At 41.1% G+C, this 65513-nt stretch overlaps 2 protein-coding genes and 1 long non-coding RNA gene across 11 annotated transcripts; 1 reads left to right on the top strand and 2 right to left on the bottom strand.

Moving 5' to 3' along the window:
• Window positions 1-4951: 4951 nt before the first annotated feature.
• Window positions 4952-25865, bottom strand: LOC130927690 (uncharacterized). Of its 5 annotated transcripts, none has more exons than XM_057853661.1 (8): window positions 24141-25865; window positions 15117-15325; window positions 8493-10892; window positions 6472-6537; window positions 6258-6323; window positions 5729-5797; window positions 5405-5494; window positions 4952-5283 (listed from the first exon to the last, which is right to left on the bottom strand). In XM_057853661.1, exons 3-8 carry the CDS (start codon window positions 8884-8886, stop codon window positions 5096-5098), a joined length of 873 nt encoding a protein of 290 aa, XP_057709644.1. In that variant the 5' UTR covers window positions 8887-10892; window positions 15117-15325; window positions 24141-25865; the 3' UTR covers window positions 4952-5095. The 5 variants fall into 5 exon arrangements, with proteins under 5 accessions (XP_057709644.1, XP_057709642.1, XP_057709643.1 ...); XM_057853659.1 differs by having other exon boundaries at window positions 8493-15325; window positions 24141-24408; window positions 25544-25865; XM_057853660.1 differs by having other exon boundaries at window positions 8493-15325; window positions 24141-24341; window positions 25544-25865.
• Window positions 25866-32602: 6737 nt separating this feature from the next.
• LOC130927678 (gastrula zinc finger protein XlCGF57.1-like) lies at window positions 32603-54711 on the bottom strand. 5 transcript variants are annotated; one of them, XM_057853636.1, is made up of 5 exons: window positions 54461-54711; window positions 47516-47623; window positions 34703-34879; window positions 32819-32947; window positions 32603-32742 (listed from the first exon to the last, which is right to left on the bottom strand). In XM_057853636.1, exons 1-4 carry the CDS (start codon window positions 54570-54572, stop codon window positions 32868-32870), a joined length of 477 nt encoding a protein of 158 aa, XP_057709619.1. In that variant the 5' UTR covers window positions 54573-54711; the 3' UTR covers window positions 32603-32742; window positions 32819-32867. The 5 variants fall into 5 exon arrangements, with proteins under 5 accessions (XP_057709619.1, XP_057709618.1, XP_057709616.1 ...); XM_057853635.1 differs by having other exon boundaries at window positions 32819-32931; XM_057853633.1 differs by lacking the exons at window positions 32603-32742; window positions 32819-32947 and having other exon boundaries at window positions 32958-34879.
• LOC130927700 (uncharacterized) lies at window positions 48561-50892 on the top strand. Its single transcript, XR_009066491.1, has 3 exons — window positions 48561-48951; window positions 49017-49067; window positions 49453-50892. It is a non-coding gene; the product is annotated as an uncharacterized LOC130927700 (long non-coding RNA).
• Window positions 54712-65513: the final 10802 nt, after the last annotated feature.

The raw sequence follows: 65513 nt of genomic DNA, 5'->3' as shown, positions 1-65513 counted from the left end.
TGAGGCTGTTTTTCTGCAAAAGGACCAGGACGACTGATCTATGTAAAGGAAAGAATGAATGGGGCCATGTATCGAGAGATTTTGCGTGAAAATCTCCTTCCATCAGAAAGGACATTGAAGATGAGACGTGGCTGGGTCTTTCAGCATGACAGTGATCCCAAACACACAGCCAGGGCAACAAAGGAGTGGCTTCGTAAGAAGCATTTCAAAGTCCTGGAGTGGCCTAGCCAGTCTCCAGGTCTCAACCCCATAGAAAATCTGCGGTGGGAGTTGAAAGTCCGTGTTGCCCAACGACAGCCCCAAAATATCACTGCTCTAGAGGAGATCTGCATGGAGGAATGGGCCAAAATACCAGCAACAGTGTGTGAAAAGCTTGTGAAGACTTACAGAAAACGTTTGGCCTATGTTATTGCCAACAAAGGGTACATAACAAAATATTGAGATGAACTTTTGGTATTGACCAAATATTTATTTTCCACCATGATTTGCAAATAAATTCTTTAAAAATTAAACAATCTGATTTTCTGGGTTTTTCTTCCACATTCTGCCTCTCATGGTTGAGGTTTACCCATGTTGACATTTACAGGCCTCTCTAATATTTTCAAGTGGGAGATCTTGCACAATTATTGGTTGACTAAATACTTATTTGCCCCCCTGTATATGTGTATAAAACAGAGACAAGACTGAAAAAGCAATTTCTGCTCTTGTACTCATCTTGGATTCATTCAGATTCATGGTGCCTACCTTGGAAACCCCCATTTACAGAGGTCGCGCAACCGCTTTTGTTTCAACCTAGCCATAAACCGAAGGTAATTAATTATTTTTACTATTCAAAATGTCTGTCATTTTTAGCTTACAATCATTGATTTATGTCTAATATTTCATTTAAAAAAAATATATATATATATATATATATATATTCACTCGCAGATTTTAAACTTTTAAACAAATTACGTCACAATTAGAAAAATGGTGTCTGTAAAAGTCACGGATATCTACCTCATAACTACCGCTTAATTGTATATTTTTTGTTACTGTCGCATTTCCCCCCGATATGTTAGATGATAAATAATCGATCCAAACAAAGAAGAAAAAAAAACATTCAAAATGGTAAATATATGAAAAAGAAAATCTCGTCAACTCCTTGATGTCTGCGATTTCTGCATCGTGACCCTTGTTATATTACCATGTTTCACCCATAAAATAAAAGTTAACAAAAACAGCAATAACCCCAACCTCCATCTCCTAATTTTTATTTTCCCTCATTTCCTCACATACTAAATGCCAAATCTTAATTTTAACTACTTAAGAACATAGGATGTATATTAAAATTGAAGTTAATATAAACATTGTTGTCTTTTTTAATAATGAAGATATTAGTAACATACATTCAGAAAAATAAGTATAAAAAATGATTTATGCGGTGCAGAGTGAAATGGAATATCTTTTAAAGATTGCGCAAACTTTGACTTTTTTAAATCATAAGGTAATAAATAAGTAGCCTAACATAAATAAACAAAAATAAGTCCAAAGTGCACATTGACAGCTAAGATGTTCTGAACCTCCCCATCACAGCAAATAAAACTAAATATGATAGCCTTCTTAACTCTTGCCTTGCTCTTAAATATTCGATCCATTTTCTGTTGCAATGCCCTTTTTTTGTCGCATCAATTCGACAAACTTTTTCATTTTTTTTGTGTGTTTCAGAAAACATGCACATATGAACTAATTAGAGATAACTGTCCCAGGGGGCATGTCAGCCAATTGAACAAATTCAATGAGTCCAGGCGTTTTGCTCTGCTGCATGCATTCGCACATTTATGTGACTCGTCATCGTCAGACTCGGATAACTGCAGCAACTGGGGAAATCTCCATGCCTTCCGTGGATTAAAATAAATAATAAATATCAGTGGAAACGGATTACGCTACACAAGCCCTTTATTATGCTTGTTGTTAACACTTGTGTATGTAAATCTGATGTTGGTAGATTGTTTTCTTCTTGAGGATAAAAAATGCATGTGTGGCAGCTTTGTATTTAAATTTTTTTTTTTTTTTACATAGCGTTTTGACAATTGCTGTCATATTTTCGGAATCAAGGCACCATGTACTGGAACAGCGTTCCAGCCCTGACTTTTATACTGGAACTGCCTTCCGGTACTGAATAGGCGCTTTCGCACTGATGGGAACTTGAGTACTTAGCTCCTTTAGCTATCCCACCCTCCTGTAGTTCGAGGAGCTATCCTTCGCGAAGCAGTCGTGTTCGCACATTGGGTACTACGCCCAATACGACCTGCTGTGACGTTTTAGTCTGCGCCAGTGACGCATTATTTACTCGCCAGTCGCCACACCCACCAGCGGCGCATAAGCTAAACGGAAGACAACGAAATGGAGACCGTTGAAGACACCGCAGCAATTCTTGCATGTTTGAAGGGAATCGTTTCCATCAGCGAGCAATCCCAGCGTCGAGACGAGACTGGTTGCGCACATTAAAAGACAACAGAGCCAAAGGCAAGCGATGTTTCTTCGTTTCATGGAGACCGAAAGGGTCGCAGACCACCGTAGAAGACATAGGAGGCTGCGGGTAAAACCTGAGTTATACTCCCGCGTTGCGGTGACGGCGTAGCGACTACGGCATCATTCGACATTCGATAGTTCTGCGGTGAGGGAACGCGTTGCTCTGTAATTCACCGCCAAGCCACTAGAGGGATGTGGCGTTATGTTTGTACGGTTTTGGGGCATGCTTGTTTACTTCCGCTAGTCGGAGAAAAAATAAACAATGCAAGATGGAACTCTTGAAAGTAAACATTCTGTTCATCAACACTGAATAAATATTGAACATACAAATGTTGACGGGCAGGCGACGCAGAAGACGGTTTCGAGGCGGTCTGGCCGACTTTTGATGCCGCACAGAGAGTTTTAGACTCGGGTGGAGAGAGCTAGCTGTGGCGGCTAGCTTCAAACTGGCGTCGAGCACTGCGTTCAAGGTCTGCAAAGCCCTCCAGCCTGATTTGTTTGCCGTGTCCTACAACCAGCCAGTGGGAAGCCATAGCAGATTTCTGGCGTCTTGGGAACTTCCCAAACTGCGTTGGGAGGCTTGATTTTAAGGTTATCATAAAAAGCACCGAGGCACTCTCAATCAGTGATGATGTATTGTGTGTGTGAACTGTCTGTTATTGAAAATTAAAGATCAAAACAACTCTTTTGAAACCAAATCTGTGCTTTCTTCTTCATATACTTGAAACATATGTACACAGTAAATGATGAAGTGCACCAACCAAAAATACGACATAAAGTGATAAAAAGTTGGCAGTTTTTGGCCGACTGGGTCACCGCTTCGTGTGGCCACTCGATTCCGAACACCCACGTCTCGGTGGTTCTTCCATTTTTTTTTTTTCCGATCGCCGACCTTGCCATTTGGCAATCACAATAATAATGTCTTGACGAGACTTGCTCTTCGATGATACTCCCGTCGGCTTGGTGCATTTTTGCGTGTAGAAAATAATGTTTGATTCTATTCTACAATGGCGGTGTTTTCGCGGTAAACCGGAAACAACAGTCTGAGCAGACCAATCACAGTCCGTTTTCGTCACGTCATACACGTCTAGGTGACGCGAAGTTTAGAAAATTCGAGAGGCGCGCGTCAGCCTACGGCGTAGGGTCGTAACTCGATTCTTCCTTGACGGCGTAGGTCTGACGCGGAAGTATAACTAGGCCTTAAGTGTAAAACAATGTATTTGATGTGTGTACTAAGGATGTAAGTGTTCACGTGGGTTTATTGAACTGTTTTTGTTTTAATTGCGTACTGTCCGTTTTCTTTTGATGCATTTGAACCCCTCATAAATTTACTAGCGCGAGCCAAGCGATGTGGTCCTGCGGGAGTTTCCGCACGGACGCTTTAAGTGTTGGACAGTCTGGAATATGTACGCGAAAAAAAGTCAAGTGGATAAATGTATTATAATTGTTACATTTTTTAAAATTTGAGGAACGAGGTGTTTTATATGTATTCGAAATATTATCCAAAAGTGTCACTTTATTTTTTTTTCACATATTGTATTGTTTACATTTTGAAAAATAAAAGCATTACGTATATTTTTTTCCAACCTTTTTTTGTACAGACTTAACTGCACTGAGCACTCCAAAAACTGAACCAAAATTTAATTTTAGTGTACTGTTACACCCTACCTGTTACTGTATACACATGTACTGTCATATGGACAAACATTTGAGCCAAGTTTGTGTTTTTGAGTTTGTGACTTATGTTACCCAAAATACCCAATAAAATAAGTTTTCCATTTCCGTTTCAGATTTTGCTGCGACTCATTGCACAGCGATCCTCGCCATCTGTTTAGGGGCGAACAAAAGCCGATGACTGGTGGAGACGGGAGGATCAAGTGCATGGTGCTCACGTGCTGTGTGCTTCATAACCTCTGTGAAAGTCACAATGAGATGTGGAGAGAGGAGTGGAGCGAGCCACTGCCACTGCAGCCAGACACGCCTGTTCAACCACCTGCTACAGATGCTGAAGGTGTGGCTGTGCGTTCAGCCTTGATGCGCCACTTTGTGTTGCCCAACTAAATAGGTGTACACCACCACCCCATGACTCGTTTTTTTCCCCTTCCAAAATAAAAGTATTTTAATTTTCATTCATGTTTTATGTGCATTATTATAAACCCCTTTTTCCATCTGTAGCTGGCTACAAAGGCCAAATTTTTGAATGTGGTGTCATGTGTTTACTACTCACACAATGTATTGCAAGCCACATGTTAAGGAATACTTCAGTGTACTAGTAATCAGACATAAAACATTGTGTTACTCAAAGTAATATTTTTTAATGAAAAGTCACATTGCCACAAAAAAAATTAACATGTGCAAAATTAAGTTTAAAAATAATATATTGTAATGAAAAATCACACCAACAAAAGAAAAATTAACATGTGCAAAATTCGTTTTCAAAGTAATATATTTTACAGAAAACTCACACTCTGCAACAATAGAAAAATTTAGATGTGAAATATTTGGTTGAGTCCAATTTCTTTTAATTAGGGTTTGTCATGCCGATTTGACATTCTGTTCATGATGTCCCGAATACCCTCCATTACCATATGATGCTGCCGGCTGGACTCAACAGCAGAGCCTGACACTGCTTTTCAATGTGTTGATTTTGCTCTTCAAACACCTGCAGCATCCTGTCAAATTGTGCATTTCGTTGCCTTTGGTATTCTGCGTCTGAAGCCTGCCATTCCTGCACAGTTGCAAGCAGTGTGTCATTCTTTCTCCTCTTTGCTGCAAAAAAATAAGGAAGATGGAAACTCAGTGAAGAACTGGCTGTACACCACACTACAAGTTGTCAACAAACTCTCACTATTTCTTAGCAAGATGCAGGAACAACAGATTATTTACTTACCAGGTCTAGGATGGCAAAGGGGGCTGGGAGCTGGGCGGCGTTGGCTGATTATTTGTGAATCCGGACAAGCAAGAAACCGGTGTGTAGTGACTGAATTTCAAAAGAAAAAAATAATTACATCAAGTTTCTCTTCAAAGAAAAAAATAACATCAAGTTTCTCATCCCTCATTATTGATATTTGTTGTGCTATCAGTTTTGTATATTTTTCTAATGAGACTTAAGTGCAGCAATGATATGATCCCATTAGGTTGTGAGTTCATTCAGCCAGGCTAACCACCATTATAGCAGCATAGATTTTGCACATAAAATAAAACATTTCTTTACCTGATGTAAGCTGACTGGTACTGGCACTTTGTGGGGGCAAGGAATGGCAGGACATCACAACGGTGTTTTCTGGTGGGTACACAGGGGATAAACATTTTTGAATGAACAAGTTCTGGGACAAGTGGTTAATAAAAAAAATGTTTTTTAAAACTTTTTTTCCTTTCAAACAAAGCATAAGTGCCGCCATGATATGACCCCACCAGGTTGTTAGTGCACTCATCAAGCTAACCACCACTATAGCAGCACAGATTTTGCACATAAAAGACAATCTTTCTTTTTCTGATGTAAGCTGACTGACTGGTACTGGCATTTTGTGGGGGCAGGGAATGGCACGACATCACAACGGTGTTTTCTGGTGGGTACACAGGGGATAAACACTTTTGAATAAAAGTTCTGAGACAAATGGTGGTTAATAAAGAAACTTAGCTCAATTTGTTACTTTTTTCTTTAAAATGAATACAGCCATGATATGACCCTGCTGGGCAACAGTTGTACAACAGCAGGAATTTGGCATGGACAAGTTTCTTACCTGATGCGGGTTGGCGGTTGTCACTCAGAGGGGGCATGGGATTGCTTGATAAAGCCATTGGTGTTTCTGGTGGTCAGAGAAATATTTTGGATTAGACCTTAATTCAGATAAACAATAGGAATACCACACATCTTCTATTTACATTTAGCTAATGTAAGTTAGAGAAGATCACAAAAGTCAAGATTTCTGAATGCATTCAGGCATCATGACTAACCTGATGGGCGACAAGGGGTACTGCAGGCAACAGGAATTGGATTTGATAAAAGAGATCTGTTTTGCTCTGTTTGATTAGAAACACAATGCATCTCAACAACATAACATTTAAAGGATTGAGAATTTAAAATTTCGTTGTGACAAAATCTAGCTTACTTTCTTAAGTGTAGACACAACATCTTCTGTTTCTGCAGTGTTATCTAGGTCAACATATCTGTACCGCAATGTCGACATACAGTGCCTTGCAAAAGTATTCGGCCCCCTTGAACCTTGCAACCTTTCGCCACATTTCAGGCTTCAAACATAAAGATATAAAATAATAAAAAGATAAAAAACTGAAAAGCGGGACGTGCAATATCATTCGGCCCCCTTGCATTAATACTTTGTAGCGCCACCTTTTGCTCCAATTACAGCTGCAAGTCACTTGGGGTATGTTTCTATCAGTTTTGCACATCGAGAGACTGACATTCTTGCCCATTCTTCCTTGCAAAACAGCTCGAGCTCAGTCAGGTTGGATGGAGAGTGTTTGTGAACAGCAGTCTTCAGCTCTTTCCACAGATTCTCCATTGGATTCCGGTCTGGACTTTGACTTGGCCATTCTAACACCTGGATACGTTTATTTTTGAACCATTCCATTGTAGATTTGGCTTTATGTTTTTGATCATTGTCCTGTTGGAAGATAAATCTCCGTCCCAGTCTCAGGTCTTGTGCAGATACCAACAGGTTTTCTTCCAGAATGTTCCTGTATTTGGCTGCATCCATCTTCCCGTCAATTTTAACCATCTTCCCTGTCCCTGCTGAAGAAAAGCAGGCCCAAACCATGATGCTGCCACCACCATGTTTGACAGTGGGGATGGTGTGTTCAGGGTGATGAGCTGTGTTGCTTTTACGCCAAACATATCGTTTTGCATTGTGGCCAAAAAGTTCGATTTTGGTTTCATCTGACCAGAGCACCTTCTTCCACATGTTTGGTGTGTCTCCCAGGTGGCTTGTGGCAAACTTTAAACGAGAATTTTTATGGATATCTTTGAGAAATGGCTTTCTTCTTGCCACTCTTCCATAAAGGCCAGATTTGTGCAGTGTACGACTGATTGTTGTCCTATGGACAGACTCTCCCACTTCAGCTGTAGATCTCTGCAGTTCATCCAGAGTGATCATGGGCCTCTTGGCTGCATCTCTGATCAGTTTTCTCCTCGTTTGAGAAGAAAGTTTGGAAGGACGGCCGGGTCTTGGTAGAATTGCAGTGGTCTGATGCTCCTTCCATTTCAATATGATGGCTTGCACAGTGCTCCTTGAGATGTTTAAAGCTTGGGAAATCTTTTTGTATCCAAATCCGGCTTTAAACTTCTCCACAACAGTATCTCGGATCTGCCTGGTGTGTTCCTTGGTTTTCATAATGCTCTCTGCACTTTAAACAGAATTCTGAGACTATCACAGAGCAGGTGCATTTGTACGGCGACTTGATTACACACAGGTGGATTCTATTTATCATCATCGGTCAATTAGGACAACATTGGATCATTCAGAGATCCTCACTGAACTTCTGGAGTGAGTTTGCTGCACTGAAAGTAAAGGGGCCGAATAATATTGCACGCCCCACTTTTCAGTTTTTTATTTGTTAAAAAAGTTTAAATTATCCAATAAATGTTGTTCCACTTCACGATTGTGTCCCCCTTGTTGTTGATTCTTGACAAAAAAATTAAATTTCATATCTTTATGTTTGAAGCCTGAAATGTGGCGAAAGGTTGAAGATTCAAGGGGGCCGAATACTTTTGCAAGGCACTGTAACTATGTATTTATTCACTTACCTTTCTCTATTACAAAAAGTAAAACGAGACTAGTCATGTCCGACACTTAATGCGTCCGTGGGGAAACACCTTCAGTAATTCGGTTCCCCATGCAGCGTTTAGAATGCATTTTATCAGGGGAAAAATACAACAAAACCGACAGTATACGCAAGTGAACCGAACCGAACATGCAAAAACAAATGGTTACACCCTTAAATAACTTCTTGTTCCATACCTTCAAGCAGCTGGGAGGGTGGGTTGTTCTCCTTCTGCGTCAACGACCGCAAAAGTGAAGCAGAGGAGTCTTTTGTTTCGGCGTTCCCATATGCTGGTCTGTGGTCCAATATGAGGTCGAGCGTCTCATACCATTTGCCAGTTTTTCTGTATGCCCCGCTCTGGTTGTTGTGGTCTTTGATTTTCTTGTAGTCCTGTTTCAGTTTCTTCATTTTTTCCCTACATTGTTTTGCGCTGTGGTAAACCCCAGCCTTCTCCAGTTGTGCACTTATCTCGGCAAATATTTTTATGTTGTGTTGCGACCCCTCAAGTCCTCTTTGGACGCTCGCAGTTGAATAAATAGCAAGGAGGGCTTTTACCTCCTCGTCGCTCCATTGAGCTTTTCCTGGCTCCATTGTTTTTCCTTACTGGCAACAACAACAATTTACAGACAGAGTAGTTGTTTTTTAAATATGGCGGCTCCACGTGATGCGCGAAAAGTAAGGGGCGTGTTTGCCGCTGATTTCAGCGAATCACCAAAGAGCTACGTAATATCGTTCCCGCGGCCCCGCAGAAAGCACTCACTTCAGAGTCGGTGTTGGGTCTAAACTTACTTGTATCTAGCAAAATAATAAAGACCTAGAGGAGGGCGGAGAGAGAATCAGACTTGAGACGAAAATAAAGCTTTTAACACTGACGGCCGTCAGGAGAGAGAGATTGATGCGTGCCGTGGGGGACGCATCAAGCTTATCTAACTTCCCTGAGGAGCGCCAGCCCTTTATTAAGGAGTTGGAGAGCATTCATTGCACATGCGTAAGTTTTGTTTTATCGAGATTGTATCATTTACTGAGAACAGAAACCAGAATGAAACATTATGGTGACATTTACTGAAAACAGAAACTTTACTCTTTCCATTGTGTAAACACTAAAAAGCATACGTGAATAGAGAAAACATAATCATAACACCTAGTTTAAACACACATTAAAGCACATCTCACATTTCCCTCCTGTTGTGGGTTTAAAACTTTTCAGCTTTCATCAGAGTTAAACTTTCCCGAGAGTGGGGTTGGTGTCAGACCCGTCAATTATCCATTAGCAGGAGTTATGAAAATGCCACGATAGGGGAGAAAAACCTAAGCACGTAGGAAAAAATTGCCCTATTCCCTCCCCATTAGCACTAGGGACGAGAGCAGCTTCATTGCCATGGCTTCATAGAACACAAAACATTGAAATAATATGGTGAGCAAGTGTATATACAGGCTGGGATTCTTTTGAACGCCATATTTCAGCGATTTATGATCGCCGCGTCAGTGTTATTTCTCGAGAGTCCATAGGGTTGCAGAGTCGGGATGGCCAAAATGGGGAAACTGCTTTAGACGACATTGTCCGTATCATCACTGTCCAAATCGTTCTGCTTTAGACGAAAGTGTCCGACTCGTCCCTGTCCATATCGCTCCACTTTAGACGAGAGAGTCCGACTCGTTAGTGATCTTGGGCTACGGACTCGTACTGGACGGTATGGGCGATGAACATGGCGCTAACCTTCTGGTCCATGTTCGAGAGCATGCGGTTGATGTTAAACTTGCAGAGGGGCACACAGCAACAGGAGAGAACGAGAACAACGGCCAGGATGGAGGCCATTGCAGTGATAGCGGAGATGATGTTCTTCTAGCTGCCAAACTTGTCCTGGAACCACTTGAGGATAGCATTCTCAGGAACTCCTTCGTTATGGTGAAGTTTCTCTTTGAAATCGGTGAACCAGTCCCTTGAGCTAGGAGATTGAGCCATTCTTTGCCATGTCGAGTGGGACCAAATTACAGCATTATCCTCTTTGCTTGATGAAGCTGCATAGTCCACCTTTCTCTGCGCGGAGCATGTCCAGGGCTTCCCTATTCTGGATAGCCGTAAGGGAAACCGCGTGCAGTTGCTCAGAGTACTTAGACTGTACCAAGTTGGTATAGTTGTAGAGAACCTTCGTCGATGAGCTTGGTCTTGTCAGGAATGTTCCTCGGCTGCCGGATGGACTCCGTTTGCGTCGGTGAGCAGCTCAGCCAAGATGGATCTTTTTCTTCGGCGAATGGACTTTGGTTCTTCATCAGCTGTCATGTTGCTGTGTCTTTGATCGAGCACGATCGTTGTGGACTTTTGGACGGGGGTGACGAGGGCACATCGTCCGATTCATTCCATCAGGAGTTTGGAGTATAGGGTTACTCCTCCACAGAACCCCCCGAGGCCGGTCCTGATGACATGCCGGTGTTCTGGACTGCTTGGTTTGAAGGTTGCATGTCAGAGGGTCAAGGTTTCCCAAGGTCTTGCAGGGTGGTCAGGAAACTGTGTAGGGGCCGTCCCAGCGTTCACTGTCCCATCTGGCACGCTGCAACACTTTCAGGAAGACCAAGTCTCCGACCCGCACCTTGAGAGTCTGTGGATCGGAACATTCTGGCAGATCATTGTTGTCTCAAACTTGTCTTTGATCAAACTGTTTCCCTATGTGAGCTGGAATGCTGCCAGAACCTTTAACAGGTCCTGGGGTTAAATCTAGCAGTCTAAAAAGTGGCAAAGTCTTTCCTTCTGCATCAGTCTGTTACTAGTTTGTCCAATTTGTCTTTTCCAATTGTCTGGCAGACTGGGGTCTGTACATGCAATCACTGTTTTTCTGTCCTCATGTACGCTACGAAAAATCTTAACTAATCTAGAAAATACATCTATTTTTTCCCCAGGCAATATCTTTTCCCCAACAGTCTATTTAATTCTATATAATACATGTGCAATGTATGAAATAGTTCAGTTGGTTCTAGAAACCTCCCTCTTTTTGGTCTCTCTTAACATTGTTTATGCAAAGTAAACACTGAGAAAAAAATTTTTTGTTTTCCAAGTATGAATTGAAGACATTGGGCCACAATTTTCATAGTGTCTATTAACCAATTATTAACCAACTCAGTCCTCCCCCCTGTAGACACTTGACAATCATGTGGCTCAATTCAGCTGCCCATATGATCAATAATTTTGGTAGAAACCTTTCATCGCCCATTTTTGCTTTACTGTTTGCGTTGCTATGTTCTGATAGCCTTTAAGTTTTTCATCTATTATTTTAGCTTTATTGCGTTGATTTACAACCGCTACCTTGGCTGCTTCATCTGCTAGCCTGTTTCCGATTGACACGTTATCAAGCCCATTATTTTTGGCTTCACATTTACAAATAACTAACGCATTTAGTAATTTCATTACATCCAGTAATTGTTTTAACTTGTGTTCCCGTGTTTCCGCTTGATGTTGTGAAACCTCTTAAGTTCCATTGTTTACAGAATTAGTGGTCCTAAATTTTCAACTGCTCCATAACTTGGATCAGGACGTGAAATGGTTTTTTTTTAACCGCAATGTTACATGAAAATCATTTGGATTCATGACGTCAACGTTTTCCCCCTTTGTTAGCCTTTTTATTTCTGCAAGTAGTGCCTCAACTGTTTTATCTAGCCTCCCGAGTGGGAGCGTCAAGTGACCAATGGTATCTGACGTCATCATAAACCTCCACAACGAAAGTCCGATCAGTTGCTATTTTGTATCTTTCCAGTAGATTGTGTGGCCAGTTAGGTGCCATGACAACTATACACATTGTTTCTGGATCTTCTTTGGGTTTACTTATCGCATTTAAAGTTGTTTTCCCGTTAGCTGGCATGACGCGGATTGTTTTATTAAACGTCTTAAACGTGCAATGTCTTTAACGCACGAATGTTCCGCTCCTGAATCTACAAGAAAAAAGTTGGAGTATTTCCCATCAATATTGTCATTTCCGGTCTTTGTCTATAGTTAATTTCATCAACTAAGAGGTACAGACCAACCTCCTCCGCGGGAAGGGCCTTCTCCAAAGCCGCGCCCTCGGAGGTGCGATCCTCCTCCAGTCACGTCCTGCGTCTCGAATTTACTTTTTTTCTTCGACCCGGAACATTCTCCACCTCCCCTTCGCTTATGTCTCCCACTCACATTCCTTTGCTAAATGTCCTCTTTGATGGCACAAGAGGCACCATACCTAAGTTTCTCTGTTTACTTAGTTAGCTTCTATAAACTCCACGTTAAACATATTCACAAAATCAACCAAAGGTTAGCTCAATAAATTAAGCTTATCTTGGGAGAATTGTAATCATATTTCGCAAATTTGAGAACAACGAACCCATCTATCAAAACAGTTTACGTTCCGCAATCAACCCAAAGTTACAGAGATACAATTCTCCCAGTATAATAATTTCCACTTGGCAAATGCCAATATTTGCTTATGATCAATTTTGTCAGCTCCCATTTTAATCAGTAAATTGAAATTTGCAGCGGCATTAATATATCGCGCAATGTTCCACTCAAACTTACAAAATTGGAATTTTTCTTTGTTTTGGAATTTCTTTAGAGCTGACAAAATGTCTTTTCACCTTCTTTGGGTCACTGTTGAAGATTCATCAACATGTAATCCAAAAATTACGATTCCACGACGCAATTATAATCTATTCAATTGATTGTTTTTAGTCAAAATCTAATTCTTTAGGATCAATTTACTTCACAAAATATTTTAACTTTCTCTTTTATTCCACTATGGCTTCTCTGCTATTCTTTAACACTTAAAAACACTACCTCTTATAGCATTTAATTCAATTTTTTAATTCCAATCATTTTCAACTGATATCCATATAATTTATAATGGAGGATAATTCAGCAGTCCAGAGGAGAACAAAGAATGTTTTTTCGTGCACTAAAAAACATCCACTTGTATGTCACTCCAGGTTGGTAGAATTATCTGCTTTAATTCAGAAGAATATACTTTAACAATATCTATTCTTGAATGAAGAACATTTCTAACAATCTGATTTTCTTTTTATCAAACATACTTGCTCTTTGCTTAAAATAAATCTGTTAAGTTTATTTTCAAACAGCTATTTATCAACAGTTGATCTTTTCCTTTTTCAAAACATTAACTATTTTCTTTCTCTTTAAGCCATTCTCTTATTTTCTTATAAGAGTGTTCTATAAGTTTCAATTTAGCTCAATAGTCTATTTTTTATCTCTAATGAGATTCCATTTCAAAAATCATATCCTAAATAGTACAAGGGAAAGGCTGGAATATTCCCAGCTGCAATTACAACCTTCCCTTATAATTAATTTGGGCAAAAACCCAGCGGATGCCGTCGAGGACCCCATGTTGCAAATAGGGGCCACCGAAGGGCCGCACTCCTCATGTTGAAAAACTCCCAGTTTTTTCCGATTTTGCACAAAAAACGGTCAGTTATTTACGCAATAAACGGTCAGTTATTTACAAACAATTCCCTCGCTTATCGACGCTCGTCTCACACGCCCAAAAATTTCCAAGCCCCACTTCCACAGCTCCTCTTTTCCCCAAACTTATGGTTATCTCTGCCCTTCATGCAACTTACTCAAACCTTCAACATCACAATTCACCAATTATCACTATGAACATGAAAAATCATGAAAGAAAGACACAACGCAGCCTCATAATCAGTCACATGACAACAACCATAGTTATCCACAATGACTTATCATACAAGACAGTACTATTTCAAATACAAATCGAAGTCACCGTACATTCAACTAATGGCTCACACCAGACCAAAAATAAAAGCATACAAACAATTTGAGCTCAATGACAAACTGTCAACACAAATACACAGAAATTCCTATTCACAACCGAATTCACCTTTCGTTTTTCCCGTTTCATCATTTTCCGGTCTATCTTCTATTGTTTTAGCGACGTTTTGACCCATTTTCGCAAGTTTCGTTGTTTCAATTACCTCTATTTCACGTAATTTCGATTTTATTTGCCGTGCACGGGCTTGTATATCTTAAGTATTTTATGTCGGCACGTTATTTGTACGCTTCCGTCTATTTATGGCTTATAATTTGTGTAATGTTAGTCTTCCTCGCTTCTGCTCCTACTTTATCACTCTTTTAAAGTCCGTTGGGTCCCAGACCCTTTTCTCTACGATATTTCGTAACGCAAAATACCGTTCTACGTGTTAATATTCCGTAACGCAGAATATTATTTTTCCCGAAACGCCTCGTAACGCAAGACGTACACATGTTATTTCTATGTACGTGTTAATATTCCGAAACGCAGAATATTATTTTTCCCGAAACGCCTCGTAACACAAGACGCACGCACGTTATTTCTATGTGCAGTTCCCTGAACTAAATTTGTAAGTCCCTGACATTACACAAATGCACATCAATATCTCTACGGACTCAAAAAGCTTTAAATTCTGTCCTACCTTGGCTTTTTATTACGCTATTATGTTTGCTTTATCTCGTCTCTGACTCCGGGTTCGGACATTTTTATAACTTTTTATGGCTCGGTACTTCGGCCCGCTTTCTGCAATATTTTGTCTTTACTTCGCAAAATATCGCCTGTGTGTTAGTCCTCAGTACTTCGAGGATTACTGTTTACGTAACGTTTTTAGACCCTTTAAACGCACGTAATTCGTCACACAATAGTTCAGTACTTCGAACTAGGATGGTTTAAATTTCAACGGTTTACTTAACGGATGTTCAGTACTTCGAACAATTATGAGTCAGTACTTCGACTTCACAATTCAATCCGCCCCGTATTTAAACCCGAAAGCGTCAACAACTTAATTAAACTTTATCCTACCTCACTCCGTCCTGCCCTGGTTCGTCTGGGACCGGGCCGTCGCAGGAACAAAGGCGCAGCCGCCCGGTCACGAGAAGAAGGTCGTAAATATCCCGGCGGCGTCCACTGGCCCCGCGGCGGCCCGGAGGGACGCGGATTTTTAGGCCCGGCTTTCGGCACCAAGAATTGTTGGGTCTAAACTTACTTGTATCTAGCAAAATAATAAAGACCTAGAGGAGGGCGGAGAGAGAATCAGACTTGAGACGAAAATAAAGCTTTTAACACTGACGGCCGTCAGGAGAGAGAGATTGATGCGTGCCGTGGGGGACGCATCAAGCTTATCTAACTTCCCTGAGGAGCGCCAGCCCTTTATTAAGGAGTTGGAGAGCATTCATTGCACATGCGTAAGTTTTGTTTTATCGAGATTGTATCATTTACTGAGAACAGAAACCAGAATGAAACATTATGGTGACATTTACTGAAAACAGAAACTTTACTCTTTCCATTGTGTAAACACTAAAAAGCATAAGTGAATAGAGAAAACATAATCATAACACCTAGTTTTAAACACACATTAAAGCACATCTCACAGTCGGCGCTAAAATGTTGCTCGGAAGACGAGGTCCTCGTCCTACGTTCCTACATATCCGAACACACAAAATGACGTCATCCACCCCCAAAAGGGTCGAGGAACTGCGGATAGTTACACCAGTGCGATCAAAGCACCCGCTCCCAGGCTTCAACTGGGACCGTGTGCTTTGGTCAGCTGAGACCAAGATTGAGCTTTTTGGCAACAAACACTCTAAGTGGGTCTGGCGTGCCACGAAAGATACGCATGCTGAAAAGCACCTCATACCCACTGTGAAATATGGGTGTGGGTCAGTGATGCTGTGGTGCTGTTTCGCTTCTAAAGGCCCTGGGAACCTTGTTAGGGTGCATGGCATCATGAATGCTTTGAAATACCAGGACATTTTAAATCAAAATCTGTTGCCCTCTGCCCGATAGCTGAAGATGGGTTGTCACTGGGTCTTTCAGCAAGACAATGACCCTAAACATATGGCCAAATCTACACAGAAATGGTTCACCAGACACAAAATCAAGCTCCTCCCATGGCCATCGCAGTCCACAGACCTTTTGTTGGCAAAAGGGGGTTGTACAAAGTATTAACGCCAGGGGTGCTAATAATTGTGACACACATTATTTGATGTCAAATCATTTTTTCTTTATGTGGGATTTTTCCCCACTGAATGAATGCACTTGTATTGAAGGTTGGATTTTTCTCTTTTTTTCCATTAAGGTCCCATATTATTTGAATTTTTAAAAAATTATAAGAAGCTAAAAAACACATCTTAACCACGGGTGCCAATGATTATGGAGGGCACTGTATGTTTAAATTGCAAGCAAAGTGCCACCGAAGACAGTCATGTCAAAACTTAAATGCACAATCATGACTTCGATATGGCTTCTACACAGGAATATTATTACCTAGTGTTCGTGAGGTGAGGTTCTAGGGCTAGTTCGTGGTAAGGACTAACTGTAACCAGGATGGTGTGCCGGTCAGAGCACAGGAATAAAGGCGTTGAAACCACTGCTGATTTAGAATGGCTTTAATTTGCCTTAAATTGTCCAAAAATATTCCTTGATGTACAAATGAGGAATTTAACTCCACAGGATGTGAAGTATAAACCCAGGAATAAACCAGTCTAGAAGCCATGAACCCTATGTATAAAAAACAAACAAAAAAGTGGTCTGGGCGTTTACCATCCTCTATGCTTACTGACCAGAAAAGCCAAGTGTCTCTGCTTTAGAATGGCCAGTGTTTAAAGAAAACGTTCACCATCCTGAAGCTAATGCTAACACAAGTAAAAACCAGGCCTTGTCAGATAGCGACACCCACAGGAAAACCGCGGGAGAACAACTTAAGAAAATAAAATACACCTTAATCCAAAAATATTAGGAAGAGGGCTGAGCCTTTATTACAGCCGCCCCCAAATGTGCATGCACATTTGCTTCCAAATAAAGGCATCTTTTCACAGAAAGTCTACTCTTCACCGGATGGAAGAGCTGGCAACGACACCAGGCGAGCAACGGGACGGGTGTAGACATGACCTTTAACGTACACATCAGCTGACCTAATACACCCATCATCACTCCTGTGGACCTTGGTCACCTGTCCAATGGGCCACGAAGCTCGGGGAAGCTGTGGTTCCACAAACATGACGACGGCCTTCTCTTGGAGCTCGGGGGTAGCAGAATGCCACTTTTGCCTGATGTGTTGGGTAGGGAGGTACTCCTTTATGTACCTCGACCAGAATTGGTCAGCAAGGACTTGTGAGTGCCGCCATCGTTTCCGACTCAGAGTCTCTGTCTCTGGATACACAACTTGCGGAAGCGATGCATCTGGCCGCCCCATCAGCAACGTGTTCGGGGTCACGGGATCGATGTCGGCAACATCACTGGAGACGTATCCAAGTGGTTTGGAGTTGAGGATAGATTCTACTTCCAACAGAACGGTGAGGAGGACATCTTCGTGGACTGGTTGTGCTCCAACGCCGGTGTGCAGAGCAGCCTTTACGGAGCGGATCTCCCGCTCCCACACTCCACCAAAATGAGGGGCTGCCGGGGGGTTAAAGCAGAATTTGATCTTTTGAGAAGCAAGTTGTTGCTGCAGGGTGGGAGCCATGTTAGCGAAGGCCTCTTTGAGTTCGCGCTCTCCGCCCTTGAAGTTGGTCCCTGGTCGGACCACAGCTCGGCAGGGACTCCCCGTTGAGCGATGAATCTGCGTAGAGCCATCAAGAACGCGTCGGCATCCATACTCTGCAGGAGGTCCAGACGAACTGCTCGAGTAGTCAGGCACTTGAAAATTATCCCCCAGCGTTTCTCATGACGTCTGGCCACTTTAACCAGCATCGGCCCAAAACAGTCTACTCCAGTTGAGTAGAAGGCAGGCTTGAAAAGTCGAAGGCGGGCGGTTGGTAGATCTGCCATTTTGGGGATAGATGGTCTAGCTCTCCATCGTCTGCATTCTACACAGGAATGCTGGTGTCGGCGAACTGCTTCCCTGCCTCGGAGGATCCAGAAGGACCTACGCATTTCGGCGTAGACGCGCTCTGGACCGGGATGATTTAGGTCTGAGTCATACTTCTGGATGAGCAGCTTAGTGACAGGATGGGAGGGGTCCAGAACAATAGGGTGCAAAACAGAGTCACTGAGCCCCTCAGAACGTGGTAGTCGACCACCTACCCGTAACAAGCCAGAAGATCTGTCCAGCTCAGGGGATAAGGTCAGCAGGCAACTTTTAGAGAGGACTGGCTTCCCCTCGCTCAGCAGCTTAAAATCCTCAGGGAATGACTGTTGTTGGGCCTGCAGCAATACCTCTCTCTCAGCATGCTGGTACTCACGTGCACTTGGTGAGGACCCAGGTGAGCTTTGTCCCTGAAGCTCCTGAACTTTGGCTTGGATTAGCTGCTGCCATGTATCATACGCTGGGCCACTTGAACTGGTGGGTGTGGTAACTGCCAGGGCGCAGAAGGTGGCCTTGCGGAGTTCAGACGAGTCGGCAAGTGGCTCTGTCACGGGCTTCTCGGGCCAGGTGCTCGAGCTCTGTTGGAGGAAGGGGGGTCCCAAAGACCATCTGTTAGGTTTTGCAAGGTCTCGCAGGGACTTACCCCGCGTCAGGTCGTCAGCAGGATTATCGGCTGATCCGACGTAGCGCCAGTTGCAGTCCTGTGTGAGCTCTTGGATCTCAGTTACTCTCGTCCCAACGAACACTTTGAAACGGCATGACTGGGATTGTAACCATGTCAGGACGGTTGTGGAATCAGACCACAACACTATTTGAGTCACTTCCAGGGTCAACTCTTTCATGAGGAGGTGGGCGAGCTGTGCCGCTACCAGTGCTGCACAGAGCTCCAGGCGGGGAATGGACTGTGTGCGTTTGGGAGCGATGCGTGATCGTGCAAGGATGAAGGACAGCTGCACGCGACCCTCTCCATCTTCGGTTCGTAGGTAGGCGACAGCTCCATACGCCTTTTACGAAGCATCAGCAAAGATGTGAACTTCGTAGGACGTGCTCTCCAGCTTGGACTCTGTGGAAACATAGGGACGGGGAAGAGACACAGCAGGTAGGTATTCAAGCTCACCCTCCCAATCAGACCAGGCCTGCACCAATTCAGAGGGGAGGTTTGCATCGTCCCACCCACGCTGTCTGTCCCAAAGCTGCCTAACAATAAGCTTGGCTCGAGTAGAATAGGGCAGCAAATAGCCAAGGGGATCATACTGGGAGGCTAGGACTTTGTAGATATTTCTCAGTGTTAATGTTTCATAGGATACAGGCCTGTGCTTGTAGCTCAAAGAGTCTGTCTCCCAGTTCCAACTAAGGCCTAGAGTGGATTCTTGGGGGTCAGCATTGTCTTGAGTTAACCACTTGTCCAAACTCTCTGAAAGAGCCTCCTGAGGAAGGTGGCTCAGGACAGTTGCGTCGTTGCAGGCCCACTGACGCAAGTCAAACCCCGCTGTGGCTAACAGGGCTCGAAGGCGAGTAACTAACGACTTAGCTTGGTCTGGGGTGCGTAGGCTTTGTAGACAATTATCTACATAAAAACAGTTCTCCACAGAAAACTTGAGGTCGCCATCAGTCTCATCTGAATTTTCCGCGTGGCACTGCAGGGCATAAGTTGCACAACATGGACTGCAGGTTGTGCCGAAAGGAAGAACATGCCACTCAAATACTCGGGGGGTTTCATCCACATTCAAGTCTCACCACAGGAATCGGAGTAAGGGGCGATCCTCAGGGAGTAGGTGTACTTGGTGAAACATGCCCTTTATATCTCCACTGACAGCTATCGGGCGCTCGCGGAATCTCAACAATACCCCCAGTAAGGAAGCTCCGAGGGTTGGGCCAGCCAGGAGGTATTGATTGAGGGACTGTCCAAGGAATTGATGAGAACAGTTGAAGACAAGGCGGCACTTCTCATTATGGCTGACAAGATGGTGAGGAATGTACCACTCTTCTTCATGAGGCGTCTCTGAGGTGACTTCACGTACTGCACCGGAGTCTAGGAGCTTCTGTATCTCATTCTTATAGGCTTCAGCCTGGGTAGGATTTTTCTCTAGACGTCTTTCGGTACTGCGCAGCAGTGGCATAACAGAGTCTCTAGTGGCTTTGAGGAGCGGCATGTCTGGATGGCGAAGCAGGGGTGTAGCATACCTTCTTGTGCCTTCCACATTGACACGTACAGTTTTAGCTTTGAGCAGAGCCACCGCCATTTTGTCTTGCTTTGACCGCATTACTTCCTTTTCTGGTCGATGAGGGACCGTGTCCATTTGCCACAGCCTCTCAACATGTTTGTACAGCTCTTCAAGCTGAGGTGGGGAAGAGGTGAACAAACACTGTACTGAGTTGGTGTGCCGCCCCATGGGCTGAACTGGGCCTTGGAGGGTCCACCCTAGTCTGGTGTGGATGGCTGCAGGGCTACCAGGCGGACCTAACCTGACTGGTTGGATCGGTGTGACTAGGTGCGGCTGATCTGATCCAATCAGAAGTGACGGTTCCGCTTCTGTGAAGGCAGGAATGGGAAGGCCTTGGAGGTGTCTGAACTTCTGCTTAAGGCGTTCCACCGGGTAGGTGTGTTTGGCGAGGCTAAGGCGGCTTGCAGTGAACGCATCTTTGATCTGGTAGCTTGTCTGGGGATTGGTAGCGGAGGAGATGCGGAACGACACTGTATATCCAGGAAGCACCTCAATGTCTTGCCTCACTGTGCACAAGGGAAGGTCTTCGGGGATGCCTTTAATGCCCAAAGCTTTGACTGCACTTGGTAGGAGCATCGACCTTTCAGATCCGTCGTCTAAAATTTCAAAGGTGTTCATGGTCCGGGCTCCGTAGTGAATGAGGATGGGCACAACCTTTAACATCACTTTACTCCCTGCATCTGGGCGATCGAGGTAGAGGGAACGTGAGGAAGAGCTAACTAAACAGCTCTCTTCTTTAACTGCCACTTCTTGGGGTCCCCTCTCTGGCTTGGCATTTATCTCGTGGAGGGCGAGTAGGTGCTTGCCCTAGCAACGGCTGCAAGGCTTCTTCAATGTGCAATGGACCGCTAAGTGGGCGCGTGCGCAACGCCAGCAGCGTTTATTAGTCTGTATCCATTCTTTCAGCTGTTCTTTGGAGAGCTTGGCGACCTCAGTACACTGACTAAGATAGTGTTCATTGCTCTCACAGTAGGCGCAGTAGGCATTGGACTTAGACTTCACTTTATTGGCTTTACTCTGTGAGGGGTAAACAGCGGACTCACCAGCTCCATGCAGGACACTCACTGTTTGTTTGGCAGTCCGGCTATCATTCCTCACGTTTGGCCGCTCCCTGCTAGCCTTGATACCAATTTGACTGTCGAACCCCTGACACCACGACTCATAACGAAGCCACTCAGACAGGTCACAGAGGGTGTGGCTAGTTCCTGACTGCTTAAAAGTGTGTCTTCGAAAGTCTGCACGCTGTTCGGCGGGAAGCTTGCTTAATAGGCGTGCCACGTGCGAGCCACACTTCAGTTCAATTTCCCCAGCTGGACCGAGGGTCTGCAACAGGCCCACCAAGGATTGTATCTGGAGAGAAAACTTTTGAAATGCGGCAATGTCACCTCGCTTGACCTCCGGGGCTTCTAGGACAGCAGCTATTTTGCGAAGGGCAAGTTGATGCGGTTGGCCAAACTTTTCATGGAGGGCTGCCATGGTATCAGAGTACAGAGTGGGTGAGTTCAAATAGGCGTCAGCAATAAGCCTGGCTTCTTCCAACCTAAGGTGATCTACCAGGATTTGGTAACGGAACAGCTCGGTGGCATTGCCTGGAAGCAGGTTTTCTAGTGCTATACGCAGTCTTGCGAACTCACTAGGGTCTGGGTTGCTGAACTTTGGAATAGTGGGATTTGGCCCTCTATAGACTGACTCTGATATCATGGGTGACACATGGCTACTAGGAGGACGACTGTAAAGGTTTGAAGGGTGCTGAGCTGGTCGTGTTGAAGGCCATGTCATGGGGTTTGCTGGAGCGGGCATCGAACACGGAGGAGGTGGAGCAGGCCATTTGAAGTCGTGCGCTTGTTCTTGAGGAGAGGAGACGTGAAGGAACTGATTGGTGACATCTTCTCTTTGATGGAACTGTCTGTTACTTGGCCGATCTGGTTCAAGCTTAGGCCAGGGTGGAGGAGGCAAATCGTGTTCTTCCCGAAGGTCTGCTTGGAGGGAGTAGCTAATTGGCGCTACAACACTGGAGGGATGCTCTGGTATCGCAGCAGTGCGAGGAGGTTGAGCCATGTCCGTCTTCAAAGAGCGGGCAATGTCTATTAGTTCCTTGATCTCATTTCGGGCCTCATTGAGTTGCTGCAAGCCTGACTTGAGCCACTGTTGTGATTGGTGCAACTTTGCATTTTCCTCCTGCATTGCTTGGAGCGCTTGAGGAAAGTGGTGGTAGCCGTCATATGAGCTGTCCAAAGGTGATGCTCTAAATGAGGTTCCATGCAGGTTGTCCCATTCTGCGTTGGTCCACCGATGATGACTTGGGGCTAGCTGAGGCGTCTCAAGGTGAGCAGCATTCCCATAAGATCGACGGTGGGGAGGTGTCCGGAATGGGGTGGCTTGAGCTTGGTACTCCAAGAAGGGTTGTGGTGGTCCAGCTCGTGAGTGGCTTCCTATGTAATCCACTTCATAGTCGCGCAGCGCAGGAGGAGGCCGGGTTTGTCTCTTAGGTCTCACAGCAGGGTTCACTTCTTCCACTGGGTCCATCCTGATTACAATTATCCAGCTCGAAGGACCAAAATGTTCGTGAGGTGAGGTTCTAGGGCTAGTTCGTGGTAAGGACTAACTGTAACCAGGATGGTGTGCCGGTCAGAGCACAGGAATAAAGGCGTTGAAACCACTGCTGATTTAGAATGGCTTTAATTTGCCTTAAATTGTCCAAAAATATTCCTTGATGTACAAATGAGGAATTTAACTCCACAGGACGTGAAGTATAAACACAGGAATAAACCAGTCTAGAAGCCACGAACCCTATGTATAAAAAACAAACAAAAAAGTGGTCTGGGCGTTTACCATCCTCTATGCTTACTGACCAGAAAAGCCAAGTGTCTCTGCTTTAGAATGGCCAGTGTTTAAAGAAAACGTTCGCCATCCTGAAGCTAATGCTAACACAAGTAAAAACCAGGCCTTGTCAGATAGCGACACCCACAGGAAAACCGCGGGAGAACAACTTAAGAAAATAAAATACACCTTAATCCAAAAATAATAGGAAGAAGGCTGAGCCTTTATTACACCTAGGAAATAATTGATGTTAATGATTTATTTTGCCTTAGTTCCATTATTTTTGCAGCAAACCTATACAATTGCACAATTCTAAGTCCCACTGTCACCTGGGTACTTAACTGAATTAGGACTTCACTGCGCAACAACCCGTAGTCATTTTGTTTGTAAAATAAAGTAGCACCACACAGTAGTACAGTGACACCAGTCTGTAAACAGAAGGGACGTGAGAAGGGAGTCTTCTCTGACCCACTTTCAATTTTGTATTCTGATTTGTCGCACCACTGATAAAAAGTCCCAAATAATGTTTTCAGGAATAGTACTCCAGCCAGAATCCTTCCCAAGGAGTTTTGGAGTTTTTCCTTTCCGACATGGAGGGTCAAAGGATGGGGGTTGCCCAGGGCTTGACCTTTATTTATTTCATTTCTATTTATTTCATCTGCTGTTTCTGTGCATCATATTGCCTATGCAAAGCCCTTTGAGACAACCTTGTTGTGATATAGGGCTATACAAATAAAAGTGAATTGAATTTTAAGATGTCATCAATTTCAACTATGCCGAGGCCAACCACTACAAGAATTACTTTTACTACACAAATAGTTATGGATCTGCGTATGTTTTTATTATTTATCATTACTTTTTGGACTATATTTAAACCATTGTGTGGACGGAATGGTGGCAGTGGGACTTTAGTAAAATCACCTGGAAAAATCTAAGCGTTATTGGACTTTCAGTTTTCATTCTGGGTAAACCAACCTCATCACATTCCTGGGAGTGATATTGCTGCCCCAACTGTTACAACTGAGTTGGGGAGAGGTTCCCGTCCGTTCGTAGGGGGTGGTCATCCCAGCCATCTCGGAAAATATCAAGGTGGCGTTGGATAAGGGGAATGAAGGCGTAATGGCAGGCAAAGATGTGACGATTGCTGGACAGATCAAGATGCCCCTCCTCCTCGAGCTGATGTAATATATCATAGAATCTGCTGGTGACAGCACTAAAGACATCTCTCCAAAGGCGTTTAATTCTGTTTCAGAAAAATGTGTGTTAGTGTTTATCCTAACACAAACAAAACAATAAATGGGGGACCTGTTGGGGATAAAATGTTTGAAATGTAATGCAGAATTTGAATTCAGAATAATTTTTTGGGGTCTTACCCATTAGTTTTATTTTCACTACAGCGTTCCTATTTACTATGTTGTTACTACTTGAAAACAACTGTAGTATCCAATGTCATAAAAATTTAAGTCATGCCTTTTTCTTTCATATTAATTTATGTTGATATTTGAAACTTGCATTATACATTTTATGAAATACTTTTTTTTTTTTTTTTTAAACGAAGGAGCCTATCTATATCTATAGTTATATATAAATGGAACTTTCTCTGAGTGCGTTTGTTTCCTGTGGACGCCGAAACAACTGGCCGGATTTTTACAAAATTTTACACAGTTGTACTTTATCTGTCTGGGAGTGTTCTTAGATGGGTTTGATCTCTATACATACGCCCTCCTTGTAGTATGGAAAATGAATTCCAAACGGCCAAATTTAGCAAAGAAAATGCGACCTGAATGTGGAGAAGACAGCGCCAATTTTTGGACAAAAGTCCAAATGTCTCTTGGATTGCAAAGTGCCAGTTGGCTTTCCAACTTCACAGTTTCATGTACAATTATGATATGTTGTAGCTTTGAGTATTCCACAAGATGCTGGATTTTAAAAAATGTGCAATTTTCCAAAATATCAATAAGGGATTGAGTTCAGCTGGATATATTTATACTAAACACAATAATGGAAAAGCGATTTGGCTATAACCCCTTTACAGAGTCCTGTTATGATTACTGCATTACAGCTGCATCTCAAAGAACAGTATGTTTTATCTGTGATTTGGTTGGATTGTTTTCACGTTACACCACCTGAACAACGCCAGGCCATACAGCTAATACTTCAAAACCATGATGTGATGACAAAAATTTACATCAGGTTCGGGTTCTGCACCCAGAACTGAGTACAAAACAGCTGTCAGATCCAACTCAACAAAAACTGTATTCCTTAGTGTTCGTAATTGTACATTTTAACTATAGGTGAGTGAAGCAAGGTAGGTAATCACACTATAATAACATGGTCGTTTTTATTCATTATGATGACAGACTAATGAAAACAATTACCTTTGGTACACTTTTACCGTCGATGAAACTGCTCCTTCCTGTTCCTCTGACAGAAAACATAAATCGTGCCACATCGAAATTCTCTACCCCATGATCACCCCGGACTCTGATAAAGTAAAGAAAACAGACATCGTCCACAGTAAATACGTAGAACTCTTGGATATTTAACCAGTTGTCTAAGTCTCGATCTAACCAGGTCTTACGATAGCTCAAGTAAGTCAGCCAACAAAACTGAGCATTGCTGTGCTCAATTTTTACCTCAGTGGTACGCCAAACATCTCAACTGTCTCATGGAAGAAAACCATGGTTGTCGATGCCAGGTTGTTCTTCGAGGCCCTCAAATACATGATCTGATATATATATATATATATACATATTATGTTTGTATATATCAACACACAGTATTTGCGCATATTATCTTAACAAATTTTAAATCCTTCGCTCTGTAACATACAGAATGAATACAAATTTTAAATCTTTCGCTCTGTAACATACAGAATGAATACAATCTACATAGTACCAATGTTATGAATCAATGTGGTGGTGATTAATATTTGAAAAAAGACAATATCATTTAAACATAACGATATACAGTGGTACCTCGACATACTATCGCTTCTACACACGATGTTTTCAACATCCGACGTAAAATTTGACTCGTCATTTGTTTCTACATCCGACGACTTGCTCGAAATACTTTTTTTTAAATTTTTTTTTACAGCGCCGCAGTTTCTTTGTTTTGCCAGAAGATGGACGCACGGCTGATTTTTTTATGAGAAGTCAACACTGGATCCAAAAATATTAGTACTGGAGGAGAAAAAGGAAAAGGTGACGCTTACCATTGAAATGAAGATGTAAATGATGGCAAAATATAAGCATGGTGTGTGCATCCATGAACTGGGTCGGCAATAGGGCCGTAGAATGTCGAACTCGGCAGGCGGTTCTCCTCTGTTCGCCAGTCTTTATAAGTTAAGGTGACAACTCTTATTGTGGTAACATCGCCAAGAAATCGCCAGCTTCGACAGGTCGTTATTTATTTCAGACCTTATCCAACACAAAACTCCTACTGTCTCCCGCAGTTGACGGTGTTCTGAAGAAAACATTGGAAGCGAAAGTAAACTCAACCGCACCGCTTCTGTCAAGTCAGTCACGCGGTGCGTTCAGGTACATAAAAAAATGTCCGCCACATTAGAACCTGATTCGTTACATTATTACAGGAATCATTATTATATTATTATTCCGTTTTTTATTTATAATTTGTTTGTTTTGCTATGTATAATTGACATTTTTAATAGTATCAGCAGTACTTATTAAGGATTTAGTGTAGTTTTTTGGGCTGTGGAACGAGTTCATGGAACTATAATGTATTCTTATGGGAAAATCCTGCTCAACATAAAACCGTTTCGACTTACAAACAACATCTTGGAACGAATTAACTTCGTCTGTAGAGGTACCACTGTATTAGCACATTAAAACTTACATTATTGTTAACTAATTAGAAACACTAATTATGTTATTATGAATGAAAAACAATTCATGGGTTAATGAATAAAACATGCATCCTATAACACTTAGTGCCAAAACCTTTCTGGAATAGCCATCGATACCTCCGAAATTGACAATGTTGTACCTATGAGGATGAAAAATAAAAGAAATCACAATCCAGGTACCACATACAAAAATTTTCATTTGTGCTGAATATACTTTTGAAAAGTTCTTAAATTATTAATCTTGACTATACCTACCTAATTAGTTTGTGATTGGTGTCTATATGCATCAGAGATTTCGGGCTTGGGACTGAATATGTTCTTCTGACCACACAGTGAAGCTGAGACAACCGGGAGACAATGCTTGATGTGTCCACTCTGTGCATTGAAGACCTAACTCTCTCCCACTGTACTTTATGCCCCTGTGCTTTCAGCAATCCAGTCATCATTCTATAACCCACATTTGGGTTGGTAGTGTGTATTTCTGACACGAGGGAGTCCAGTTCCTCATCTGTTAAACTGCTATAACTTCCTTGCACAGTATAACCCCATTCTGCCATGTGTCTATGTAATGTCCTTCGTGACACTCCAAAGAGCTGAGCTATAGTGGTAACAGGTAACCCAACATCTAGAAGGTGCAGTGTATGCTCTTTAGGGATCAATATTCTAGGATGGCCAATTCTTCCGCTTTCATTGGCAACTGTTATTTTTGTCTCCCTATTTATATGTGGGGGAAACAAGCAGCATAGGACCTCCAAGTTTGCCCGGTATGCGGTGAGTCCTGTACTTGACTCAGGGACTTGGACTCCCCTGCCATGCATAGTCCATTGGGGCTCAGCCCACAAGCCAGCTGCAGGGAGTGGCAGGGAGACGTCCCTGACACTGCCCCACCACCCAGAGATGAAAGGGGCGAAACATCAATGAGGGGTGGCTCCCGGCTGACGACCCTGCAGCGGGCCTACTGGCACCGTCGGAGGTGTGAAAAGCAGTTATGCTCAGCAGGCTACATCTACCTGTACTCCCAACATTGCATACCATCACATAGACATCACGTAGCCCATCAACAATGCCCTGTGAAACATTTAAGCGAGTAGCAATGGCGTCAAATACAACCAAATCCTGACAAATGATGAATTCGAGGTAATCCATATCCAAAGAAAGACGATTAAGCCACCTAGCAAGTCGGGTCACAAGTCGGTGCACTAAATGGTCACGCAGCAATTCCTACAAGTGGAAACAAAATTGAAATATATCTTACAGGGGATAATATCCCATTTTAAAAACATGAACAGATTGAAATATATAAAACTAATATGAATATGTTTACATCAATAGAAATTGAAAAATAAACAATATCACAATACGTTTTGAAATGTAAACTGTTGTAAGTTTGTAGCGATTTGTAATTTCGGAATCGCTGATGAGTTTAGTAACATACACCAAACAATAAATACAGCAGAGTGTCCATTTTGCGTAATTGTGGAAGCCCGTCGACATCTTTACTCCATTTGTCTTCGGCTTGCTCGTAAGGGTCAATATTGTTCACATCCTTAAGTTTGATCAAATATCTGTTCTTCGCCTTAGTAACGAGTTTGTCTCTTTATCGGACTAGCAAGTTAAAGTTTAATGTCCTGCAAGACAGACCTGCTTCCAATATGGCTGCGTTGTTGTCAAATCTCACATGATCCCCCATTCTGTGACGTAAACGCTCGAGCCTTATATCACGTAATACATTTTGAAAAAAATGAACATAAAAATCAAGAACATCAATAAATCTGGAAATAACCCAAACGAAATACAAACAATATTATGTGTTCTTAGATTTATTTAATTTTGGTTGGATTTATTAAATTTTGGTCCCCCCTTTAAAGCCCTTTCCATTTAAATACAACAAACCTTTTGAGTCCCATCGTTCCCTCTGAGGCTCGCTACCACACATCGGTCGACCTATGCTTAGCTAAATGATTAGCTACGGTGAGGGGCCGTCGGTTAGCCTAGTCCACTTCTTTCGGGTTCCTCCCCCCTTCGCGTACATATCAACATGGTGCTTAACAAGTAGCTGTCCGTGGCTATGCCAGTAACATCGTCTCAACACGTGAAGTCCGCATAGCTAATTGTAGCGAATTGGCTCGTCATTGATTTTCGTGCCAAATTCACTTGATATTGATAGGAATTTTGATTATATACGCTTGATAAATCTTTTACTGCATAACATTCATGAGAAAACATTGATTCCGCGGAACTTCATACCTGAGCGTGCTCTGCCATTCCTGTCCTCTGCCGTGACGAATAAAGAAATGAGCAGCGGGTCGGGAACGGTGTCCACTTCCCCCCCTCCCTCCGAATGGTTGAACAATCGCCGTTCTGATTGGTCAGAATTTTGGCTCACACGCTTACCCCGAAATTTAGTTGTACATGCTCAGAAAACACTTGTAGATCATTAAAGAAAAAGCACCCGAAGAACTATTCACTAGATTGTTTTCTTAACGTCTTTTTTTGACCACGACTTGGAATGATATTTTTGTGTTTGTGTTTTACAACAGATTATTTCGATGTACAAGTAGATTTTTTCATCTGTGGTTACAAGTGACTTTTGTCTCTGAAAACGCGACAAGGGGGAGACAAAACCCGTGAGGTTGTAATGGCGTACCGCAAGCAACACATCACTTCCGCTCATTAATATTCATGGCATTAGCTACCGTTGCTAAGCTGGGACAAAGCTAGGACAAGCCTAATAGGAAATGAATGGAAATCGTGTACGAAGGAGATGTTTACAGCGCTAAACCTACCAATTCTCTCCGAAAATGATGTGCCTGGTGCCAAATTGACTGGCATAGATGTGGAAGAACATAAAAAGGTTCAGTTAAAAAGATGGCTTTAGTGTCGAAGGCTGACAGACGAAAAAAAACGAGCCGACGTAAGCATAGCTTAGCTTTTTTTTTAATCGACGCGACTGACAATGACATTCTCCGGTTTCAACAAGCTATCCTTTACCATCAGCCCTGTCTTTCTTATATATCCTCTGGTTGTCCTACGTCCCTTACCGTTCCTGGGGGTAATTTAGTTAGCTTTGTGTAGAGATCGCAAATGCTACTCAGTGACAGCCAACGAACACTTTTAATGTTTTCATTGATAACACATCTTAATCCTATAATTTATTTACACTTCCCCCTTACTAAAGTTGTTTTATATATATATATATATATATATATATATATATATATATATATATATATATATAACAGAAACGGTAACAGTGGCAGTCAGATACCATTGTAATTTTTTTCAGGTCATTAATTGTCAGACAGAAGCAGTACGGCACAACGTTACGCTAAAAAAATTAAGTCAAAATATAAAAATGGCTTACCTCTTTGTCCTCTGAAAGACCATGCCAACCCAACATAATGTTTACTGCATATGAAACGTGAATTGATTCGGTTTTCACATTTTTTCCTCTCGAGTTTTTGGTTTCCGGGAACGTATGAAGAAAACATCCTTCATGGTCGTAATGTCTAGAGTCGTTTTTACAAGTTCCAAAAAAGCAATGCGTGACCGGCATGTTCGTTTTTGAAAGATTACCGGCGAAAAGTAGCACTTTTTACGTTGAGTCTATGCGAGGGCGGGTCTATAATGTCCCACTTCTGCTTTACGATGCGACGTCACGGTCTAAAAATAGCCTGCGTGCGGTACGCCATTGGTGGTTTCTAACCTGTAGCAAAGAAAAAACACCCATAGAACAAAAAAATCACTTGTAAATGGAAAAAAAAAACACTTGAATTTTTTTTTGTATTGTTTTTTTTCATGTTTATTTCACGAAGCAAAATTTGGAAATACAAGTCGTTTTTTTTGTTTTACAAGTTAAAATTAGTCATTTTACAGATATTTTTAAAAATTTTAAAACTAGGTTACGAGTATCTTTTTTGGCTCATAAAACTCGACAAGAATGTGACAAAACTTGTGCATTTGTAATTGGTAATTTTTAACCCGCAGCGAAGATAAAAACACCCATAGAAAAAAATCACTTGTAATTGGAAAAAAAACACTTGCAGAAATTTTTTTTTACATTGTTTTTTTCATGTTTATTTCACAACGCAAAATTTGGAAATAAATTTTTTTTTTTTTTTTTACAAGTTAAAATGAGTCATTTCACAGGTATTTAAAAAAATTTTAAAACTAGGTTACGAGTATCTTTTTTGGCTCATAAAACTCGACAAGAATGTGACAAAACTTGTGCATTTGTAATTGGTAGTTTTTAACCCGCGGCGAAGAAAAAACACCCATAGAAAAAAATCACTTGTAATTGGAAAAAAAACACTTGGAGAATTTTTTTTTACATTGTGTTTTTTTCATGTTTATTTCACAACGCAAAATTTGGAAATACAAGTTGTTTTTTTTTTTGTTTTACAAGTTAAAATTAGTCATTTTACAGGTATTTTTTAAAAAATTTAAAACTAGGTTACGAGTATCTTTTTTGGCTCATAAAACTCGACAAGAATGTGACAAAACTTGTAATTGGTCATTTTTAACCCGTAGTGAAGAAAAAACACCTGTAGAACAAAAAAAAATATTTGTAATTAGAAAAAAAACACTTGTAGAATTTATTTTTTACATTGTGTTTTATTTTCATGTTTATTTCACAACGCAAAATTTGGAAATACAAGTGTTTTTTATTAAAATTGGTTATTTTACAGGGATAATTTTGATTTTACAACCTACCTTCTTTTGGCACTATTCTATCTCCATAGAAGACACCAAAGATAGATTACCTTTCTGAACTCCAGTCTAAATCTGCAGCTAACTTTTCCTCACTGGGCACTATTACAGAACTATCATCATCATAATCATCTTCATTTTCGACCTCGAATTGAATTTTAGAGAATTTCTCTGTTTTTGTATCGTAAAAAAATCATGTTTGCGCCATGGAAACACCTCTGCAGTCGACAGTGAGCTTTTCCGTTCCAATAGCGCCTTATCCAACGTGACTCTTGTAGCATGCAAGGGGTCAGGTGGTGACCATGTTATTAACAAAAAACATTTTCAACACATAACATTTTTAATCAACAAAGTTAAATATAAAAATCATTCAGTGTGTTTTATTTGTTTCAATATTTATTTTTAACAAAAATGATATACCAAAACTTTAACTTACTCCGAGAAAAAAAAAAATTCTTGTCGTAAGAATGACTTTACTGTCCGTCCTTTTTTCCCTCCTTCATTTGGCCCTCATACTCTGTTGTAACATTTCTCTGTCAATTTCAGTAATACTAGTAATTTTTAAAAAGTATATACACATTAATCCTCCCACAAAACGCTCATTTGTGAGCCAGTATTTTTGAGTTTTTTTCCATTATTATTTTTGCATATTCAACAAAATATTCTAATTTTCCATATTTATTTAATGACAACATTTATGAATGATTTTGAATTTTTGGAATTGGGGGTCTGCGGTTCAAATATTAAATGAGAAAAGTGTAGTTTGAAAGAGAGAGTATGATTTAAATAATGCCACTTAACTTTGTAATGAAACTGTTAGGGTGTGCTAGGATATAGACTCCAAAGCAGACAAGAGAGTGGCTCTGCTCATTATCAAAAGTTTATTTAGCAGCGCATGAGGGTCGCAGCAACGTAGGTGCATGCGAGCTTGTAGCTTGTAGGTGTTGATGGGAGGCCAATCGGGCGTCAGCACAATTCTGGGAGCAGGCATGAGGAATTCTGGGACGGAACAAGAGGTCTGATTAGCCGGGTAAGATAATATGTGGTAAATACCTGAATGCTGGACTTCACTGACGGGAAAGCTGAAAGTTTGGTCTGGCGACAAGCGGCAACAATGAGCTGGCTTACAAAGGTGGCGGATTCTGATGGCTCGCAGCTGTCGTTGTCTCCCCCCGTCTGGTCTCCAGCCTGCAATCAAGGAGCCCTAACAGAAATGGCGAACCGTATAAAATGGATCCAACACAGACAAGGAAGTTTGTGTAGAATTTATTTGGAAAAACAAGGGAGCACACCAGAACACGTGAGGGAAAATACAAATAAAAAGAGGCATGAACCGAGTCGGTGAGAGAACCAAGGGCAAGGCTTTCATGGCCAGAAGAGGTAATAAAAAAACGGCAAGTCCAAACAAAAATGCTTTCACAAAAATGCCACGAATACGAATGTAACTCCTAATCTAACCTGCGTGCAAAATCTGAAGAAGCCAGCATGGATGACTGGCAAAACAGTCATTGGCCACTGCTTCTCATACCAACACACACGTGTCGCTTCATCCGATCCTTCTGAGCGAATCCTTGACCACAAACTGAGCAAGAAAAAGGGTTTTCAGCACTGTGTGATCTTGTGTGGTGTTTTAAGGTTTTTTCATGAGCGAACGCTTGACCACAAACTGAGCAGGAAAAAGGTTTTTCGCCAGTGTGGGCTCTTGTATGTATTTTCAAGCTATTTTTTTGAATGAATCTTTGACCACAAACTGAGCAGGGAAAAGGTTTTTCGCCATTATGAGTTCTTGTGTGTCTTTTCAAGTTTTGCTTACGAGAGAATCCTTGACCACAAACTGAGCAGGAAAAAGGTTTTTCGCCAGTATGGGTTCTTATGTGTGTTTTTAAGTTTTCCTTGTGAGTGAATCTTTGACCACAAACTGAGCAGGAAAAAGGTTTTTCGCCCGTGTGGGTGCTTGTGTGGATTGTCAAGCTTTCCTTGTGAGTGAATCTTTGATCACAAACTGAGCAGGGAAAAGGTTTTTCGCCAGTATGGGTTCTTATGTGTATTTTTAAGGTTTGCTTTTGAGAGAATCTTTGACCACAAACTGAGCAGGAAAAAGGTTTTTCGCCAGTGTGGGTACTTGTGTGTATTTTCAAGCTTTCCTTGTGAGTGAATCTTTGATCACAAACTGAGCAGGAAAAAGGTTTTTCACCAGTGTGTGTTCTTGTGTGTAGTTTTAAGTGTTCCTTCCGAGTGAATCTTTGACCACAAACTGAGCAGGAAAAAGGTTTTTCGCCAGTGTGTCTTCTTTCGTGACGTTGTAAGTTTTGCTTTTGAGAGAATCCTTGACAACAAACTGAGCAGGAAAAAGGTTTTTCACCAGTGTGTGTTCTTGTGTGTAGTTTTAAGTTTTCCTTCTGAGTGAATCTTTGACCACAAACTGAGCAGGGAAAAGGTTTTTCGCCATTATGGGTTCTTATGTGTGTTTTTAAGTTTTGCTTACGAGAGAATCCTTGACCACAAACTGAGCAGGAAAAAGGTTTTTCGCCAGTATGGGTTCTTATGTGTGTTTTTAAGTTTTCCTTCTGAGTGAATCTTCGACCACAAACTGAGCAAGAAAAAAGTTTTTCTCCAGTGTGGCTTCTTTCGTGACGTTGTAAGTGTTGCTTTTGAGAGAATCCTTGACCACAAACTGAGCAGGAAAAAGGGTTTACACGAGTGTGGCTCCTCATATGCCTACGACAAGTATACTTATTAGCAAAGGTTTTCCCACACTGAGAGCATTTGCAGAGTTTGTTGTCACTGTGAGATTTCTTATGACCATCCTCATTGTAAGGTGAGTGTGACGTGGCGCCATTTCTGTCTGATGGAGCGATGAAATTGTCTGCTTGCAATTCTTCTGTTGAGCTGCTGCCACCTAGAGACTCCGCTCCTCTGCTGACCTCACTCTGACCATCTTCACTCTTCAAGGGCTCACCATTTGACCTGGTGATATGCTCCTCCTCTTTAACGTATGGCAGCTCTTCTTCCTCCTTTTTGATTGGAAGTTGCTTCTGTTGACAGGGCTCTGGCTCCTCCTCCTCTTTGATTTGGGGGAGCTCAACGCCAGGACATGCTGCCTCCTGCCGCTCAGCACCAAGATATTTTCTGAAACCTGCAAGAGACAAGAAAATCATTGATATATTTTATGGACTACCACCACGTTTGTAACGAATACAGTGATCCCTTGCGGTTTCGTGGATTCAGTGCGTGGTGCGGTTTTAAAAAGTACTGTATTTATTAGTGTTGCACCGATACCATCTTTTGGCCCCGATACCGATACCTGGCTGTGCAGTATCGGCCGATACCATACCGATACCACCCCGTTTATATACATATATATATATATATATATATATGTATACCCCCCCCCCCCCCAAAGAGCTACATAATTGGATGTGAAATCATTGCTATCAAGACTTTGTCAGGCCGTTGCTTACCTTTGCAAAATAGGAAAAAGTACATTAAACCCTAGTAGACAATAGTTGAATAAACCTTTGGCTCTCAGAAGCCAAAATAGTGCTACATTTGTAAAATTAATAAAACATGTATAATACTAGCCCAACAGTAAGAAAGTAAAAATAAATTCATAATAATAAACTCTGAATGAACTGAATAAACTTTTTTAAACCTCTCAAAGTCCAAACAGTGCAACTTTCATGAAATTATTGTCACATTCTGCTGCTGGTTAGATTGTGTTTTGTTGCTGGGCTGGTAGTGGGGTTGTTCCTGACGTCGCACCTGAATCCAATGCAGGCTCATCAACGCAGCATTTAAGCACGGGTGATCTCAGTGACGGCTGCCCAGATATTTGCCTCGCTGATCGCCATTTGACATCTCGCACTATAGTCTCGCTACATTTGCTTGTTACGCCCCTGCATTGTTTTTTTTCTGTTAGTGTGCTGCTCTCGTTTGTAACCTCTACCCTGTGCAGGTATTTGAGTGTTTTTATTTGGGCTTTTTGGCTCGCTGCCTATCGTCTTCGTTAACCTTCAAGTTTGTAGCGTTGAGCTCCGTCGACCTGCTGTCACGGACTCCTTTTGTTATCTCTACTATCCCGCGATCGCGTGTTATTTTTTGTTTGCAATCAGTAAAACCCTTGTACGTATCCCCCGCTTGTTGTCTGCTTCGAGGTTCAACCTTGTTTCCGCATTTGCGGATGCGAACAATTATAAGTAATAATAATTGACCACAGCATCCCGTCTCTCTATTAGCCTCCTTTTTTTCGGGAGGGGAGATTCCTTTTTTTCCATTTCTGAAAGGTGGCAACCCTACTTTGGAAACAGTTCCCAAATTACTGCGGCATTTCTTTCAGTAAAAGACAATAAAAGTAAAGTGACGTAGTGAACTGACCAGAGATTGTTGCTCTGTTCGTTCATGTTTCATCTTCAAATGTTTTATCAGGTTCGAGGTATTGAAAATGGCCGATTTAACTCCACATCTCGAAACTTTCAGGCTGCAAATCTTGCATGCAGCCATTGATTTTAATCGACGGGATTTCTATTTTGGAAATATTTTCCGACTGCCGCCATTTCTCCTGGTTTGCTTTTCCTCCATATGAAAAAGCGCCCTTGTCATTGGTCAGAGTGGCTATTGGCCCGCTCTCATTGGTCTGGAGCAGGCCAATTGCAATAGCTGCTTGGTGTTCAGGTGTCATCACACAACACAGAGACAATGTAGTGAGCGCCAGGAGGAAAAAAAGGCTGCGGTCAAATGTTATAATAATGGACCGGTAAATTATCGGTAAACCTGTCGCAATATGCAATAATTCCATTTATCGCGCGATTTATAAAAATGAAGGCGGTAACTTTTCCGCTGCGATTTATCGCCTCGCGTGCACGTGTGTGTGCGCGTGCGGCAGACGTGCTGTTAAAAGTTCGTTACCAAGTGCGCAAAATGCATCTTCGTTCCAGGTCCGCCAAAAACTAGCGCCGGAGCCAATTGTTCCCATTATATCCTATTGTTCAACGTATACCGGCCGCGTCAGTGCTCCGGAGTGACTGTGGACCATCTATGGCGCGCCGGTGTTGTTGACGTGTGGGCGCTCCCGTCAGGAGTGACATTTCATGCGGGGCGGCTATTTTTCGGCACAACGCTGGATATTTACAACGAATTCCGCCAAAACATTGTTACCGACTTGGCTGCTACGAATAACCTCACTTTGACAACGAACAGCTGAATGATATTACCGGTAAAAGCGCTGTGCTTCAAACTCGTCCTGTATATGAAAGCCCTCATATGCTGGTGTTATGTAGTAATGAGCAGACGTGACTTCAGCGGCGCTTGCTAACTTTTTTAATGCACGGTTGCGCGCACACACTAGATATCATGAAATGGCAAACTAGATGTGCTACTTCCCATGCCATTGGCTACGTGAGCCCAGAGTGATTATGGGACATGTAGTCCATATACTACATCGATGAATTCTAAACTGTCATTTGTCACATGAGGTTAAGAAGGCCAAATCAATCCATACCAGTGACTATAGATAATGTTGCAAATATTGTTAATTCAGTACGTGACACAAATGGATTCGGACCATAAATAGGATGTCTTGCTCATGTAGTAAACCTAGCTACTAAGAGAGCTGTAGCAATCAACGGTGTGCCCTGCCTCACTTTACAAACAGTAAAGATTGTTCTCAGCACTTTTATACAATTTTTTTTCATATCAGTTAGAAGTAAGCACATAAATATTATGCACTAAAATGCATGTTTATATGATGGCAATTTAATTTTTGCTCGTTAGCAAAAAAAAACAAAAAAACAAAAAATACAATTGTTATATATTTTTTTACAGAGCATTAAATGTATTGAATCGGATCGAAAATCGTGTCCATCGTATCAAAATTCGTACCGAACCATGACTTAACTGTATCATTGCATCCCTATGGAACACCATTGCAGAAGCTATGACGGGAAAAGTTTTCATTTTTCTAAATGCTGAAGTTGTTAAGTGCAATGTTTTGTTTTGTTTTTTTTTAAACACATTTTATTTATTCTGTGTTTCTGTGCGGTATCAATATTGTTGTTTTTTACTTAAGAGGTATGGTCTATTGTTTTTAGTTGTGATTTCTTAAAAAGTATATTTGAATTTAAGAGTAAATATCGCGTTTAAATGGGTGTACTTCATCTATTAATATATACTGTATTCGCACTGTGTTATTGTAAATTGGTGTAAAAAATTGGGGGGGGGGTGCAATAATATCGCATATCGCAATAATTTATGAGAATAATTATCGCACACTAAAATTTGTTATCGCGACAGGCCTAATTATCGGCGCCGTCTTTGTTGGTACTCGCCGATACCGATACCACCATTTCGGGCCGGATTGGCGCCCCCTGCCGATACTAGTATCGGTATCGGTGCATCTTTAATAAAAATATATAACTATTAGAATAGGTGACTAATCATTAAAAAAAATCTGCTGACTAATCGGGAAAAAAATTGTCGTCTGGGACAGACCTAAAACGAACCCAATAAATCGACAAATAAGCCGCATTGGACTATGAGCTGCAGGATTCAAAATGAGGAAAACATGTCTTAGTAGTGATTTTCTGACTTAGTAGTGATTTGCTCAAGCATTCAAGGTAATTATTATTTTCTTCGAACCATGCATGCCTTTTGAAATGTTGTGAAAAAAATCAATAGGAGAAAGCAGCATTGGCGTCATAGTTCGCAATATTTACGTAAAATAAATGCTAACTGCACGTTTTTTTTTTTTTTTTGCTTTTAATCAAGAATCAAGACCGTTTTACATCCATATTTATAAAGAATTCAGGGATTTAAGCATTTATTAACAAGAATTTTCAATTGAAAAAGCTCTTTGTTTACAAAGGCCGCCGCTCCATTTGCTGACTGACATGCATCATAGTTCACAATATTTATGTAAAATGTATGCTAACTGCACGTTTTTTTTTTTTTTTTGCTTTTATGACAGATATCATTTTGTGTCATCCGGGAAATGATCTCACTTTTGAATCGATGTCAAAGTTACAGTAGTTACATAAATTCCCGGATAACACTTAATGACATCTGACATTTGTCGGCTGCACATCCATGATGCGAATCTCCCGTTCCACCACATCCCAAAGATGCTCTATTGGATTGAGATCTGGTGACTGTGGAGGCCATTTGAGTACAGTGAACTCATTGTTGTGTTCAAGAAACCAGTCTGAGATGATTCCAGCTTTATGACATGGCGCATTATCCTGCTGAAAGTAGCCATCAGAAGTTGGGTACATCGTGGTCATAAAGGGATGGACATGGTCAGCAAAAATACTCAGGTAAGCTGTAGCATTCCAACGATGCTCCATTGGTACCAAGGGGCCCAAAGAGTGCCAAGAAAATATTCCCCACACCATTACACCACCACCACCAGCCTGAACCGTTGATACAAGGCAGAATGGATCACTGCTTTCATGTTGTTGACGCCAAATTCTGACCCTACCATCCGAATGTTGCAGCAGTTATCGAAACTTATCAGACCAGGCAACGTTTTTCCAATCTTCTATTGTCCAATTTCGATGAGCTTGTGCAAATTGTAGCCTCATTTCCCTGTTCTTAGCTGAAAGGAGTGGCACCCGGCGTGGTCTTCTGCTGCTGTAGCCCATAAGCCTCAAAGTTCGACGTACTGCACGTTCAGAGATGCTCTTCTGCCTACCTTGGTTGTAACGGGTGGTTATTTGAGTCACTGTTGCCTTTCTATCAGCTCGAACCAGTCTGGCCATTCTCCTCTGACCTCTGGCATCAACAAGGCATTTCCGCCCACAGAACTGCCGCTCACTGGATATTTTTTCTTTTTCGGACCATTCTCTGTAAACCCTAGAGAGAGTTGTGCGTGAAAATCCCAGTAGATCAGCAGTTTCTGAAGTACTCAGACTAGCCCTTCTGGCACCAACAACCATGCCACGTTCAAAGTCAATCAAATCACCTTTCTTCCCCATACTGATGCTCGGTTTGAACTGTAGGAGATTGTCTTAAACCATGTCTACATGCCTAAATGCACTGAGTTGCCGCCATGTGATTGGCTGATTAGAAATAAAGTGTTAACGAGCAGTTAGACGGTTCGTTTTCGGTACAGTAAGAAAACAAAATGCAAAATATAAATGTGCTAGTTGTTTATTACACACCTTTGTGCTTTCAACAATAGCAACATTAATTAACATTAGCCTATACAAAGCTAGAATTCTGCTCAAAAAGTAGTGGATATTTAAAGACAATCCAACAACAATTTGCCTTTCAGACCCCGCGCATTGGCCAGCTTTCTTTCTGAAAGAAAGAAGAAAAACTAAGTCCTGTGCTAAAGAGAAAAGCAATCCCAATGACAAAGATTTTAACATGTATTTTACAAATGAAATGCCTCAATGAATCATTCTTTTTTCTCATCAACGGTTTTCAAAAGCTTTACTGGTGGATTTTCTCAAGTTAAAGCGCCAGACAGAAATTATTAAATTTAATTGTGTAAGCAGGACCTTATTATTTAATTACAGGTGTTTTAGCTCATTTCAATTTATTTTATTTAAATGGGCTATCATTTATTTTATTATGTGTTTATATTTTACAAATGTGATGTAGTACTCATTTATATTGTATATTTTATGTTGTATAACTTTAGTTCCGATGTGAATATTAGTTCCTACTTGTTTTGTTGTGGTAGGAGGTAAGCCTGTCGCAATATGCAATAATTCCATTTATCGCACGATAAATAAAAATGGAGGCGGTCATTTTTCCACTGCGATTTATCGCCTCGCGTGCACGTGCATGCGCACGTGCGGCAGACGTGCTGTTGAAAGTTCGGATTCCTTGTTACCAAATGCGCAACATGCATCTTCGTTCCAGGTCCGGCAAAAAAAAAAGCGCCGGAGCCAATCGTTCCCATTATATCCTATTGTTCAACGTATACCGGCTGCGTCAGTGCTCCGGATTGACTGCGGACCATCTCCAGCGTGCCAGTGTTGTCGACGTGTGTGCGCTCCCGTCACGGGTGACATTTCACGCGGGGCGGCTATTTTTCGGCACACCACCGGATATTTACAAAGAAGTCCGCCAAAACATTGTTACCGACTTGGATGCCACGAACAACCTCGCTTTGACAAAGGGCATGATGAACATTGAGTGGCAAATTAAGAGCGCTGTGCTTCAAACCTGTCCTGTTAATGGAAGTCGCTGGTGTTGTAATGTGCAGTAATGAGCAGACGTGACTGTTCTGTGGCGTTTGCTAACTTCTTTTTAATGCGCGCACACACTAGATATCATGAAATAGCAAACTAGATGTGCTTCGTCCCATGCCATTGGCTACGTGAGCCCAGAGGGATGGGACACGTAGTCCATATACTACATCGATGAATTATAAACCGCCATGACTGAATGGAAGTTAAGAAGGCCAAATCAATCTATACCAGTGACTATAGATAATGCTGCAAATATTATTAATTCACTACGTAACACAGATGGACTTGGACCACTAATAGGATGTTTTTCACATGTGGTATGACCTCTAGTCACCTGCTAAGAGAGTAATAGCAATCAACAGTGTGCCCCGCCTCACTTTACAAACAGTAAAGATTGTTCTCAGCACTTTTATACAAAATTTCTTCAGATCAGTAAGAAGTAAGCACATAAATATAATGCACTAAAACGCATGTTTATATGATGGCAATTTAATTTTTGCTCGTTGGCAAAAAAAAAAAAAAAAAAAAAAAAATTCAATTGTTATTTTCTTTTCAGAGCATTAAATGTTTTGAATCGAAAATTGTGTCCGTATCGAAAATCTTATCGTTGCATCCGTATGGAACACCATAGCAAAAGCTATGAGGGGAAAAGTTTGCATTTGCCTAAATGCTTAAGTTATTAAGTGCAATTTTATCTATTTTTCTTGAAAAACACATTTAATTCATTCTGTGTTTCCTTGCGGTATTAACCCTTTCATGCATGACCCATGATATATTGAGTTTAAAAAATGTTACTAAGTGTTTTTATGTGCTTTTAGACATAAAAATAAGAACTGATTTGGTTGTTTTTATACACCAAATTTTCAAGGAGTTATGAACATGTCCACATAGGTGGACAGCATGCGTTTGTGGATTTTAACTAAAATATGAAAAAAAAATCAACGAAGATCAAGTGATATAACTTTCAATGTTTATTGAATTATTCAAAAACTATAAATACTTTTCAAAATATTTTGCTCCGTTTAATACACCATTCTGGGCTTTTCTTTTTCACAGAAAAATGAACTACAGTGTTTTAAGTGCGAAACTAAGCAACCTTCAGTGCTTCAATTGACAAAACTAAACAAACTGCAGTGCTTCAACTAACAAACTACACAAATTGTAGTGCATCAACTGACAACCTCAAAAGGTTAAGGCTAGGCCACAGGTGAGGTGCTACAACCCTGCTACAACGCTGCATGCTTATGTACTTCCAGTACTTGATCAGTTCACCATCTCGTGTGAAAATTTGCCATGTACTCAGGACACACAGCCACATTGCAACACATGCAGCTGTACTTCGTTTTTCGTGTGCATGCAGGGTCTTGGAATTTTTGGGCATTTTTTATGTTGTTCAGCTGGGGCCACTGGTTTCCAGGACCAAGCCTGACCTCCCGGGGTACCTTGGATGCATGTTTGCGCTTCACAGGAAGAGGTGGTGGAGAAGTGTCACTTGGTCTCCCCCTTTTGCGGACAGTGCCTGAATTTATCAATGAACGTGCCACTGATGCCTTGAAAGGCAGAAGACCACCCTCCTCCAATCCAGAGAATCTGAGGAGATGCCAGGCATTCACAACAGTTACATCGAGGAAGTGGAAGAATATTCTGATGTACCAGCGTTTGTTCTTGTGTCTGTGGGGATACATTGCCACCATTTGGTCCATCAGGTCAACCCCTCCCATATAATCGTTTATCCTTCACTGCAAATGGCCTGTCAATGGTGATGATCTTCTTATCTTTCTTGGACCATGTCTGTGCAACATCCGTCGGGTGCTTGCCAAGACAGGACGAGGCCATGTGAATACGTGAAGTGTCAAGCCATGGCATCTTCACCATTGGTGACAACAGGGATAGCTCCTCTTCCTTCTTCTTTGAGTTCTGTTGCACTCCTGAGTTTCGTGCCCCCTGAAGCCTGTTGACCCGGCATGTGCCAGTGCCATAGATGCCCTGTTCCTTTCAAGACAGTAATCTGTGAAATGCCACAAAAATAGCTATCAAAAAACACCTTGTGGTTCTTGAATTGGATGTCATCACAGAGGCGCAAAATGACGTCTGCAGCCATTCCCAATTCGCTGACTGCACCTGAGCTGGCTGTACCCCTGTACACTTCAAAGCGGTACATGTATCCTGAAGCCCCTGATCTTGCCCAAATTTTCACACCCCAGGGTTTTGTTTTTTTGGGGATGTATTGCTTGATAGACAATTTGCCGCCTTGAAAGGTGGAAAAGCGCTATATAAGTATAACACCCTTTACCATTTGAAGGGCATGATCATATCATCTATGGCTTGAAACTCTTCAGGATCCACAGCAGAGAGGAAAATTGCTTGAAGAATATCTAGCACTGGGTTCATTTGGAACAGTTTATCGTGTCCTGGATCCACTGAGGAGGTGTCTGTAAAGTGAAGGTATCGGAAAATGTCCTCAAAGTGGTTCACTGCCATGGCATCAGTAATCAAATGTAAACGGAGTCCCTGTTCAGATGACCAATACGTCCGTCTCCGTGGGTAGCGGATGTAGGACATGACTAAGTTTATCCCAAGGAACATCTTAATTTCTTTTGCTGTCGCATTCAGGTTCTCCCTTCCCTTCTGGGGGGTATAGAGGTTGGTGTGGTATGTCATATCATCTATGAGTTCTTCTGGGAAGAGGTGCAAGAAGAATTCCAGGGGCTCAGTTGCGTTAACATTTAGACTCCACTTTCCCAAGAAGTCAGGTAACACACCCTCACATGAATTGTGCTTTACTTTCCAGATGTATCGTTTTGTTGTGTTTTCTTTGCTGTGGCAAGTGGTGCAGGTGTGTCAACAGGTCTCTCAGCTTTCAAATCAGGTTCTGCTGCCATCTCATCAGGGCTTTCGTCCTCCACATCCTCTGCATCCGGTCCTTCCTCCTCAGAAGCACTTTCACATTGATCTACAGTTTTTTTACTTGGCAACCACTCTTCATCACTGCTTTCAATGTACTTTGAATTTTCAGAATCAGGAGGCAGTTCCTCCACAATTCTGTAGGCTTGGCTGGGCCTGGCACGCCCAGCACTAGCCTGTAAAATGTGAATTGGGCCTGTTGCTCATAATGAAAAATGCACAAAACACACATATTGATATATAGAATGCAGCTTGCAATCTAATAGCAAAAAATGTTGATTTATACAAAAGAAAACCATTTCAGATAAAGCATTGTCAAGAGTGACACACTGTTCAGTAATTGCATGCAGTCCACTTCGGTGGACATCTGAAAAATTGCAATTTCCTCCCAATCTAAAATCAATACTTGGAAATTTTCAAAACTATGGTGATTATTAGGTGTTACTTGATGTAAAAATATTTTTCTTACCGGCAGGAGTCTCCTACTGTAGAAGAATTGAACAGAAATCCCAGAGGTGCTAGGCATGTTTTCATTCCTGGCAGCCAACTTTGATGTTGACACATTTATTCTGCAGTTACAAAGGTTGACCACACAAAGCAGTGTTGGATGGATTCTCAGGCGTCCACTTTAGAGGCTTATAAGCAACACTGCCATCAAAACCTATTCTAATACTTGAAAATGACATTTTAATAGCTGTCTACTGCAGTGACCGTCATGCGTGAAAGGGTTAATATTGTTGTCTTTTACTTAAGAGACATGGTCTATTGTTTTTTTAGTAGTAATTTCTTAAAAAGTATTTTTGAATTTAAGAGTAAATATTTATCGCGTTTAAATGGGGATACTTGATCAATTAATATATTCTGTATCCTCAATGTGTTATTGTAAATTGGTTTAAAAAAAAATGGAGGGCGCGCAATAATATCGCATATCGCAATAATTTATGAGATAAATTATCGCACACTAAAATTTGTTATCGCGACAGGCCTAGTAGGAGGGTTTTGTATTGAACACGGGGCCACGTTGGTTATTATTATAGCAGAGAAGACAGCAGTAAATCAACAAAGACAAGTCAACTGTGCCCCGATCTACCACTCAAGAAATCTGATGGACTCAAAAAGTTACGATTGCATATTAGTTTGAAAATCGACCGGATCCACCGGATTTTTATACAAGTGACTTCCGATCTGCCCGATCTTAGCTACCGGTTCTAGTATTGACGCAGGAGGGTCGCGTCTCGCGTGAAATAATAAACTCTGCTGTTCTTTTTGCGTGTGTCGTGTTGAGCAGCTTCTGGGATGCGTCTAACATGCGGCTGCACTGCGACTGGTGTGCATTGGCTGACTGACTTTAACACCCGCGTTTCACTGCGTTCTCGCGGGGGCCACGTTGTCGTGCCGTTGTTTCTGGGTTACTGTCCTACCGCGTTGGTCCTCATTAGAGTAGAGAAGACTGAGTAAATATAATCTACACAAAGAAACTGGAAACCGATCGACTCACAGCCTCGAAAAGTAAGGGTTACATTACGTCAGAAACTCGTTTGGTACGCCTCCGTTCCGAACCGAACACCACGTACCGAAATGGTTCAATACAAATACATGTACCGTTACACCCTTATATATATATATATATATATATATATATACATATATGGCGGAGAACACAGACAAGACTGAAAAAGCAGTTTTCTGCTCTTGCAACCCTCTTTAAAATAAACTTCTGCATTTTAAGCCAAAACAATTGTTGTGTTTGAAAGAACAATATGTCTATATGGCACATTAAGCCCCCGAACTATTTTCAATTTGTCCGTTTTACCTTTAAAAAAAACCCTGTTTACAGACGTCGCGCAACCGCGTTTGTTTCAACCCATCCATAACACGTAGGTAATTGATAATATTTATCATTCAAAATGTCTGTCATTTTTAGCTTAGAATCATTAATCGATGTCTAATATTTCGTTTAGGAAAAAAAAAAAAAAAAAATGACATCAAAAATTGTTCACTCGCATATTTAAAACTTTTAAACCAATTAAAAAAAAAAAGGTGTCTGTTAAAAAGTCACGGATATCTACCTCATAACTCTCGCTTAATTCTATTTTTTGGTTAGTTTGGCATTTTCTCCAATATGTTAGACGATAAATAATCGATCCAAACAAAGAAAATTTGAAAAACAACATTTACAAGGATAAATATATGAGAAAGAACATCTCGACCACTCCTTGATGTCTGCGATTTCTGCATCACGACCCTTGTTATATTACCATGTTTCCCCCAAAAATCCAGCTGTGGCCATTCACAGCTGTGTCTTGACACTCAGTGATACATGCTACATGGAGATTTTGGATCGAAACAAGGTAAGCACGCAATAATATCTCGTTGAAGTCGTGGCGTCTGTAATTCTGCTCTCGCGTGGTCTCACCTACAGATAGGGTTTTGCTGTTTAATTTTTTTTTTTTTTTAAATACCCTCCTATTCAAAATTTTTCTTCCCCCAGAAAACTGAGATTTCAAATTGGGAGTCTTGGAGCGGGACTTCAAGTCACCTGAGTGTTTTCCCCCATATATATATGGCGGAACCTAACCTATCTCAATTTTCTGGGGGAAAAAAATTTTGAACAGGAGGGCATTTAAAAAAAAATGTTTTTTAAACAGCAAAACCCTGTTTGGAGGCGAGAGCACACAAGAGCAGAATTACAGATGCCAGGACTTTAACGAGATATTATTGCGTACTTATCTTGTTTCGATCCAAAAAACTCCATGTCGCATGTATCACTGAGTGTTAAAACGGCTGGATTTTTGGGGGATTTTATGTGTGAAACATGGCCATATAAGAAGGGTCGTGATGCAGAAATCGCAGACATCAAGGAGTGGTCGTGATGTTCTTTTTCATATATTATTTACCCTTTTAAACGTTCTTCAATTTTTCTTTGTTTAGATCGATTATTTATCATCAAACATATCGAGGAAAATGCAACACTAAGAAAAAAAAATACAATATAGCGATATTTATGAAGTAGATATCCGTGACTTTTTTACATTTTTTTCATTGTGACGTAATTTGTTTTCAAAAGTTTAAAATATACAAGTGAATAATTCTTTCAAGTCGTTTTTTTTTTTTTTTTTTTTTTAAACAAAATATTAGACATCAATTAATGATTCTAAGCTAAAAATGACATTTTAAATAATAAATATCATTAGTTACCTTGTTTTCATGGCTGGGTTAAAACAAAGACGGTTGTGCGACATCTGTAAACAGGGGTTTTGATGGTAATACGGGCAAATTTAAACTAGTTCAGGGGCTTAATGCACCATAAATCTGCTATGGCAGCATATAGACATTTAGTTCTATCAAACACAACAGTTGTTTGGGCTTAAAATACAGCAGTTTCTTTAAAAGAGGAGTGCAAGAGCAGAAACTGCTTTTTCATTATTGTCTGTGTTTTCCGCCATATATATATACAGTACATACATACATGATGTCATTACTTTAAACAAAGCAAATCATTTACATAGAAGGAAATCTTTCAATCGATGCAGTGGTGCAACCTGATGTTGGCTAACGAGTCCATTGCACGACTACTAAGTAAGCAACACCACGATGTAAAAGGAATGAAAAATACTATATTAGACTGTAAAACATTTCTGTACTAATGAGGAAAAAGCAATGCTTGGGATGACCTTTCATGTGTATCAACGCTTCCTTAATGGATGACCACTCTTCTTCCTCGTCCTTGATGCATGCAGACTCCAGGTGCTCAGAATAACGGGCTTGGCTGACGTATAGATCTGCAAGACCAAAAATAAATCTTATTTTGTGGCGGTATGCGATGCGGGGGGTCTTGTTGGCCCGTTGAGCAGACGAGTTGCTGTGTCCAGCCGCTTGGAACTCTCTGTGAACTCTGACCTCAGCCGGAACGCGCAAGGCTGGTAAGTATCTGTCAGGTGATTGTGACGTAGCAGGTGTTCGGCCATTCCTTACTACGCGGCGAAACGTCCTACACAATGCTCAGCGCGATTGCGCAAGCATCCGCACGCAAGCGCACATCGGTTAGAAGCGGTGAGTACTCACTATTTTTGTTTGTATTTAGTTTTTTAGAACCTTTTCATTGCCTCAAAAATAGAGTCTCTAGCGCCATCTGGTGTATTATGGCGTTTATAACGCTCAAGTAAAAAAAAAAAAAAGTTTTCACATGTAGTTCAACCGCCTATGAAGGGATGCATTGGGTAATTGCGGCAAATGCACTGTAACACATCAGGTGTACAGTGCATCAAAAATACATGGAAAATTAGCGTTTATAATGGGTGTCTATGGGAAAATAGAGTCCCAAAAAGGGACTGTTTTTCCTGTGCGTGATAATCAGTGTTGTCACAGATTACTTGAAAAAGTAATTTAATTACTGATTACTGATTAGGCCTAAAAAAGTAATCTAGTTACTTTACTGATTACTTCATTATCAAAGTAACTAAGTTACTTTAAAAGTAATCTATCAGTTACTTTTTACCCATTTTTCTCCCTTTGCCGCCAAACATAAGAATGACAACAGAAAAATGTCATCACATGTAATTGACTTTCCGATGATTGAATTTAAAGGGGAATATCAGAATTTCGCACTAGCCTAGCCACTCCGGAGCCCTGAAACTAACAAATATCTGACAAACTGCTTAGAATTTGTTGAAATCAACTCCACCGACCAATTAAACCCCACTAACTCTAAGATTAAAGGGGAACTGAAGAGGTTTTCAGATTTCGCTCTTAAGTGTTTTACTCAGTTGAATTGTATTAAATGCGTCATTCGCTCTCTCAAAAAGTCACTTAAAAAAATAATAATAATAATTGACCGCGTAGTTTTTGAGTTATGGCCATAGCAACACCATAGCAACGAGGGACGCGCCGTCCTGCCGACCCCTACCTCGTGACGTAACTTCCAGGAAGCCTCGCCACCACTCTGAACACGGAAATATAGCACCACGCTATCCTCGCCATATATTGCAAACATTTTCTGGGTTTTACTCGCGGGATTCGTCATGCCATCTCGATGTGTAGCGATATGAATTACTCACAGGAAGACTCGAGACTCTAGGAGTGGTCCAAAAAAAAAACTTCTCCTGCAAAGGTTTGGACCGTTTTTGTTAGCATGCATACAGGTCCCCAATCGGCTCATTGTTTTCATCATTTCAGCCACGACAGCTTTGAAAACCTACAACAATGCAACCTTGGTTTTCCAAAGACGTAAGTAGAACATTAATGGCTTTTTTTTTTATATACTAGGGGGACTCCTACTGCCAGTTTGTTGAAGTGCGACATTTTTTTTTTTTTTTTTGCTGTTGGCCTGTCATAAGTAGATAGGTTGGCTGACATGTCGTCTACTCATGAGATTTTATTACTATATCAATAGGTGTTATGTAAATTCAAATGTCCCCAGCACCAAATAGGTCCTTGGCTCGTTTTTTATATTTCAACATCAAGGTCTGCCTATTTGAAGAGGGAACAATAGCATCAAATAGATGCTGGTATGACTGGGGCATTATTATTTGATCACCAAGAAATTATTATTAAATTAAAATTAGGATTCATCCAATATTTTCATGCTGCTGTGATTTTTTTTTTCCTCCAGGAAGCCAAACATAAAAAATTAAGTGGCGGAAACCCTCAACACGATGAAAAAAGCGTTGCAAGTCAGTTGCCACCCAGTTTCCCAAAATCAAGAGAGAGTGGGTCGAGTCATATGATGACCGAAGTGATGCGGTGTCCAGCGATGACGACTGAAGAGATCCTATGAGGCCTGCCAGATGCTGAATTTCTTCTGTCTGCGACATCAGATGACGATGATTTAGGAGAAATAAATGTAGCAAATTTTGATGACATGAAATCATAAACTAGTCATATATACAGTACACATTTTTTAAAAGAAAAATCAAGTTACCTTCATATTTTAATGATAATGCATTATCTTTGTATAGAGAACACTTCATGCTACAGAAAAGAGTAAATACATATTTCCCACTGCCATTATCATTTTTCAATGTTGCGCTAGTCCGTTGCTATCCTAACTTTGTGTTGCTTACTAAAATTATGCTCTTTGATGTGTGCCGTTGTGTGCTTGGTATATAACATGTTGTGTCACAATCTGACAACGAAAGCTAATGCTGATTCAACATAAACCTGGTATCATTATTGCGGCCTATTGAATATTTTTTCAGAATGTAATATAATTACAATATTTTATATAACAAAAGAATACATTAAACAGTCAACAAAATGTGTCAATGTTGTTAACAATTTATGGTTTTATTTTTTAAAATGAAATTCATGCCCCTGTCAGTGCTTCAGCCTCTGCAAGTTTGGCTCTCACGTCTGGGATCTCCTGATGACACAGGCATACTCTTGGAAGGGTAATTACTTGATGGTTTACAGCAACACCTGGAAAATAAAATGGTTTTGTCATTTATTTTGAAATATCAATAACATTTCATTCATTTAGCCACATTTGGGCTAGCTTTACCATATTTAGATCGGTAGGCGCTGTCCCATTACCTAATATCCAGTTTTAGCTATGTGTAGAGCATGGAAAAATATACAACCATGTAATCGCATTCTAATAAAAAAAATCACGATGCTGGACTTACCACTCACTCTCCCGTTCGTGAAGTGTCGAGCTGTCAATTGGCGTCATGACGCCATCTGCTGTGTCAAGTAAATCGCCGTCATCTGACGCCTCAGGTTCAAACATGTAGGGATTAATTGTAGTTCATCTTTCCTGGGAGCCTTTGCCATCGGTAGCGTCACGAAAGAGCGATCCTGAATGGTTACCTTTGGTGGAAATATCACTGACATCGTTGTTGCTGCTATGTTAGCTGTGGGTAGTCTTCTGTTGCCTACGTCACACTTCCGGGTTTGCGAAGGGACCATTAACGGAGTGCAAAAAAAATAAAAAAACGCAAATTATCCTTACAATTACGTGTTGTTAATGTCATGGTTGTTTTGACGAACTTGTCCCAAGTTTATATTCATAAAATTACACCAAAATCCGGAAAGGTCTTCAGTTCCTCTTTAAGCCTAATGTCAAAACTTCTGAATTTCGGGTTATGGTTAACAGCATATCAGTGCCAATGTAAAACAATGCAAACTGACGGCACAATAATCAACAACACACAAGTGGATTGTACAGTGCAATAAACACAAAGGTGGTGGCGAGCGCGGATGCGCGTGCAGCCGTGCACATTAACAACCCGGAAGTACTCCTCTCAACACACACACGCGGTCAATTTGGCCACAAAACGTGGCGGCAACTAAGCACTTTACACTCAATCCGACTTACAACACATCCCACAGATGCCAAACGAACACATCCCCTCACGGCATAAATGTGCAACGCGCATATGATGTAAACAAAGCTTGCCAACTTGGAGCGATGACTGCCGGTCGTTGCTACGGCAAAGCTACGAAACGGCCGTGCATGTAGGGGGTCCAACCTTTTGCTGATACCCTACAGAATGAAGGAAAAATACTTACCTTCATACATGGATAACCACAGATCAACATTCTCTCGCAACGTCTCAACACATGGCGCGAATGTCCACCCGCCTCAGTCCCACAACACTAGCAGTGCAACGGTTCGCGGTTCAAACCGAACCGAACGGTTCGCCCTGTTCGGTTCAATACGCCTTTATGAACCGCGCCTTTTTGGTTTTGCAATTACAGTAATTTATTCCGAACGCTTGTGGAATGAATTGGTCAAACTCTGTGTGCCTGTGTGTGACGTGAAGCGCAGCTGTGGAGAAATTCCCGCCCCACGAGTAAATGTCCAATCGCTGTCAAGCACCTGTGTAATAGGAGCCGAGTAACGCCCTCTCTCGCTTACGAGCGAGGTGAAAGTGAAACAAGAAAGAAAACAAAAAAAAGTTATGGCGAGCGGAGGAGTCGACAGACCGAATTTGGAGGAAGCACCGGCTTCTTTCAAATCTGCGGTGTGGCAACATTTCGGTTTCCCCGTGGACTACAATGCAGACGGAGAGAAAATATTGAAAAAAAACATAAAACAATTTGCAAGCATTGCTCAGCGCTTGTTCCCTATGCCAGGGGTTTTCAACCCAGTCCTCAAGGCACACTGTGGGTCCTGGTTTTTGTTCCAGCCGATCCAGCAGAGACAGTTGAACCAATGAGGCTTCTGCTAAAACAAGCCACACCTGACTGCAATCAACTGATTGCACTTGTAAAACACCAGATTGGGGAAAAAGTGTTGTCATCTTGTTTGGTAAGAATGAAATCCTGCACCCACAGTGTGCCTTAGTGGAATAGGTTGGGAACCCCTGCCCTATGCTAACGGCAAGACTTCTAACATGACCCAGCAGTCAGCACTTCAGCCGGCATCACCCAAAGACATCGCTTTCTCAGAGCAGGACAACCCCGAAGATGACACCAGTGAAGACACACGGGTCTATAGAAGAGGCGTTCCAAAAGCCTTACAATATCACGTCAGAAAAACACAAGAAAATAACCCACGCAGTGGGGATTTGCTTTGCAAAAGACATGCAACCATTTTCCGTGGTTGAAGATGCGGGCTTCGTTAATTTAATTGCAACGCTTGACCCGCGTTATATTGTTCCCTCGCGGACATATTTCGCCCACAACATAATCCCCGACATTTAAGAAATGGCACGCAAAGCCATTGAAGATGATTTCACGAAAGCACATATTTTCGCCCTGACCGCTGATAGTTGGACATCCCGTGCTACAGAGTGCTACTAACTGTGACGGTCCACTATAATTCATACCTGTCAAGTTGTACGGTCTCGTCGTAATTTGTACAAGTGAGCACTGGTTTTTAAATGTGTACGCCGTCCGTTACGTTCAAAATCTGCACGTTTTTCGTGCATTGCGTTTTTGTGTTTTTTTCATCCGTTCAGATTTGGTCACCGTTTCTGCAAGGAGCCAATGTTCGTTAATACTTGAATGACACGAGAAAAGTCAGACACGGAGAGGGAAGAGTGTTGAGACGCTGTAGCAAACGCGATGCTAGGCTAGGTGGCTCCAATTTCCTGACCGTGGCCGACATCATACAATCTACGCCTAGATATCTCATGCGTATAAAACTACAAGCGAAATGACACTCAGTAGCGTTAGTAAACAGCCGCCATTTTAGAGCAGTACACTTCTCAGAAAGGCTCTGTTGTAGTAAACCTTAGCAACTTTTTATCCAAAATACTCCTAAATCGGCAAAATCTTGACTTGAGTCTATCTTTAAAGGCTGAAACAGTTAAGAAATTTTCACATGTCGAAAGTAGACGGAAGGGAACTAAGGCAAAAAGGGGAGCAATTTTATCAACTTTATCGGTTGATTCACAACATTAAATGACCTCCAAACATAGCAAAGGTTACTATGTTTTTTGTTTTTTTTTGTTTTTTGTCTTTTTTTAATGAAAAAAAAACATGAAAGGTATCACCAGTTACTTTGCCAAGTAACTTTTTTACTACTGTGTGTGTATTTCAGTAGTCAGTCACTACACTTGCCAACGAGCTAAGAGGCATTTTAACAGTCAAAAATGTTTAAATTTTAAGTGTTTATTTCATTTTTTTAAAAGCAAAATAAAGGCAGTTTAAAAAAAAATAAAAATGCAAAACGCAAACCGAAACCGAACCGAAACCGTGATCCCAAAACCGAAACCGAACCGAACCGTGGGTTAACTGAACCGTTGCACCCCTACACAACACGCGACGCGAGACCAAAACAGGAAATAGCTAAGCGGTTGTCATGGAAACACGTACCGGGAACCTTTTATTTTAGCATTTTCTATTCAAAATGCTCTTCGTACATGACTACAATATTCTTCATTCTATATACGTTATGAGGCAATGAAAAAATAGTAACGCAGAGACACTAAGGAAACTACCTTTAATCAGATTACTGGTGTAGAAAAATGAACGCGTTAGATTACTCGTTACTGAAAAAAGTAATCAGATTACTGACAACACTGGTGATAATAAAATGTATTCACACATATAATTATGACAATAACAATTTTGACATGCTTGAAAAACAACTTTAACATTTTTTGGACATTTGGTTACCATTACAGTGATTCTCAATGGTTTTTTCATGTGCTCTCTCTTTGATGTAAATCTTGCTAAAACATAAATGTCCCAAAATGGGACGTTTTTCCCACAAGGGTTAAGGCAATTTTTTAGTACCTTCTGCCTGTATGCATCTAAACAAAACAAGTTTAGAGTGCACGGTAGTACTTGGGGAGTCAAATTCGACTAATGTAGACGTTTCGCCGATGTAGGAGATTTTGGCAGAACACCGGTAACGCGCTCAGCCAAATGCACACACAAGTTCGGCGGGTGGATTATGTCACAACAAAGGGTCACCACAATTTCGTCGTTTGCAAACTTGTGTCCCCAAAGTTGATTTATGCTGGAGAAAATTCATCCTAGCAATTTTTTGTTTATTCGTGTTTTGTTGTCTTCTAATCCAGCACAAAAGTCATTCAAAGTGCTTGACATCACTATAACTGCGATTAAAAATGGGAATTCCTTTGACAGCACTACTGTTAACATTATAAATGAATCCTCATCACCGCGATCTGTCATGTACAGTTACTTATCATCGAAAGTAAACTAACCTTCTAGTCTGTGAAGAACAACCTTAGCGCGCATTAATTTGCACACAGTCGAGTGTCGGTGACATGGGGGCTCCTCCTTCACTCCGCAAAGTTCCTCCGGTCTCGCGGACATTTTCCCACTTGATTTCTGAATGCTGGAACGAAGATTAGCTAATGACTTTTTTTTTTAGACCATAATGGCGGACACGTCGTCGAGAAAGGAGGAAAAATGGCGTGTCTTTATCGATTATCTTCTTTATGTCTTTATTTCTTTGATCTCTGTCTCTTATAAAAAGCCAATCGGGAAAGTGGGAGGCAACATCGCACACCCAATCACAAGATGAGCGCCAAGCAAACCAAAGTCTGCGCAGCCAATCACGAGCGTGGTCTGATTGCGGAAGAAGAGGGCTGTTCATCGATGTCGAAGCACTTTATATTCAGACACTTTTATGGAAGTTCACGAATTCGCTAGCATATTAGCATCGGTCGCTGTCGCTATCAGTCGCTCATGGAGTTGAACATGTGCATTGTATGTGTTTGTTATGCCTTCGCGAAGCGTGTACAATGTTGATGTTGCATAATTTAATAAAATAAAAATAATACCGCCAGAGGGCGGTGCTGAACGCATTGAATAGTGGCGTACTGCACGCAGGCTGTTTTAATATGGAGGTAGATTTGTGTCTTTATTATTCAATCCAAAAAAAAGTTGCTTCAATCAAATAAAAAGTTGCTTCAATCAAAATATATATTTTCAATCGAAGAAAACGTCTCTTCAATAAAAAAATAAAAAAAAGTGTTTGAATGCAAAAATAAATTTGAAACTCAAAAAAATATATTTGAAAACTATTTTTTTTTTTGATTGAAATTTTTTTTTTGATTTAAGTCAAGTTTTTTTTTAATTGAAACACCATTTTTGATTGAAGTCGTGTAATTTTGCGTTTGGACCACATTTTGGCCAGGACATTTGTGTCTTTATTATTTGTTGAGATAATTATCGGGGTTTGATTTATTAAATGTTTGCTTGATTGGTTGATTGAATATTTGCTTATGCTCATATATACCATAAATAATACATACTGCCATATTCTTACTTCTAATTACTTTATCTAATTACTAATTACTTTAAATAATATATTGCATATTATTCATATATAACCAGTAAATGATTATTGCTTGCTATACCAGATTGTAGTATAATGCTTAAGTGTTACAAAGTGTAGAAAGAGGGTCGGAGTGGCTTCATGGCCACGCCGTTGTATAACTAGACCTTCCAGGCATCCTAGCACCTGGGGTTTTGGACTTTCGCCTAGCCCCTCGAGGACGATTCTCCATCCGAGGACATCTTCCAGGGCCGCAGCGGTGCACAACTGGAAGTGTTTGGACTATTCTAACGTTGCATAACTAAAAGTGTCTGCATTATTTTGACTGCTTATATATTATTTTGACTGTTTATATGATTGTTTTGATTGTTTGCATAAGCTCTTGCTCCACACACGTGTATCACTTAAGTTCCACCTACATGCACACACATAGCCAATAAAAAACCACATGGGTGTCGCTAGCTTGCTCTCCCCTCCCCTTTAAGGCGGCGCCCTATTGTCCAGGGACAACCCCCTAATAAAATACCAAGGAGGGTTTTTTTTCCTTTAGATCAATCTTGGTGGCTAAAAAGCCACATGTTTGACCTCCTTGGCCAAGAAAACTGAGTGTCTTCTCTCCTTATTTTTGGGTAATTTTACAATGTCAACCTAAGGATCTAATTTTGAACTTGACATTTTTTGGTCCTTCGAGCCGGATTGCGACATACCTGACGTTTCCGGAAGCGGAGAGGATATCCATTCAAAGCGTGCACGTACTCGGTTTGCGAGGGGACTGGGCTCAACTCCGCTTCTGGAGGCGAAGGGTTGAAGCAAAACCGAAAGGATTGAAGACATCTCACGGTAGGATCAGCCAAATTGGATGATTGTATGGGTGTAACAATTTTTGCGGCTGGTAAATTTTAAGGGCGACGGTGTCCTGTACGTACTTAAACTCCGTGAAAAGTAGACGCACCTAGAAAGGAGGCGATACAATATTTCGCGTCTTTTCTGGGTGCACGTTCCGTGTCTGCTTTGAGTGGACGCACCCAGAAGGGGTGCGATACGAGATTTCGCATCTTTTCTGGGTGCACGTTCCGTGTCCACATTGATAGACGCACCTAGGAAGGAAGTAATTTTTTTTACTTTGCATTGAACTTTGAAGCTAAATCTGGTGCTTGAGGCTTTTCCGTGTGAGGGAAAAACCTCGTATCGCGTAGTCGTGGTATACTGTGTAACGCAGAGTGCTATTGGTTGAAGGGTTAAATGGTTTCATTCGCGTCTTTTTTGAATGCACGTTCCGTGTCTATTGTAGTAAAAGTAGACGCATTCAAAAAGGAGGTGACACGATATCTTACGTCCTTCCTGGGTGCACGTTCCGTGTCTATCTTGGTAAAATCTTGAGAATACTAGTCCCCCTCAAGTCAGGCAGGTGTCTGTAAATCGGTAACAGGACAACGGGTCCTACGCGCGTCTATTAGGGCAACGGGTCCTAATAATAGTAATAATAATAATAATGATATTAATGATACAGATAATATAGAGAAGTAGATAATATTGTGATCAAACTTGGTTATTTGTTGCAAATAAGGCGAATAATTCAGGAAAACTCTGAAATCTAAATACGTTCATAATTAGTGTGAAACGTTACTAAAAAGGGATTTTTGGAGGTTTAACAACTTCTAGGAGACGAATAGAACACTCTAGCTTGAGTAATAAAAATATCTGAATTTTGAAGTGCATGTGACACGAAAAATTGAAACTCGAGAAATCGCGTAAAAACAATCTAAATGTTTACTAGAAACCCGTGCACGGCAAATAAGACTCAATAAAGCACGAAAAAGAGTAAAATTTAGCGGGAAACTCAATCCTTGGGGAGGAAAAAAATTAAAATACCATCCAAAAAAACTGCTAGAAAATAATTTTTTAGCGAAGTTTAGATCGTATTAAGGAGGATCTTGTGTGAATTTAAGGCGAAAAATGACGTTTTGACCCTCGGTCTGAAAAAATTTTATTGTCAGAAAAAAACTCAAAAGTGTCTACAAAGCCTGTGCACGGCAGTTAAACGAACGGATAAGAATAACACATAGGATAAAACCAGTACTGGTGTGTGAATGAGGTTTGTGTGAGTGTGTGCTTTTTACTAACATAATACAAGTGGGGACTGCAAGTGGCAACTCACTTTGGATGGATAGCAAGAGTGGTCCGCCTATCAGTAATACTGAGAGGTAGAAGCCTGACCACTACCGAACTGCCAAATTGGGTGAGAAATTAATTGTCACCCCACTTTCAACTGACAATCGGCCCATAGGAACACCAGGTTCAGGGCCTGATCCAAATTTACATCTAAATGGGGAAAACTAACAGCAAACTCGATGGGGGGAAAGATCCTAAATTAGATCTCGCGTGTAAAGACTGGAAATTCATCGAGAATCAATGTCCAACTAAAATAAGATTTTTAAATCTTTGGATCACCAAGTACGGATTTAATGGCCAACTTAATACCCAAAAAATCGTACACCTGCAGGACCAAATTAAAGTGAAACTGAAAAACTATGCGGAAAAAATGGCTAAAGACGGATATGAAGATACCAAATTTTGGATGGAAATGGCTCAATGTCGTCGGAGAGACGCGAGAAAGATTAAACAGAAGATAAAGAGAGGGAAAGAACCAGAAGTCTTATTCCATAGGAAGGAAGACGATGAAACAGGTCCAGTAGGGACAATAAAAGAGATAAAAGAGGAAGTGAAAGAATCATCCAAAGAATTAACTTCTACTATGCCAACCATAGTGATAATTGTTGAATTGTGCTGCTGAAAGTTTGATTAAGTTGTAATGAGGGCAGAGGTAAGTTGTAATGAGGGCAGAGGTAACCGTAAGCCTAGGTAAATGGGTTGCGAATGTGTTTGGTTGTTTGGTGGACGCCTGAAGTGGGAAAAAAGGGAGCTGAGAAAGTTCTGGGAGTGGGAGAGGAGCGTTGATAAGCGAGGGAATTGTTTGTAAATAGCTGACCGTCTATTGCGTCAATAGCTGAAATAGCTGACCGTTTAATGAGCAAAATCGGGAAAAAGGAGGAGTTCTTCAACATGAGGAGTGCGGCCCTTCGGTGGCCCCTATTTGCAACATGGGGTCCTCGACGGCATCCGCTGGGTTTTTGCCCAAATTAATTATAAGGGGAGGTTGTGATTCCAGCTGGGAATATTCCAGCCTTTCCCTTGTACTATTTAGGAGATGAATTTTTGAAATGGAATCTCATTAGAGATAAAAATAGACTATTGAGCTCGATTGGAACTTATAGAATGCTCTTAAAAGAAAATAAGAGAATGGCTAAAAGAGAAAGAAAATAGTTAATGTTATGAAAAAGGAAAAGATCAACTGTTGATAAATAGCTATTTGAGACGTAAACTTAACAGACTTATTTTAAGCAATTTTATTTAAGCAAAGAGCTAGTATGTTTGATAAAAGAAAATTAGATTGTTAGAAATGTTCTTTATTCATGAATAGATATTGTTCATAATTTATTTGAAAGTAAATTATTCTGAATTCAGGTGAAAAATGACCAACTTTTAGATGTATCGGGCTAATAAGAACAAATAGTATTTACTCCAAGTAAGTAGAGTAATCTGACGTATTAATCGTCATTAATGGCCTTTAATCTTTGAATTAGTCTTCATCCCCTGAGGGAAGGGGAAAATTCAAATTCAGAATAAGGTGGAGGAAATTATTCGGCTAGATTCCAGAGAAATGATGTTAGTGAGACGTTATAAAATTTACAATGAAGAAGGTGACTTAGAAATAGGAAAACGTACTCATTATTGGCAGATTTAAAGAGAAAATGAATCACACATAATGACATAGTAAATAGATTGACTAAATTAGATTTTGAAGTACATGGCAAAAGATTGTAAGAACTGTCAAAAGACTTCCCATTAATTCTTGGGAATGATAATAGATATCAATACAAGTCTTATAGATAAAGAGAGGTCCAAATGCTGATTAGCGAACTCCTGTTGAGGAGCAGTTTGGTATATGTCACAAGATATACCAAATTTATCTCAAGCTGCATAATCTTATTTTAATTATGCAGCTTGAGATAAATTTAAGGACTAAGAACTCTTGATTATAAACACACATTTTAAATCATATGTTTTATGAATTTAATTGAAAGTTAAAATTGTGGGCGGAGAAAGTAAAATTCTTGGGGCATGATTGGAGCAAGGGTGGCAGGACGATCCTAAAAGACAGGGAAACTGCCATGTTGCAAGCTCCAAAACCGCTTACTAAGCGACAAGTGATGTCCTTTTTGGGCCTCACAAATTACTGTAGACCATGGATTCCTAACTACGCTGAAATCGCAAACCCCCTTGCTAAAATCATGTATGACCCAGCGTTATAAATGTCTTCACCTTTGACATGGACAACAGAGGCAGAAAATGCTTTACTCAATTTAAACAAACTTTGTTATCTAGTACCGTTTTGGCTCTGCCTGATTATTCTAAACCTTTTGTCCAAATATTTGATTGCAAGGGTGAATACATGACCTTATGTCCGTTTGCGAATAAACTGCCAAAGGACACTTTCCTTATTGATATGTGACTGTAATGTCCAGTACAGGAACACACTTTATGGGTCAATCGTGGAGCGACATTGCGCGGTGGGTCTATGTGAGCACGGAGGGGGGGGTCTCATGTCTTAACAGTGGGAATGGTTAGGTTAGAAATGTGTTTTCAAATCCTTTTTGCGGGGCTTGCATGGTCTGCGCTCAACCTAGTCCTCACGGCAATGTTCGCCCTAAACGGCACACACGTTTAAATGGATTTTTCTTTCGTTTTAATTGGTTTTGTTTGGAAAATGGGCACGCTGATATTTGGGATACTGTTATTTTTTTTGTTAATCAAATGGTAATTGGGCAGAAATATTTTAAAGTAAACAACGCATAACAATGTCGAGTATGTATTAATGGTAGCAAAAGGCATTGTGTAAAGACATCCCTAAGTGTGGTATACGTGAAACCATTTATAGCGATAATGGAACGCATTTTGTAAACACAGTAATCGATAAGATTGGGAAATTGTTTTGCATTTCCTTAAAAAATCACTGTGAATGGCATCCTCAAAGCGCGGGTTTGGTTGAAAGAATGAACGGTACTATTAAAAATAGATTAAAGGAATGCATTGAGGAAACGAAAAAACCATGGACACAGTGTTTGGATGTTGTAAAGTTACATATTAATATTACTAGTACGTCGGGATTAACACTTTTTGAAATTCTCTTCGGGAGACCATACCGGTTACCGATTTTCTCCACTAAGTGGGAAATAGATGAAGAAGCTAATTTAGCCGATTATATGCGAAAGATATTGGAAGTGAGACAGGATTTGTGTTTGCCACAAGTTGATTCTGACTCTTCCCAGCAGAATGACCTGGTGTTCACTGGAGATTGGGTCTTGATCCGCAGCATCAAAAGAAAACACCAAGAGCTCCTCACGGCTCCTACAGCCGTAAAGATCGCAGAGAGGGAAACCGGGGTTCACCTTGCCCACTGCAAAAAGGTCATCTCAACCGAGTCCCAAGGTCGAGCAGCTATCTAACTGAAGTCTGACTGAACGGTGGGGGTGAGCTTATAGTGCTCATAAATACTGCAGGTCAGTGAAGAGAGGTATTAAGCATCAGAGGTATTAAGCAAATCCAGGGCGCTCTTCCTGTTTAGGGGAACTCGGTCGACATGACACTGCCGAGGTGGGCAAGAAATCTCTTGATCACCTATGTAGTCATCTTTTCACGCTCGCGATACACAAAGTTACGGTCAGATATTTACTTGGTACGTGACGGTTAAAAGGAGGGCCTGGAGGGCGCTGGTGGCGGAGGACGGTCACAAATGGGCTAGTTGGACCTCCGACACCTGTGCCACTTCCATTCGCCCTCAAATCAATTTAACTTGTTTAGAGCCGGGAATTCAAATACAAATTAGGTCCGGAAAATGGAATTGTGGTAATAAACCTTGTCTTTATTTTTTTCCTCTCCCCATACGAAGGATGGACTGACCCAAGAGGAGATCCTTTTCATCTCCTAATCGTCTGTGTATCCTCCTTATTGGGAGACCCAGTGGAGGCCAGGCCCGTGAGTAAAAATGTAGAGACTAAGCCGTCTGGGTTGATAGTAAAGGCAACGAATAAAGTTACTGTCGATGATAGAATGATAGCGGTTACTGGGGTTACTCAACAAGCTAATAACTGGCTTTTGTTAGCGGAAGCGGCTGGAGGAATGGTTAATACTAGCTGTGTTGTATGTATGTTGCGCGTAGTGCCAGCTCTCCTTCCGCCACATTGCCTTCTGGAAGTTATGACTAGAACCATATTGAGTAAGGCTTGCAAGAAATGGGATGGGGTATATCCACTAACCAAAGCTGCGAAGGAAAAGCCTATATTCTCCGACAAAGTTGCAATGGCTAACTTTTCCTGTATTGAACTTTCAGGGTCATTGAGGAGAGTGGGGAATCTAGATCCCTCATGGTGTAAGACGACCGTGTATCAAACGAGTCCCTTAGTGCCGCGTAGTGACGTATGGTGGTGGTGCGGTGGCAGCAAACTCTACGACACCCTAAGGAACTCAGTGGGGGTATGTGCACTTGTGTCATTACTCTTATCAGTGTATATTTATCCTGTTTCGGCTACAGATATCCTGGACGCAACATCAAAGTTTGACCCCTCTAAGTTGCGTGTTAATAAACGTAGTGCCCAGTGGGCAGTTGAACCAACTTACATAGATGCGATCGGAGTTCCCCGTGGTGTGCCGAGTGAGTATAGGTTGGCTAACCCAATTGCCTCGGGTTTCGAATCTATGCTCCCTTGGATCACTGTTAATAAGAATGTTGAGAGGATCAACTGCATCCATTTTAATCTCCAGAGACTTAATAACAATTCAGAGATTGCTTTTGCAGCCTTAAAACACCAGCTGGATGCCACCTCTCTCATGGCGTTCCAAACCAGGTTGGCCGTGGACATGTTGCTAGCCGAAAAAGGCGGCGTGTGTGGTCACGTCGGGAACGGCTGTGGGACATTTGTTCCAAACGCTACCTCCTCTAATGAGGAGAACTTCCACAAGGCCCTCAGAGCAATCAGCTCCCCTGGTAGAACGATGTAGGGTCACTCTGGGGAGTGGACCCCCGATGTGTCCAGTTGGTGGGAAGCAACGTTCGGTAAGTATAGGTCAATGCTGTATACTATCCTGGTCTCTGCGACAGTGTTCCTGATGGCTCTGGGATTATGTGGTTGTTGTTGCATTCCCTGCATTCGTGTTGTACTTCACCGGTTTGTTTCCGCGACTATAGATCCTCGTTTACAGGAATTATACCCCCTTTTGGCCCTGGGAGAGGAGTATGACACAGGTGCCCATACGGAGTTTGTAGTTTGCGAAGTGGCTCTCAATGGTGACGATCTCCCTGACGACGGCGATGACAATGAAGGTTTCTCCATTCCGGAAACTTTCTTTCAGACCCCGCCAACGCCTCCAACTCCGGGTGGCGACAATATGCGTCGACATGTCTAATGATTCGATTGAATAAAGCCTTTTTTAGGAGGTTCTTTTTGATGATGTTTTTGTCGCAAATATTGAATAAACAGGCGGGAAATGTTGAGATAATTATCGGGGTTTGATTTATTAAATGTTTGCTTGATTGGTTGATTGAATATTTGCTTATGCTCATATATACCATAAATAATACATACTGCCATATTCTTACTTCTAATTACTTTATCTAATTACTAATTACTTTAAATAATATATTGCATATTATTCATATATAACCAGTAAATGATTATTGCTTGCTATACCAGATTGTAGTATAATGCTTAAGTGTTACAAAGTGTAGAAAGAGGGTCGGAGTGGCTTCATGGCCACGCCGTTGTATAACTAGACCTTCCAGGCATCCTAGCACCTGGGGTTTTGGACTTTCGCCTAGCCCCTCGAGGACGATTCTCCATCCGAGGACATCTTCCAGGGCCGCAGCGGTGCACAACTGGAAGTGTTTGGACTATTCTAACGTTGCATAACTAAAAGTGTCTGCATTATTTTGACTGCTTATATATTATTTTGACTGTTTATATGATTGTTTTGATTGTTTGCATAAGCTCTTGCTCCACACACGTGTATCACTTAAGTTCCACCTACATGCACACACATAGCCAATAAAAAACCACATGGGTGTCGCTAGCTTGCTCTCCCCTCCCCTTTAAGGCGGCGCCCTATTGTCCAGGGACAACCCCCTAATAAAATACCAAGGAGGGTTTTTTTTTCCTTTAGATCAATCTTGGTGGCTAAAAAGCCACATGTTTGACCTCCTTGGCCAAGAAAACTGAGTGTCTTCTCTCCTTATTTTTGGGTAATTTTACAATGTCAACCTAAGGATCTAATTTTGAACTTGACATTATTCAATCAAAAATTAAGTCACTTCAAACAAAAAAATATATATTTTCCAAAGAAAAATCACTTCAATCAAAAATTTAAAAAAATTCAATCGTAGAAAAAAAGGTTTGAATGTGAAAAAATATTTGAGACTCAGAAATTCGCATTTGAACACTTTATTTTTCATTCAAACCGTTTTCTTTGATTGAAGCAATCCTTTTTGTGTTCAAACCATATTAGGGGTAGGACATTTGTGTCAAAATCATTCAGTCGCAATAAAAGTTGTTTTAATCAAAAAACAATTTTTAATCAAAGAAAAAAATCATTTGCAAAAATATATTTTTTTGAAAATATATTTTTGTATTTAAAATATAAATATTTTTTATTGAAGTATCACTTTTTTTGAAAAGCAAAAAGTTTTAAACTTTTTTTTCAAAGTTTTAAACTTTTTTTTCAAAGTGGAAAAAGTTTTGAACACACTTTTTTTTTGAAGTGGGAAAAGTTTTGAAGGCACTTTTTTTTCGATTGAATCATTTTGACACAAAGATTCAACTTCAACGCTAGTTCCGGTGTGTTTGAGTGGCAGCTGATTGCGCCAATGGCATAAAAGTATGAAGCAAGAATAATGGCCACCAGGTCTCCATCCAGCCATCGGAGTCTCCTGGAGTCCAAGCCGAATATAGACCCTACCCACCGACGTCACAAAATCACGTGCTCGCTGTATGGTTCCGCCCCCTTGTCCGTCATTTTGTGTCTGTATTATCAATGGTCTCAATTGATCGAGCAATTTCATGGAAGACCCGGTGCTTTCGGATGCCGTAAACTCACTTGATGCTAGAGGTGTGCATCGGCACTGCCCTCACGATTCGATTTGATTACGATTCGGAGGGCCACGATTCGATTCAATTCGATTCGATTCGATTCAGAGGGTCACGATTCGATTCGGTTCGATTCGGCAAGGCATCGCGATGCATTAAAGCCTGGGATGCATTAAAATTCTAAAGCAAAGCATATTTTTCGTGAATCATGAGGCAACACAAGCGGTCAGACATTAAACAACTTTTTATTGACTCTTGTGTCACTCCTGGTTGAAGTCAAATGAAAATACTATACTTTCAGATATATATTAAAAAAAAAAAAATAAAAAAATAAAAAAAAACAGAACACAGCACTTAATTAGTGCTTTGAATGAGACCAGAGCTTTCTCTGTTTTTTTAAACACAGTAGCAGCCTTTCACACAGTGCAACATCTGAACTCCTGTGCAAAACCAGTAATAACAGTCACTGTATTTTAGTCACAACGACCCATCAATAAAAATATTCAAGTAAATATTGAAGAAAACGACAAAGAAAATACTAGTGCAGCAGCATCTTTATCGCAAAATGTCAATCATTTACGTGCGGGTCGGGTCGGGTCAGGCCGGACTTCTCTCTCGCTAACTTTTTTAAATAAATATATATTTGCAGACTAAAACGATGTATGGAAGTTAAACTAAGGAATACTTGTTATAAAATAAATAAATTGAAAAAAAAAAAAAAAAAAACTGAGAGAAGGCGCTTTGGTAATCCCAACCATGAGCCACAGTTGAGACAGT

This window comes from Corythoichthys intestinalis, chromosome 13 (genome assembly GCF_030265065.1).
Source record: "Corythoichthys intestinalis isolate RoL2023-P3 chromosome 13, ASM3026506v1, whole genome shotgun sequence".
In the NCBI taxonomy this organism is placed as follows: domain Eukaryota; kingdom Metazoa; phylum Chordata; class Actinopteri; order Syngnathiformes; family Syngnathidae; genus Corythoichthys; species Corythoichthys intestinalis.
Note: the sequence above shows the minus strand (reverse complement) of the source record. Positions and strands in the feature narration are given on the sequence as shown.

Bases quoted from the DNA above. Each gene is read 5' to 3' on its own strand.
- LOC130927678 (XM_057853633.1), bottom strand. From the start codon at position 54,572: ATGTCCGCGAGACCGGAGGAACTTTGCGGAGTGAAGGAGGAGCCCCCA. The intron at 47,624-54,460 runs GTTAGTTTACTT...TTGGTCTTGCAG, and splicing joins TGTTCTTCACAGACTAGAAG to ATCTATACGTCAGCCAAGCC. The intron at 34,880-47,515 runs GTCATCCCAAGC...TGTCTCTTGCAG, and splicing joins AGCGTTGATACACATGAAAG to GTTTCAGAAAATATCTTGGT.
- LOC130927690 (XM_057853658.1), bottom strand. From the start codon at position 8,886: ATGGAGCCAGGAAAAGCTCAATGGAGCGACGAGGAGGTAAAAGCCCTC. The intron at 5,798-6,257 runs GTAAGAAACTTG...TGTACCCACCAG, and splicing joins CAACCGCCAACCCGCATCAG to AAAACACCGTTGTGATGTCC. The intron at 5,284-5,404 runs GTAAGTAAATAA...ATTTTTTTGCAG, and splicing joins CCTTTGCCATCCTAGACCTG to CAAAGAGGAGAAAGAATGAC.